The sequence below is a fragment of the Rhinichthys klamathensis genome, unplaced genomic scaffold, assembly GCF_029890125.1.
Source record: "Rhinichthys klamathensis goyatoka isolate OS25496 unplaced genomic scaffold, OSU_Roscu_1.1 h1tg000571l_1, whole genome shotgun sequence".
Classification (NCBI taxonomy): Eukaryota; Metazoa; Chordata; class Actinopteri; order Cypriniformes; family Leuciscidae; genus Rhinichthys; species Rhinichthys klamathensis.
Genome location: NW_026607037.1, coordinates 1,263,726 through 1,335,814, shown reverse-complemented (window position 1 = coordinate 1,335,814; position 72,089 = coordinate 1,263,726). Strand labels below are relative to the sequence as shown.

At 39.2% G+C, this 72,089-nt stretch overlaps 1 protein-coding gene across 1 annotated transcript; it reads left to right on the top strand.

The window, feature by feature from the left end:
* The first annotated feature begins 15,727 nt into the window (after positions 1–15,727).
* Positions 15,728–43,978, top strand: LOC130075310 (neurexophilin-1). The gene is made up of 2 exons (XM_056239900.1): positions 15,728–16,276; positions 42,913–43,978. Exons 1-2 carry the CDS (start codon positions 16,223–16,225, stop codon positions 43,708–43,710), a joined length of 852 nt encoding a protein of 283 aa, XP_056095875.1. The 5' UTR covers positions 15,728–16,222; the 3' UTR covers positions 43,711–43,978.
* The last annotated feature ends 28,111 nt before the right edge of the window (positions 43,979–72,089 follow it).

Below are 72,089 nucleotides of genomic sequence, written 5' to 3'. Positions count from 1 at the left end.
ATGACAAAAATGGCATCATAAATGTTTGGTTTAGCAGGGAATTAAGCTGCTATAGTGCTGTTAACGCTCTACCACTGCAACTGTATACTGACTACCTCCTGCTCCTGATTCTCTAATGATTTTGCAAATGAAGCTTCTGGATGAAAAATTGGATGGAAAATCAGGTAGTGAGACTTTTAGCCAAGTCACTGAACACATGCTTAAACTATGTATTCAATTTCAAATAAACAGAGCCTCTTCATTAGTAGTCTAATATATTTCTGGTTAATGACATAGGAGTTATAGCAAAATCTATTAGGTAAATTGTAGGTTCATGTGAACGTATAAGGCATGGAAAGCTGCTCCTTGTATGAATGGTGGAAAAGGTTAACTTTACTGTTTTAGTACAGTTTAGAGGCACCTGAAGATGTATTGTTAAAAAAAAAAAAAAAAACTATTCAGCCACACAACGGCATGCTAAATATTTGTTTTTGCAGTCTTATGTGGCCACAATAAAAATCATGGAAATAATGTACTTTTAATGTACTATTTCTAAACAATCTATGGCCAACATGATAAATTGACTGTTGAAATTAGACAAAGGGGTAAATTTAGCTTTTTATGGTTACGACAACAGACAGAGCTCCTATGTCGAGGACATACAATGACAAAATCATGGCTACCACACACCCCAAAATGCTTCTGTCCATGACACATCTGCCTATTGCCACCCGTCTCATAAAATACGCGATCGTCCCATATTTAAAGGTAAAATGATGCAAATCAAAACGTTTGTCCCGTATTTAAGATAGGCCTACACATAGCTGAATAGACACATAAGGATTTTGGATAACGCTTTAGATTACAGCCCAGAAAGTACTGCATAATTAAGACGAAGTTACAGCGTAACTTTCGGTAATTATACCTAAAAAGTACTTACATGTTAAAAGGGAACAATGTGTACATTTTGGGGAATAAAGGGGTAACAACCAGGAGAATTAAAACATTATTTATATCGTAAGTATTATAGAACTAAGGGTTAGGCCTACTTATGATACAACAATCTTATGCAGTGTATGTTCCTGCTAAATTGCTCCAAAATGTAATATTGTTGTATCATAATAGTAGAATACCCTTAGTTCCATAATACTTAGAGCATTACAGTTTTTAATTCTCCTGGTTGTTACCCCTTTATTCCCCAAACTTTACATATTGTTCTATTATACTTACATGTAATACTTTACACTATAATTAACGAAAGTTACACTGTAAAATTGCTTTAATTATGTAGTACTTCCCGGGCTGTAATCTAAAGCGTTACCGGATTTTGCAAATGTGTAGAATACTTATAGCAAATATACAGAAATAATTTTTCACAATAAGTAGTAGAGAAGCTCTTTGCATTTTAGTGTCTTTGTTTCCCTAACGACAAAGTCTGGAGACCATGCGCCCTATTAATATAATATTATCTATTAATAATATTCCATATATTATCAGAGCTTGGTAGACAGATCATTATTATATTTCTTAGACATTATTAGATATATATCATATATATTAGATTATATAATAATATTTAATATTATAAATAATGTTATTTTGATTGGTATTAAGATTATAAATGTTTTATTATTAGAATGTTATGAAGATTATAAATAATTATATTTTTTCTATATATATATATACACTCACCTAAAGGATTATTAGGAACACCTGTTCAATTTCTCATTAATGCAATTATCTAATCAACCAATCACATGGCAGTTGCTTCAATGCATTTAGGGGTGTGGTCCTGGTCAAGACAATCTCCTGAACTCCAAACTGAATGTCAGAATGGGAAAGAAAGGTGATTTAAGCAATTTTGAGCGTGGCATGGTTGTTGGTGCCAGACGGGCCGGTCTGAGTATTTCACAATCTGCTCAGTTACTGGGATTTCCACGCATAACCATTTCTAGGGTTTACAAAGAATGGTGTGAAAAGAGAAAAACATCCAGTATGCGGCAGTCCTGTGGGCGAAAATGCCTTGTTGATGCTAGAGGTCAGAGGAGAATGGTCCGACTGATTCAAGCTGATAGAAGAGCAACTTTCACTGAAATAACCACTCGTTACAACCGAGGTATGCAGCAAAGCATTTGTGAAGCCACAACACGCACAACCTTAAGGCGGATGGGCTACAACAGCAGAAGACCCCACCGATTACCACTCATCTCCACTACAAATAGGAAAAAGAGGCTACGATTTGCAAGAGCTCACCAAAATTGGACAGTTGAAGACTGGAAAAATGTTGCCTGGTCTGATGAGTCTCGATTTCTGTTGAGACATTCTGATGGTAGAGTCAGAATTTGGCGTAAACAGAATGAGAACATGGATCCATCATGCCTTGTTACCACTGTGCAGGCTGGTGGTGGTGGTGTAATGGTGTGGGGGATGTTTTCTTGGCACACTTTAGGCCCCTTAGTGCCAATGGGCTCTATGCACGACGGTATTTCCGGTGAAGGTCTAAGGATGCTGGATTACTTCCGCCGATCGTAGAGTCCAATGCTATACCGAGAATTTATATTGGTTTTTATTAGTGCTGGGCCGTTATCGGCGTTAACGTGCTGCGTTAACGTGAGACTCTTATCGGGCGATAAAAAAAATATCGCCGTTAATCTATTCTCAAAGTTGGGTTGGGAGCTAAGTCTATACTACGCAAGCTATGATGACTTTCACCTTGATAGTTTAGCGCGGATGTATACCTAGCCGAATTGCACTGTAGGGGGCGAGAACGAGTCTTCGAATCTGTGTGTGTGTGTATGCCTACTGTGAAATTACCACATCAAACGTGCTAACATGGATGCAGCTATGAAGCCGCCAGGTTTGCTTCAGGGAAAATTTATTTTTAAGAAGCTTCCCAATGGAAACATAGACAAAACTAAGGTTGTTTGCACCTTATGCAATGCGGAATTAGTTTACTGTAGGAGTTCTTCCAGTGTCAAGTACCACCTAAACGCAAAGCATCCCTTAGCTAATGCGGTTGATGCCGGGCCAAGCACTGATGAAGCGCAGGGGAAGAGTCGTCGTCAAACTACTTTGTTTGAGTGCAACCAAGGCAAGCCCGTCAGCACAGCTCTATCAGCCAAGCTAACTAATCTCCTCGCTCAGTGGATTAGTTTACTAGATCAGTGTCCACTGAAGTGGTGGTCGGAGCACACTGCTGTCTATGGTAAGATGGCCCACATTGCCCGTAAATACTTGGGGACTCCTGCCACAACTGTCCCATGCGAGAGACTTTTTTCTTTAGCAGGCCATATTGTGCAGAAGAGGAGATCTAGTTTGTCACCAGGAAATGTGAACAAGCTGGTCTGCCTGAGTGACTGGTGGAAGAAGGAGAAATAGAGCTTGGACTGATTGACACAAAGCTGACTGTAAAACAGTTCATCACGACCTCTTATGTAGGCCTTACAGTTCAAAATTCATGTTTAACTGAATAAACAGTTAGTAAACAAGTACATCTGATTGAGCATGTTTTATTTTCATCACCAATTATCATAGTAGAACAGCTTTCTCAAGCAGTTTGTGATGCATTTTGGAAACAGGAGACGAGCCCCTGGTCTAATGCGCCACCTGGCTTGAGAAACCCATTCTCAAGGACTTACTTTTAGTGGGTAGCACCAGGCCAGCTGACAGTCTTGCCTGGGCCCGGGACAAGATAATCTTAGATGGGGCCCCCCCACGATTTTTTTTATTTTTATAAAACACCATATACTTTTACCCAAAATGAATAATAAAAACACGTTTAAATGGGTACATTTTCTATAAATGTCTTCATTTTCTTTTCTGACATAGCCTACTGCAGTTCTTGTTAAAACACACTAGACATGCATAATCTGTGCATTTTGGGCACTTTTTGTGAGAAATCATATTTATTTTTTGTCCATCAAAAGTGTGCTTTCACTTTTAAGCATGAGCAGCGCAGCAAAAATAGACTCGGATCTGACCCATTATCTGTTCACCGATGATGACGATGCATTTCAGCCGGCTTTTTATTTCTCATCTCCATAAATAGTAGTAAAGCTAATCCAAGGGCTAGAAATCAATGAATTCTTTGCTAATACTTCCTCGTCATCATGGAGAGCGCAGTTCGCACCGCTTTCTCCTTTCCACAAGCGTTTGCTCTCCCGTGGCGTCTGTCGTTGCTATGCAACAATGAACTTAGGCGCGCCTGTAAAAACGAGCGCGCCGCGTCGCTATTATGAGCTATATCCAAAATATTTCCATATGTAGCTCTTTCCTCCTTTCTTATCAACAAGTGGATTTACAGCCACCACAGCAGCAGCACCGCCGGTCGCCATGTCTCAGCGCTTTTATGAAGAGGACGCAACTGCACGCGCTTTGGGCATGCACGCGCATCCCGGGTTTGAGAAAACCTGGTTCCGTGGCGTGACGTTTAAAAAGAAATTTGTACCGACTTGGTACCGAAGTGCCGGGTCTTTGACAACACTCATAAACGTTGGCTGCGCTGTTTCTTACCTTGCTCTACGTTGACTTTACTAACGTTAGTTCCAGCTTCACCGTCACCACCTTTTTAAAAATATTTGTTTAGGACATCTCGAAGGCCTCTATTTTCTTCTTCTCTTTTCTTTTCTTTTCTTTTCTTTTCTGAGCACTAGACTTGTGCTGACCGGACATTTTGAGCGTAACGTTAGCCTACTGAACTTCAAATCAAATGACAACATCATATTTCGATCAGTGGCCAAACCATTTTTGTTTGGGGGGGGGGTTCTTGACCACTATTTCAAGGACAATTAGGAAGAAAGCGAATAAAAAGCTTTTATGTAACTCAAACATTAGATTTTTTTCAACAAATATGCCTATTTTTTATTTATTTTTTTAACAATTATTCCATAATTTAATGAGGGCCCAGTTCTGGGCCCCCCTCCCTACCCTGGGCCCGGGACAACAGACCCGTTTGTCCCCCCCTTGTCGGCGGGCCTGCGTAGCACACATATTCTGCATGCCTTCGGCAAAATTCAAATGAGCCATTTTAATCTAGATTAATTCCAAGATTAATCTCGATTAATCTAGATTAAAAAAATTAATCTATGCCCACCTCTAGTTTTTATACTCTAATGCTATACTAAAGAAACGTTAGTCACAAAAACAGACAAAACAGACACCCCTCCTTTTGTTTATGCTTCTGTGTTTATTATATTAAATAAACATAACTATATATAAAATGATTACATCTAAACGTATTAAAGTTTCGTTTCAAAGACGAGAGGAAAGTAAATTTTGAAGACTCTGCCATAATCCCGTTTTCCTCGGTTTTCCTCCGCTTTAAATCTCCCCAACCGGAAACGCAAGAGCATCCTTGCGTCAAACGCGGAAGTTATTACGCGTGCATAGCCCATTGGGCATCGTTTAAATGCCACGGCCTACCTGAGCATTGTTTCTGACCATGTCCATCCCTTTATGGCCACCATGTACCCATCCTCTGATGGCGATACTTCCAGCAGGATAATGCACCATGTCACAAAGCTCGAATCATTTCAAATTGGTTTCTTGAACATGACAATGAGTTCACTGTACTAAAATGGCCCCCACAGTCACCAGATCTCAACCCAATAGAGCATCTTTGGGATGTGGTGGAATGGGAGCTTCGTGCCCTGGATGTGCATCCCACAAATCTCCATCAACTGCAAGATGCTATCCTATCAATATGGGCCAACATTTCTAAAGAATGCTTTCAGCACCTTGTTGAATCAATGCCATGTAGAATTAAGGCAGTTCTGAAGGTGAAAGGGGGTCAAACACAGTATTAATATGGTGTTCCTAATAATCCTTTAGGTGAGTGTATATATATAACAGTTATGTACATAAAAAGAGTTTAAAAAGGAGTTAGTTTATTTTGTTAAAAATGGGACAAATAATTACATAAAGTAGTCCTAATTTAAGTAAATGAATTAAAATGAAACATTTATCACATCCAGGTAACAGCTGCAGAATTGTCTGAGAGTGATTACTTGTTCCAGACAGAATGACTGCTTAAGGCACACAGACATATCCTGTAGGAGTTCTTAGAAATAAATAAAATATTGTGGTCTATTGCAAGTTCACATACTTGTTTTCATGTTTTACTGTTGAGCTATCAAGTTTACAAGTTTACATGCTTTATTTGTGTCTTTGAAGTCTGCCATTGTTTTTTTCTGTGTTGGGGGTGAATGGTTGAAACATACAATATTGATGTATTGACAGCACTAAAACAAATTATTTAGGATTACAAAATGGTAAACAAGACTACACTTTAACATCTTAAAATGAATAACATTTCTATAATCGTTGAACTATTATTTATCATGTAATATTTATTTTGTTTGCCATGGAACACAAAATACATTTTCTCAGTATAGTCCTATGCTGTGACTGACAATAGAAACATAAAATACAATAATAACGCAATAAATTCACAAAAGTAATCAATTTTATTCGTGCACTGTAATCCAAATCTTTAGTAATCCAAAAGTGGCTAGTAGGACTGCGTTGCACGCCACTGCTGAAATCTACCCGCATTTGGCGGGTGTTAATGTCAAGCCCTTATATCCAATGCTTGGATGAGTGCAGGGGCGGACCATAGACAGTAAAAGAAATGGACAGAGCGACCCCATTGATTTCAACGGAGAAGACTGAAGCCCGATTATTGCACTTCCTGTCTGATGTCTGAGCGACTGCGCAGGCTCAAACTGAGCGTGACGACAGTCTGGCAGTTGAAAATCTTCTAGTAGCTGTGCCAAGCCAAATCTGAATCACCTAATTCCTCAAAACCGTTGTTGAAATATTTTGTCCCATTGCTTTTATAGACTCTCTATTTATGGGCTTCTACCTTGACTTTGTGCCTCCATGTCCCCCCGATTGCCTCATAGACAGTTAAAGATTGCCAGCGAGCTTCTCCTCCTGTCTATACGATAATGTCTCTATTGTGCGACAGAAAGTCCCGTGGTTATGACGCAATCTTTAGCCTATTTTTAAAAAAACGGCTTCTACGGGGCCGTAACGTAAGAAACAAAGTAATGGAACATTTTATACATTGTCGTGTTTCTTTAGAAATAAATAATGGACAAATTAAGTCTTTGGACGCCTCAGATGTAAAGTTATTTGCTGTCAAAATGACGCCAAAATGAATGGGAGTCAATGGGATGCTAACAGCAGGTGATGGTCTGCTACAATGGCGGCTCCCGCGAGGCTTCAACTTCCGGCTAATGGATTACCCCCTTGGGGCGGACTGGCCATCTGGAGCACCGGGACTTTTCCCGGTGGGCCGTTGGCCAATGTGGGCCGGCCCGGTACACATATAAAAAATATATATATAAAAAAAATTACGGAAATCATAGTATTACATTTCTTTTCTCCGCAAATGGATGAGGGAATCGATCGCGCGGGCGCGGCCGACAAGGAGTGTGTTTCGTGTGCATGCATGTGAGTGTATTGCCCTCCCTCCCTGTTAAGTTTGGTCTACTCCATTGCGTATCTTGAAACACGCCCTCTTTCTCGTCCTGGAAACACACCAATCCAACGCCGATGAACTAGCGCAGAATCAGATGAAAGCCGACTGTGTTGTCGCCTCGCATCGCCGTGTCGCGGGAAAAAAGCTGCACTTGAACACACCGAGAGAACTACAGCCGACTGTTAGCTAGAATGCGCGTTCTGCGCCTGCGTGCAAATGAGATAACTGTCTATTTCTGGAGATATATTCGTCTATATTCGTCATTCAAAAAGAGAAACCGACGCTGCCGGCTGCAGATACACACCGTAAACAAAGCAGTGCGTGCTTACCGTTCTGAATATCAATCCTGCTAAACACTTTCTATATTACACTCCTCTCATGTTAATATTTAAATATTCGCCGACACCAAGGAACTCTCAGGTAATATGACGTAAATTAGAACAGCCTTCTATCTGTGCTGTTTTGACTTCTTTGCTCTCTGTTTTGCTATTATTCTCGTGCAGTGCACTGACTCGTTCACTAAGCTGAACAGCCAATCAGAGTTCCCTCTTTCACCGACATGTCGAATCGTCCGAAAAAAAGCCGACGAGGACCAATTTCAGGCGACGGTTAAAAAAAGCATTAGAGGTAGACGCTGTGAAAGGCTTCAAATTAACAGATTATACATTTGGTGCGAAGAGTAGCTGTTGAACAGGCTCTGACGGCTAGCTAGCTCCCCCTGACTAGCTGATATGCTGTCTTGATAGTTTTATATGTTGTGTGTCTTAATGTTCTTCTGTTTGTTTCCCTTTGGTTTTACAAATATGACCTAATATATGTTGTGTTACTTAAAATAAATGTTTAAATAGCATTTATTTTTGTATTGTGTTATATTTTTATGCTATAAGTGGTGTTAAAAAATATTCTGCACATTAATGGGCCAACGTGTTATGACTTGGGATGTGGTGGGCTGCTGTGGGCCAGAAAGTCCAGGGCCACTTTTTGGTCCCAGTCCGCCCCTGGATGAGTGAGTGAGCGAGTGAGTGTGTGCATGTGAAACAGCTTTGCCCTGATCATTCAACCTCAGTGGTCCTTCTTGCACTAAAAGCTTTTTTAATTATGAATTCCATTAGTCTTTCTATCTCTCTCTCTTTACCCACCCTCTACACCCCATCATGAAAGACGCATAGATCTAAAGCCAACTGTGCATATAACCAATCTAAAAAAATACACAAGTATACAAATATATAAAAAAAAATAATAATAATTAAATATAATAAACTAACAAACAAAAATGATTCTTAATAATTGAGCAGCCATATGTCAATGAAGATTCTCCTTTCCAAAGTACTCATCTTTAAATAAATAAACAAACTGCATCATTAGAGATAACATCAGAACAGGCTCCATAGCCCTTAACGGCATGAGTCACATCAGATGGAGATAAGTAGCCGGGATTATTGATTTTTATATGAAGTGTATTCACTCGCCTTTAACCAAAGTCTCTTAAAGCCATTTATCCTCATCGACAGACATTAAACATGCATCACTGCTGTATTAATGAGGACTACTGTGTCTGGTTCCATATCTTTGACAGTATAACAGAGTCAGAAAACGAAGAACAGACATGACCTTCATGCTTAAATGATCTTGGTAAAATTTCCAGAGAAAATTACTGGGGTCTGGACTTTTGGATGTGTTTGAACATATATATATCACCAAACTAGCAAACCAAACCATGGAAACAGACATATGAAAACCCTAATTCAATTAGCATCAGCATTTTAGGTCGCGTCTAACCCTTTTTAGAAGGTCATGGCTGCTTCCTGTTTTGACCTGATCATGGCAAAAGGGACACAAACACACATACACAGAGATCTCTCAAATTACACTTCCACAGAGGCATGTGTGTATGTCTGTGGCAGGGTCAGAGCTATTTCAATAGGCTCCCCATTCACCTTTATCAAAGGATTCTCATCCTCTTTCAACAGAGCAAAGCATATCTAAAGACTACTCTGCATGTGTGCATCTCTGTCAGCAAAAGACCCGTGGTCTGCCTCTCTCTCGTGAGATCCTATTACTTTTGTTAAAAATGCTAACAGGACAAAATGCCAGCAGAATAGTTTTAACTTCAAGGTGTGCACCTAAAACTGAGCATTCTCATAAAAAATAAGTTACTCACCCTCATGTTGTTCCAAACCCATATGACTTATTTTCTTCTGCAAAACACAAAAGGAGAACATTAGCATGCAATTACAATGAATGGGGACTGAAGCTCTCAGGCATCAAACAACATAAAAGGATGGTAAAGGCCATAAAAGTGCTCCATATATCCATCTTTGTAAGGGATGATAAAATGATATAAAAGGCCCACCAGCCCTCTCCCCTCCAATATCAAGAGCAAAGCTCATTTGAGGAAGGAAGACGAGGACAGATGACAGGCATCACTGTTAGAGAACTCAAAGGCTTTCAAACAAGCACATAATTAAGTGGAGAAAATCCATTTAAACAGACAGGTGAAACTGTCAGGCTCCAAATAAGATGGTATAATTTCTTTACTTATGAACTGTATAATAAACAAAACAGCAAGAGAATGACAGAGACAGGCAGAAACAGAAAGACAGACAAATGAAATAACTGTGGCGACATTGTAGTTTTATCTCTATGTTTTTATGTCTTCTGTGGGCATCTGTGCTTATATTTAGCATGCTGATACAGTTTAATGAAGTCCATTTGAGGCTCAGATCAATAGAGGCCATAGAGGACAGACCTGCCTGCCCCTTTAGCCCCATCCCATCATATGGATTCAGACTCAACCAACAGAATTTATGCTTGAGGCTAATGGCTGATTGTCATATTGATTAAGTTGTTTGGTGCTCTTTAAATTACAGCCACCAGAGAAGCTAATAGAAGGTTTTGAAGAAGAAACAGCAAGAGAGCGAGAAAGAGAAAAAAATATATGATGTGGTGGAAGTGAAAGAGTAAGGACGTTGCTAAAGCCGCCGCTGAGTTGTGGGCTTGGCCTTTACAAAGTCTGGAAACAATTTCTTTAAAACGAGAGAAAGGGGCAAGATACACACCCATTTCATGCTGGTCCCTTATAGCCTTCACTGGTTAAACTGGTCAGGTTTCAGATATTCTGTATATTGAAAGAAAATAAATTAATTGCATGCAACAAAGGCTACATTATTCATAGATGTACAAACAAAGTAATTCTGAGATCTAAAAGATTTCAGACAGTTGTGAATTTTCAGATGGAGGGAGTGTTTGGGAAACCTGTTTGGTGATGCTAATAATGCAGAATTCGCACACCTCAGCTTTGCTATATTAAAACAAGGACATATGTGTTTATGTTAACACTAACACATCTGTGGGCCACTACTAAAAAGCTATCTAATGATGTCAGACAAGATGATTTGCTGCTAAAGAAACATTTTTTTTATTATTATTATCAATGTTGAAGATATCTATTTAATGGATCCTTGCTGAATAAAAGTATTATTATTATTATTTGGAAAAAAAAATATCTTAATGACCTCAAACTTTTGAATGGTAATGTGTGTCAAAAGATCAGAAAGCATTGTAGTGTAAATGGAGCCAGATTAGTCCTGCAGTTGTTACCGTCTGACAATCATCCCTCTCACACCTACACCTGTCAAGAGTCTTTCTATTAAAAGCCGCCAAATAGATCAACTTCAGAAGAACTATTTGCAAAGATGGGAAAAACTGTAAGCTTGCACTTCTTTTCATTCTGTGCCATCCTTCAGAAAAGGGGCAGCAGATAGAAACAAAAGAAAAAAAGAATAAATAAGGTACCGACGACGCCTGATCCTCCAGAACTCAAAGAGAAGTGAACTCAACCTCTGCAGGGCAGCTCTCTAGCACCTTCTTTTACTGAGACTGCAGCTCTTTCATCCTTCATCTGAACATTTCTCACGTCTTTCATGCGGCCTTTTCTTTGCTGAGGGTTTGCTTATGTTTCTTTTTTGTCCCATCTGTCCCCTGCTTGATGTTATCTTCTTCATCCCACATTCTTCTGAAGTCTTAAGTGTAATTTTGTCATTTTACAAAAGCTGAGTAAATGCTGGCCTTATGTAGAGTTGGGGGTTGGGGGATTGTATCGTATGTTTCGGCACAATTTGTCACAGCTCAAAACAAACACCAATCATATGCATTTTTTCTCACTGATTATGTTTACATTTGTGATCTACATTTTTTCCTCTCCTCATCTTCCATTGTTTACATTCATAATGAGTGTGTATCACTGTAGATTTAGTGATGTTAAATTGAACTCGCCTAAACATTAAGAGGCAGCTGTGATTATGTTTCTGGCACTGCTGACAATTCGGCCACCCCGATTCTCTCAATCTCATTTATATCCTGTTTCGTTGTGCTTTAGTCCTTCGTTATTTTGCTCTCTCAATCTCTCCCCCTGGAAAAAAAAAACCCCATAGCCATGGGGGACACATCAGTGGGAGTGAAATCATATCATTCATAATTCTCTGGTGAGGATCATTTAAGCTGGAATAACTGAGTGAGTGTCACTTACAGTTTGATGTCAAACCACCTTTAAAAAAGCCCATGCTGTGTCAACTGCTGAGAATAGAACTAAAGAAAACTATCAAGTCACTTACACAGCACACACATTGCACATATGGAGAACATGTTGGTATATTTTCCTTAAAGCAAGGGTGCCCTCTTCAGTTGCTATGGGTAAAACACACCTTCAGATCCAAAGAGGTGGATTTTTTCTCTGCTGAAATAAAACCAGGACAGGATGAATGCATGTTATGTAAAATAAATAGATACAAAATAGATCTTATCACTTTACTTACATTAAAACCTGAGAAAGGAAAACTGAAAAGGGAAGTATATGGATGAAGGAAGTCATGATGTTCACATAACATCCTGTCTATTAAGATGACATCTGGAGGCTGTTTGTAGGCATGCAGCACAGGGGTACGCTGCCTGTTATCCCACAATTCTGAGTACTTTCTTGGTTGAAACAATAGAACTGGCATACATAACTTTTTTGGTCTGGTTCTCAAGGTAGCACCTGGAGATGCTGCTTGGTACTCAGACTTTAATCCTGATGAGAGACAAGCATGACACACGGCTCGAGAGCAGTGGAGCTTTTATTATGCCTCAGACCGCTTCTGCTTCTTCGGGTCATACGTATGGGTAACGCAGCGCAGTATTATCATTTTAGATACATTTGAGTGTGTTGAAAGTTGCTATACTCTGTGCGTTCGCTCGGTGGCTCCTATATGAGACACTTGTTGCACACTGCAGTGAGCTAGATCCATATTAGACATGGTAAATATACTCAGTCACAGTAAATCAAGAAAACGAGATTTAAACAAAAAGACTAGCTGTGTAGAGCTGTATAACAATGATTAGTTTTCTGAATGTATCCAAACAGTTGCTCACCTGTCTAATAAAGCCCATAATATATTAAAGTGTATTTGGTGTTTGCATGGTTTCTACAAAATCAAGGGTAAGGCGGGTATGATGTCATTGATACACACGGTCCGTTACCTGGTTAACATTTCTTATTTCTCTGGATCTAAATATTCATAGAAACATTTGGGATAATGTAAGTACACAAATCAACAAAATATATGATATTGTTCTAGTGGTTTTTGGATTATTTTAATCCAAAAACTTACATAGTGTGCCTTTAATGACAGAAATTTAATTTGTGCTGAGCACCGAGGCAGCAAGACAGTTATATTAGTTGTTAGTCATTTCAAACAGCCATTGACAATCAATTGGACAATTTTCTTCAGAATGGCTGTAGTAACAAAAATCAACACAAGATGAAGCTAAAGACCTTTTTATTGTATATAACTAGCAGGCAGTCTCTCCTCATTGGATTACCCACTGTCTCCAACACAGCACACTCAAATGACATTAGTGCTGTGAAACAAGATAAAGCCACTAACGCCCCCAGCCCCGATCCCTACACCAATGCAGGCTCACAGACACACACAAACAGAGACACTATCGCTTTCAATCACAGATACACGCTTATAACATCATCCTTGTGGATAATTTCCTCTGAATACTGCAGAAGAAATTTAGTTGGATGAATTTTACATTTCCCCAAACAATCTATGTATATAGATGTATAATCTACGTATATACTGCATAAAAATAAATTAAGCATGTTTTATGACCATTAAGATTTATTGAAAAAATAGGCATTTCATATTGTAATACGATCTTTCAAGTAAAACAGGTCAAAAACTGACGCATAAGTGTGAGACCATTTCAATTATGTAGTTTGTCAAGTTAATTACATTATTTTACATTAAAACTAGAAACATTGAACTAATAAAACCTTTCAGGATGCAGGCGTCCTCCTGCAGATTACAGTAATGTAGAATTGGATGTTTGTAATGCTGTTTTGTAATTACCATTATTTTTATTTGTCTGAATGTAAAACAGTGTTATTATTTAAATCAACATAAAGGCAACAATGTAAATAATTACACAATTTATTTAGTTTTTATTTTATTTTAGGGTGAAATATAACCTGGACATGTTCTTGACAGGGTTCATGAGAGTCGCCCAAAAGTATTTTGATCATTCTCTATTAAAAGTTATGTTTGTGGAAACAGTTGATTTAGAGAAGAAATCGCTTAATCAGTCTGTTGCTTTGATCTTCTGTGTTTTTTTTCCCCTCTAGTTCATTGCTTTTCGATCTTTACATTTTGTGTCTCAATCTCCAGGGTTTCAATCAGAGAATTTGACCCTTTGCCCTCTCACCATTCCATTACCAAGCCAACAGACTTGCACTTAATCATACACGCACACACTGCTTTAATGCCCAATATTAATATTTGACAGGGGATGTAGAGTGACCTTAGAGGGTCAAAGGTCACTTTTCTAAGTGTGTGCACTATGCACAAAGAGGGAGGGGAAAGTAATACCATTTAAAAAGAGGTAAATTATCACCCCTGAGTACCAAAAAGAAATAGATAAGAAAATAAATTATGGCTCATAACAAAAGTGTGGTAATCAAGCGAGTGCTCTCAGTTGGTTCTACAGTGCAAGCGATCTGATTTCATATTAGACTCACATAGAAAGGCAGGGGATACCGGGCTGTTTCAAATCAATAAGGCTACACAAATCGCATCCCAATACACACAGTAGGGCTCTCCCTGGGCCAATTACCAGTTAGGTGGAGGGGTGAGTATCTTGGATGACAAAAAAGAGCCAAATAACCCAAAACAGATAACAGAGGTACATTGATGCAGACAAACCAATAAGAATAGCCTGTACCTTATGTCAACGTGCCGCTGGCATCAGGTTTAATAACCTGTGACTGCTGTCAGCACAATGTGAGAAGGACATGTTCCTAGACAAACGTGCATTTTAGTCACTTATCAATTGGTTATCTAAACACATTAAAAATAACAATGTACTCACCTTAATGTTGTTCCAAAGCCATACCCATTTTCTTTTTCTGAGGAAAACAAAATATATTAGGCAGAATGTAAGCAGCAGCCACCATTGAGTTTCATTGCATGTGAAAAAAAAGAGAGGAAGAAAAAGATGCAACGACAGCAAATGTGACTGAGTGTGAAATAAAGTTTGAAATGATGTGAGGCAGAATTTTTTTCTAAATGGCAGAATTTTTATTTTTTGGTGAACTATCCTTTTATCCCTAAAGTTAATGGGAAATGATTGGTTAATAGGAATATTGTTCCAGGAAGAACAAAGAATTCATATCCAGGGATATGCAGGCTATTGATAAATTTACCAAGCAATCCATCATTGTGCATTTTTTCATATGTTTAATGGTAAATGGACTGCATTTATATAGCGCTTTCACAGACCCAATGGCCACCAAGCGCTTTACATTTTGCCTCACATTCACTCACTCACTCATACACCGACGGCGGTGTCAGCCATGCAAGGCGCCATCCAGCTCGTCGGGAGCTCAGCTGGGGTTAGGCGTGCTCATGGACACCTCGACACTTGGTCAGGTGGAACCAGGGATTGAACCACCAACCTTCCAGTTTGTAGACAACATGAACCACTGAGCCACTGCCACCCCATTTATAAACGACTGAAGTTAATTATTATGATTTAGGTTCAGGAAAGAAAATGTATGAAGGGTTGACATTATGAATGAAGGAAGGCAGGAAGGAAGGAAGGAAGGAAGGAAGGAAGGAAGGAAGGAAGGAAGGAAGGAAAGAGAAAAGTATGCTTGAGAGAGAGAGAGAGAGAGAGAGAGAGAGAGAGAGAGAGAGAGAGAGAGAGAGAGAGAGAGAGAGATAGAGAGAGAGAGAATGTAGGGAAAGAAGATGAAGAGAAAGAGTGATTGGGGCTATGACGAGGGAGAGAGAAAGAGCAAGGGGGTTTAAAACGTCAGCATAGGAGCCCTGCTGCCAGTCTGCATGTACTGATATGCACGACGCTCGAGGAGTTTGCGCTCCGGTCAGGCTCGCGCACTGGGATCCTAACCGTCACCAGCACATAACAGCGCGGATAACGGAGATGATTCTCTTCACACGGCAACACGAAACGGAACAAAGTGTACGCAGATGGAAGCGATGAAGAGTCCTGTCAGTTTCCACACACCTTTGGATGTGACGAGCTCCAAGTAGCGGGAGTTTACCGTCACAGACAGCAGGTGGGATTCCACTCAGTGGAGAGTTCGCGCGTGACTTTTTGTTGGACATGGGACCGGGTTTCGCCTGTTTTGGATACGGTACCGGAGGAACCGCGTCTTCTTGAACGAAGAGCTGTCGACAGCTGGACAACGACGAGATGCGCTCCGACCACGGCTTCATCCTGCTGCTCCTCAACGGGACAGCGTGCTTGGTGAGGTTTAAATATTAATGTGATATAATAAGTTTGTGTTATATTAAGTTTCAGTCTTGTTTATCGAACCGAACTGGGTGTCTGTCAACGGTTGAGTGGTGCGTTTCACGTGGCCTTCACCTGTGCGTCAAGGGGTGACCGTTATCGTCTTCCCGCCGAGCGCTCGCGCTTCACACTTAAGGGCCACCTCTGGATGGACCTGCTCGAGCGCGTATCGACTCTTTCTTGGAATTCATGCTTCGCTTCCCGCGCAAGGGGTCCCAAGCCTATTTTGTGTTAGTGTGTGTGAAGGAATAAGAGAGGGGGGGGGAGGAAATTTCAGGGGCGTCCTGATCCTAAATTTTCAAGGGGGCACCAGTGACAGTATTCAGTGACAGTATAGGCTATATAACAAAAGAAAAATAAAGAGAGAGAGAGAGAGAGAGAGAGAGAGAGAGAGAGAGAGAGAGAGAGAGAGTAAGGAAAATAAAAACTGTAACAATGCTACAAACTTTTTGTAGGACATATTTAAGCAATATCACATGATCATGTGCTGAACATTTTTTAACAGCACAATTGTGAGTGTGATAGTGCAGTTTTATAAGTAGGCTAATTCATTTTAAGTTAAGTAGGCCTAAGTGAGTTTCAGACCATGGCCAGTTCTTTGTCAGCGAAAATATTTCCAGAAGTTACTCACCATGACATCACAATTGACAGTTCTTGTTTTTTTATGGACTATTGCACTGTTTATTATAAATTATTTAGCAATCCGCATCATTATTATTATTTTTTTTCTAAATGCACGTATTCTGTAATCCTTAATCGAAATAACTTAAGTTATAAGAGGGAATTCCTCTCCCACTTGCAGACATCTCTTCTCTACTCTGATTACGTGTTTGCTGGCGCAAGGGCGGGACAACCTGTCACCCTCACATGGATCACATCACAGCACTAGCAAACGACAACCAGAGTTGGCAAGTCCGCTTATAATACGCGACTTTGGGCTTCTTCTTTTATTTTTTTTGTGAATCGCGTTACGGGTCACGGGTCGAGGGTTTAGGTTTTTTGGGATTATTTAAAAAAAATATATTTGCTCGTTAGTAAAATATGACAAGCAAGTTTGTTTCTTTATATTTATGGTCACTGTTTTTTCCTCAATACATTGTTTGACACTGTCTGCTCACAGTTAATAGCCAACCAGTGCAAAAATAAAAGTGCTGTAGCGTGATTCGTCATCTCACATCCCACCCCCTTCTCCCCTTCATTGGACAAAAATCACATTCAACGAGCGGGCATGTGACGCTGCCTGCGATCCAAGCGATGATAGTTAGGAGACGCAAATAGAGATTTATGTAAATTTTCAAAAACAATGCTGCACCAACAGAGATGTGCATGATGGATTGGAAACATTGGAGATGATGGACGGTGGAGGGGAGGAAATGATTTTTATCATCATTTAATAAAAATAAAAATAAAAAAAGAGAAGTTGTATCACTCGGATAAACATCACAATAGGGAAGCTTTTATCACTAAGCAAAGCACAACACGAAAGCCGGTCTGGAAGACTCCACTCCGGGTTTCCCATTTTGCCGTTTCATGGAGCAAGAGAAAACGACAACTTTCTAACATACATAAACTTCACTTTGCACCATTCACATACTCTAGTCTGCAACACCATGAACACAGACAAGTAACTGAAACAAACTGAAAGTTAAAAAAGAGGAAAAACATCTATATAGGCTAGTGCGTAGAGGCCAAGGCTCAAATTCCAGAACTTTTATATATTTTAAATACATTTTAAACATTTGCTCAAATTTAGTTTCTATTACAAAAAAAAAAAAAAAAGTTAATAATGATTTATTAAATTATTTGTGAAAGGTGTGAATCGATTGAATTAAAATTGATATTTGTGACAGCATAGAATTTTTTTCCGGCATGATTTGTCAAACTACTACTAATAGTAATAATAATTATTATTATTACTATTATTATTTAGCAGCTCTCAAAATCCACTTTGCTCAGTCTGAGGGGGCACGTGCTTCCTTTGAATATAGGCATGACACTTCTGAGAATAAGACAGATGATACTTTACCAATCCTACAGACCAAGTTTCAATAATTTCACAATAACTCCACAGCTAACATTTTAATGAAAAATTCCTGTAGGGGTTGGGACTTTTTTCTCAGTGGTCAGAGTCAATTATCGTCTTGGCACACTCCACAGAGTCTTACACTGCTCTTGGCGTACCCATGACTGGTATCAATGAGTAAAATATCCATAGTTTATCTTTAGAGCAAAGGTTGTGTACGGCTGCCTGTTTTTTATGCACCTGCTGCGAGGGTGTTATAGCTTAACACCCGCAGTCTAAATTTAATCCCCCCCTAGCAGTCTCTGTTACAATTATCTGCTGTGTAGCTGGAATAATTCATGACTTCTTTGACACGTTTTAATCCTCTTATACTCTGCAGGGATACAAAATGATATCATTAAAGTGGAAAAAAAAAGAAGCATATCAGAATTAGGAATCTAAACAACAAACAAGCATTGCTTTATTTGTAGAGTTTAATTATGCCACATACAGGGTATTTTGGTAGGATGTTGCATTAGTACAAATCCAGCTTCCTGCTATAAAGCCTCCCATTTGGCTACTTACATTTGTCTATTCGGAAGGGGGCGGACAACTAATAACCAAGACAAATCTTCCCTAGAATAATTACAAAACACCTACGTGTAATTAACTGAGAGGGGCTGCCAGTGAGAGGAAATTTAATAAGGTCACATCCCCTTAAATCTGTAACCCAAGTTTGGATTTGATAAGGGTCAGTCCTGAGAGAAATATACAGCATACATACGAGGGCATCACAGTCTTATAGTCTTACTTTGTGATATGATATATATATATATATATATTGCCAAGAAAAAAATGCTGAAAATAGCAGACTCATAAAATTACAGGTGAAGGTTATAAGGAATTTAATTAAAATACACGGTTTTCCTCGTGTTGCCTGCAGAATGTTGTCAGTGAATACCTTCAGATATATAGCCATACTTTACGTCAGGAAGACACTAATAATGTAATTATCCAATTTAGCTTACGGCGTTAGGTCATTTATCTGCCACATTACTTAAAACCTGAGGGAGAGTCAGATGCAAGAAAATGGCTTATGTGTTCGCACACCTAAATTGGGCATCATGGATAATTCATTTGCCGTGTGACAGTGATAAATTATAGAGCAATCCGTGAATTATCCCTTATTAAACACTATTATGCCGTTATTATTAATAGACATGTAGAGCACATTAATAATCAACCTTAATTTGCAGCGGCTTTATTGAAACTAAAGGGCCTGCTTTAATAAAGCCTTCAAGCGTTTGCCTAGTTAAACTCAGGAGCTTTCATTAAATCTGTGCCCTTTGCCATGAGCTGACTGAATTTAGCAACTAAGAAAATCAACTGATCACCTGATGCTTACGAGGTTAGAAACATCTAAAACATGGCCACATATACATTACAAGTTATGGGAGCGAATCCACTAAATTATCATTTTGTGTGTGTACTGAATGCAGAAGTCACACTTTCGAAATCGTGTTAACTGACATACGTAGAAAATCATCATACCTGTTTGATATTCTCTACTTTTTACTTACAGTAGCTGTTCCGTTTGGATATGTACACACTACATAGACTTAAAGTCGGCATTAAATAGAAATTCACCCAATCATTTTTTTTTTTATTAAAACTCGATCTTGCAGTGAAATGGCAGACTTCTCAATGGCAACATACGTATGCCAGACTTCTCCAATCATTGTTGCTTATACCATGATCTGTCAGAATACTCGATTCTGATTGGCTGCAAGGTGTGCAATAAAACCGTTTAAGTCAGTTTAATCACCGTTCTATATTAATGCGCTGTTTTCATTGATGTGCACACAAGGCATGCATACGTCACTCGCACACAGAGTGGACACAGCTGCGCACACAGAAACATTCAGGAGCACAGAAACTTGTTAACAACACTGTCCAGTGACTTTTATTAATAAAATAGCTTCTATACTGAATCGCTACATTATATTTCTCAGCAACAAGGGGGTTACATGATTCATATTTTGAAGTAATTAATCTCACAGCTTTGTTGTTTAAAGGGTTAGTTCACCCAAAAATGAAAATTATGTCATTAATGACTCACCCTCATGTCGTTCCAAGCCCGTAAGACCTCCGTTTATCTTCGGAACACAGTTTAAGATATTTTAGATTTAGTCCGAGAGTTTTCTGTCCCTCCATTAAAAATGTATGTACGGTATACTGTCCTTGTCCAGAAAGGAAATAAAGACATCATCAAAGTAGTCCATGTGACATCAGTGGGTTAGTTAGAATGTTTTGAAGCATCGAAAATACATTTTGGTCCAAAAATAACAAAAACTACTACTTTATTCAGCATTGTATTCTCTTCCGGTTCTGTTGTCAAGCCGCGTTCAGTGACGCTGGTGATGTAAGACGCTGCTGACAGTGCGCCCAAGCTTCGTTCACAGTCTGAGGGAGACGCACGCTGTAAACAAAACAACCTTCGCATACATGTCTAAGGATTTCGACACAGAGGAAGACTTGCATTTTTTTGCCCAGACATATTTATTTGAACCCGAATACACGGACGCACCAGATACACGTCAGCAGCGTCTTTTCCAGCCGAACCGGAAAAGAAAACTTCACAATGTGTAGTTTTTTTGCATCATATACTTCCATCACATTGTTACTTTAATTCAAATGTGCTGTCACTTTAAACCTGAATGTTTCAGGAGTGAATTCAGTTGTAGAATGAGGTTGTCATTACCATATCTCACCAAACCGAAATAAGCACTCAATTCGGAAGTCAAGTCACAACAATATTTTGCTGCAGTATGAACGTATACTAAACAGATCAATAATGCAAACATCTCACCCAAAATATATCCAGATAGCAACATAGTGCGCCGGCCCAGATCCGGGCCACATCTGGTACATGTAACAGATGTGGGCCGGATCTGGGCCGACACTATGTTGCTTTCTGGATATAAACAACAAAAACATTATAAAATAATAATACACAACAATATAAAATAATACAATAAAAAAAAATATATAATAATAACAATATAAAATAAAAAAGGCCATACTTGCACATAAGGCAGACAACTCATTTCTGTTCTTTAAATATTCACAGAATCAACAGTCATCCTTTTAACCCTCTTTCACTCCTGATTGTGATGATTTAAGTGATTTCTCCTCAGAACAATGTCATGCAGTCAAGAGCTTATTGCAGGCAATTACCATGTTAAACGTGTTTATGCTGATGATATTGGCCTAGCATCATTCTCATTATGAGCTCATTAAATTAATACAGTTACAAGATGTCATATTTCAGAGCCGGCAGTCCACTTTCTACATAGTCATAAGGGAAAAGAAACTAAACACTGACGTTAAAATCAGACAACTCCAGTCCATCTGTCTGGGTGTGCGCGATACGCTTTGTTTTTTGGCATACAGAGAAAAGATTAAAAAAGACTGTTTGTTACAGTGTATGTGTGTGTGTTAAAGTGTATGCGTGTGTGTGTGTGTCCGTGTCCACAAAACATCAATTCACTCATTGTTTGTCAAATGCATGTGATCAATATGAGTGAAAGTTATGTGTTTTCAGACCCGTTCTGTTTAGAGGGACATTTCTTATTGGACCGACATTCTTCTAAAACTAAATCGAGGATCCAATAGACCCGAAACCATTCAGGAGAGAGTGTTTCTGAGTGACTGTCTCCAAATCTGGTGTTGCTTAAACAGTGTCGCTTGATTTTAAGCTCTTAAAAAATCTGTTTGCATGCCATAAACTGTCAGATATTCTGTGACTAACCTGTTCAACAAGGCCTTTCTTGTCCCTCACGGTCTGCTGCCTTGTCTGGCCAGATTTACTGTACAAGAAAATTCCCCTAAATCGAAATGTCCCCTAGATCGACCCACAGTTCATCTTGAGACAGCAAGAGGGCAAGTTAGTCACTCATAGACAAACAAGACAGACAAAGCACACTACCAAAGGTACTGTAAGATACACACCGTTTCATTAAACACTGCTGTCTACCTGTGTGATGTGGGTTAAACACTGTTGATGATTTTTAAACATTAGCACAGACTGACCAACCCCCCCCCCCCCATCCACCTCCTTCCCTGAGATGGGCATCGTTGGCATGGCTCTCCCTTTTCAAGATAAGAGAGATGCACAGTACAGCTAAAATGGCACATATTTTATGTATAGATTATTTACCACTACTGTCAACATCCAATTTTATCTCACTTAAATGCCACTGTATAAATATTGAGGCACTGCTTAATTGAAACTAACGCTGTGGTAGTCACCATGCTTACATTACACTAAGCATGTGGACTTTGTAGTGGTCTCATGTCATTGTGATTAGGGCCATTTTCTTAAGACCAAAAACACGAAACATACAAAGACAGACAATGCATTGCAAGGGCATGTGCTCTAGGGTTACTGTGGTGGTAAAAAATAACAAAAAAAACCTCAGTACTCAAGGGGGCGACAGAGTTACCTTTGTCATGTCATGCCTGTGACATTAAACCGATGTGTTGTTCAGGCAAACAGTTATATCATGATGACAGTAGCTGACATGACATACCAAACTGACTAGAATCAGACCATTTGCGGTCAAATGTATGTTAGGGCAGAAGGCAAAGTAAAAGGTCGGTCAAACTAGCAAGTGAAATTTCTTTGGACACTGCAACGGTCGTGATGTGACGTCACACTCTGAAGCGTCTTAAAAAAAAAAAACATACATTCAACATAATCAAAAAAAAAAAATCCAAAATGTACAAATATACAATCTACTCCACTTTCCTGCAATGCTGCTAACCTGCATCTTTAAAGTTTGTGTTCTTTTAATTCAGCGAAGAGGTAGCGCCTTAATGATTTGTCTTGTATTTGTCACACATCTTTACATTATACAATTTCACAGGCCAGGGTTCACCAAGATTGAGCTTTGGAATGAAACAAAATGTGAAACTTCTTCTCATAAGCTTGAGTTTCCGGTCCCCTGTTTAAACTAACAATGAACAACTTTTATAGCATTTATTCATTTGGTTTAATGTAAAATTATATATTAAATACATTTATAAAAAATATTAATGTATTCCCTTTTGTTCAAAGTAAATTTTAGTTCAAAATGTGTAAACTTTAATGTTAATGTATACAACTTTTAATGTTAAAAATGCATTTGTACAGGTATACATTAACCAAGAATAATAAATGCTGTAAAAGTATTGTTCATTTACATGAACTTAACATGTTTGTTTTTGTCTGTTTTTGCATTTACATACATTAATGAAGTACTTTTGAGACTTGTAACGTTATTGCTATTCAAAAACACGTTCAAGTTATGCTTTAAGGTTTACCTTCAGTGTGGATTTTATTCAATACATAGAACAATCCATTTTTACCAAAAGCAAATGAACTGATGGATTAATTATGACTTGGAAAGCGATACATATTTGTTTATGTCTGAGGAGGTTTTGGATTTCAAATAGACTTGTAGAGAGGGGCAAAGATGAGTTTCTTCATGTACACAGTGTTACATCTAGTTTATTTGAAGCATGGACATCTGTCACCATCTGTGAAAGTAGACAGATGGTTATTGTACTACCAGAGCATTGCAGTGACCTCATCAGGGTGTGACAAAGGCATCTGCTGACATCATTAGTGTGTGACATAGGCATCTGTTGGCGAAACCTTCAAGGCTGGATGAAAACAGAGTTATATTGCTTTTCTCACTCCTCCCCCATGGTGTCCCCTTAATTTTTAATTCTTGAAATTTCAAAATCCTTAGTTACTCAGCGAGTTTTCAGTTCAAGGATTACCTCTGAGCCTGGTAACAAATACTGTTTGAAAACATTAAAGAGGTCATATAATGGTACATGCACTTTTTCAAGTTGATTGTACTGAAATGTGTGTTGGCAGTGCCTGTACACAACCATCATACAATGATAAAAATCTATCCAGTGTTTTTGTTTTAATCTCCTTATATGTTTTCCCCTGCCTCAAATTGAGCCGTTCGTTTTTGTGACGTCAATAAAACGGACGCCCTCCCACGATTGTTGATTGACAGCAGCGTTTCAACACATCCCCGCCCTGAGCGAGCTGTCATCATAGTCCGTCATTGTTGATATGCTGGAGCAGAATGGCGTCTAAGCGATTGTGGTGATCTGTTCTTGGGTGTAATAACGAACACAGTCATTTTGATGTTCCTAAATCCGAAACGCTGAAGACACAGTGGAGTTTTGTTTTCGAAGAGAATATTCCCCACGAGCAACGTCAACGCTTTCATGTTTGCGCGATTTGCGAATCTTTTCTCACCATGCACCAGACTGCTTTATATACGAGGGTCAGTATAAAGCTAGTTTTGCTAAGAAGCTGCTCCTGAAAAAAGAATCGGTACCAACTATTCATGTCCCTGCTGCACCTCCAGAAGAAGTGAGTGTAAAATTGTATATTTTATATTAATCTTTGCAAATCGCTTGCACGCTTTACGATGAATGCGGCTAAGGTTTACACTCAGGGTACATTACAGCATGTTTTCTGTACGACGTTCTCAATATAATTCATAATCCCACGTTTATAATGAACAACGCGTTATGGTTATTGTGTTATTACAAACTGAGTACGTATACATCAGTAAACGCATAACGTTAGCGTTCGTACATCTCACTAATTTTCTCTACCCTGCCAGTACACAAAGATAGATCAAAGTGACATTATGTTAACCAACCATTCAGAAACGTCCTGTTCGAGCCTTAATTGTCGAACTTCTTTGCGGCCGTCATCTTGTTCCGGGTCCGACTCCGGTTCAAACTGATACGATTGCACAGATGTGTCCTCAGAGACTCCCGCTGCCATTCTTTCTCCAAAATATACACTCAACTGTTGTCGAGGCAACACTCCACGTGTGTTGTGTCAAAACCCACGCAAAACAGAGGGGCGGAGTGAGCGAAGCTCATTATCATTTAAAGGCATATGCACTGAAATGGCGTGCTGAAAACAGAACTGGGTTTGACCAGGTAAAATTAGTGTTTTCTTACAATACTAATGAGAATTTTTAATTAAAGTATATTACAAACTTTTCATTTAGACCCTAAAGAATTAAATTAACTTGTATGAAAATGGCATTATGACCCCCTTTAAGATTAGTATGTGTTTTTTAACAGCTGATGTCTAAAGTGCGCACCATCTGCGTTTTCGCAGGTTTGCGCAGAGATAACGGATAATCGTTTGCACCTTCGAACATATTTCAGGGAGTGCGTTCTCGAGACACCAGGCACTGTTTTGTGCGGATGGGCGGGTGGAGCGCATTAAGAGTTTTTTCTGTTAGAACGGTGTCGTGTTAGCGGCCCCTAAGTTAATAACTAATGATCTTCGCAATGGAAGTGAATCAATCAAAACTAACTTTAGCTGGACAATAACTTTATCCTAATGCTGTTGTAAAGCCTAAACAATCTGTTACGGTAATTTCTATTATAGCTGTAAAGCTGCTTTGAAACAATCCATACTGTTAAAAGCGCTTTATAAATGAAGGTGACTTGACTTGACTAAAGATGTATACATTGTATACTGATGCCTGAAATAACGGCAATATGTAAAACACAAAAAAATGTATATTAAAATATACACATAATTGCTCAATTTTGCTAAATTGCTAAATCCATTGTCAACGCTGTCAGTCCTATAGGATTTCAAACTGACTTACTGTAGTGGGGAAATAAAGAGTTAAAATTCAGCCTTGATTTTGGCTATCAGATGTGGAGAACATGGATGGAGTGGTTAGTGATCTTCAGGCTTTCCTGAACAATGGAAAACATTGGAGTAACAGCACTAAAAGAATCATGTTCATGATACTTTTCCTTTGAAATGTTATCACATCAAGAGTCATCCCTTAATACCAGACATGACTTTTCTTACTAGAGAATTTATCAAAGGACTGAATCCACAATTTCATTCCCCACCCTTCTTTTTCTCCTGCTCTCTGCATCCCTCTCTCCCTCTCTGATTCTCAGTGCGTTCCATGAATGATCCTAACAAGTGCAAATGGGGTCAAATAGATGCGATCTAAACTGCCTGTTAGAGCCTGTCCTATAGTCCTATGGAGAATCCCATTACCCTGCGCATCAGCTGTGCTCTCGGCCGTGGAGGAAGGGAGAGAGAACAGATGTAGTTTAGGATGGTGTTTGTGTCGATGACATAGAATCAAACCTCTTCCATTAGACTGTCTTGCACCGCTGCCACACATAGCCTTGTCGGATCTTACTCTGTCGCCCTTTATCACCCAGCCTCACCCTACATGACTCACAGATCCATCACTAAAATTCACAGGGCCCGGAACAACATGTTAATGGGTACAATGAACAGTAGTTCTCAACTGGCTTTGTTTCAGGAATCAGACGGAATAGGCCCAACAATGTACAAAGTTAACACAACAGACTGAAGTATGACAATTTCCTTTTTAGTTTCACCTAATATTTTACAGTTTTGATTGTTTTCAAGCTCTCTGCAGGAAATAATTCATAAAATACAATGTGGTCTGTTTTTCCGCATGGCAAGGGAGCTCATATTTTATTTACGTTATATTTTCTTTCTTGTTTAGTTTTGTTCATGGTTTTCTAAAGATGTCACGCAACATGTTTGAGTTTAATTGGATGCACAGCCTTCGGCATTAAGAACAAAAGATATGGAAAGCGTTTTCTCCTCCCTTTAAAAGTTCATTTTAAAGGGAGAAGATTTCAAACTTTTGAAGTACTGCTCAAAAGTTTGGGATCTGTAATAAGTTCCTTATGCACACCAAGCCTGCATTTACTTGATTAAAAATAAAACCATTCAGTAAAAACAATAATATTTTGAAATCTTTGTACAATTAAAAACAACTTTTATTCTTATATGATGATTTACTGCTCAATAAACATTTCTCTGTTGTTTTTGATGCTTGCTTATTTTGTGGAAACTGTCACACATTTTTTTTCAGGACTGATTAATACATTTTTTCTAAAGAACAGCGTTTATTTAAAATACATATTTTAAATCACGTTTGATTAATTTTATGCATACAGTACTTGCTGAATAAAAACACCTTTTAATCCTTTGGATTCCTTTTTGATCCTGGAACAACATTCTAATCAACCAATCAGATTTGAGGGGTAGGTTTAGAGCTAATGTCAAGTTAAGGCTTACAACAAGGGTCACAAAATTCTTATTCACCTATCATTATGATTTTAGAGGTAAGTTATGGGTAGGATTAGGTTTAGAGGTAGGGATAGGTTTAGGAATATGTTTTTGTTCCAGGATCAACAAAAGATGTCTTAATTGACAATATCATGGCAGCCAAACAGACACACACAGATGCACACACACACACACACACTCTCTCTCTCTCTCTCTCTCTCTCTCTCTCTCTCTCTCTCTCTCTCTCTCTCTCTCTCTCTCTCTCTCAGCCCACCTCACTCTTCCCAGCCTGTCGATGCCTCACCTTTCACAGACTAGATTGTGCTGATTTGCACCCAAATGCACGGTCTCTCTGTCAATATGTCATAAAGCAAAATATTCAATTCAGGCACCACCATCTCGCCGTAAATATTGAATTATCCCTGGGTCCAGCGAGCATCGCTGAACTGAACCCATCCAAATAATTTCAGATGGTCAGTTCAAGTGAGACGGGCCATGTGAAAAGGGGCACAGAGACAGAGGTGAGGAGGAGGAAGGAAGAGACTGATGTTTGTTGAGTAGCCAGGGCTGAGGTGGGTGTAAGGGTCTGCTTATTGGCTCTTGCGACCCCCTTGAAGCCGGCATAAATTATTCATTAAGAGTCAAACGGCTTGTTTCTTGTGAAATTACCTTTCTCTCCCCTTTGTGTTCTTTCTCTCCCTTGCGCCTCTTGTCTTGGTGTGGAATAATTAGTTCTAAGGGCAGAGCCGTTTGCAGATTTTAATCATGTAACAGAAGGAGAAATCTCCCAGCGTGAGCGGATGAGGTCTGTTGCAAAGAGTGAGAGAAATAAATGTGTCGGCGAACACTCAGGAATCTGAGTGGGATCTGGGGCCTTTAATTAAAAATTGATGTCATATTAGAGATGGAGATTTCAATCCAACAGCCTGAGGAAACACAGGAGCACACGGCTCATATTAAGAGACAGAGAGACGGAGAGTGAGAGCGAGAGAGAGAGGTAGTTTTCATTGCACCCTGTCTGCTTCCCATCCCCTCCCTTAATTATATGGAGTTATTTAGAAAATGAAAATCTCATCTCATACACATTGTTTTCTGCATAATATTCAAACTTAATTTGACACTCAGGTTAACAGCACAGTGTCTTTCTGCAGGGACATAATACAGTGTGTGCTTGTCGGTGTGTAGTACCTTGAGTACTCAGAGGAGGTTATCATCTGAATCATACCTAAAAACATATTGTCAGACTTATTGACATACACTTTACCTTGAAAATGAATCCGTTACCTTGATTCATTTTCTACCTTCCTCTTTGGAGATTTGTAAAGATCATGAGTCTGGCTTGTCAATATATTTCTTTCATGGTTTCATATACAGTGGCTGGTGTTACTCTTTCTGGCTGACAGTAGTCCTTAACTTCCTAAGTGGTGGAAATGCACTGGAATAGGGACCTGCACTTTTTTTAAACGCACAGTAAATAGTTTTTTTAGAAAGAGGCCATCTAGGAAAAAACAAATCACATTTTTCACAAATTGGCACAATTTTTTAAATCGTAATAATATTTCACAATATTACTATTATTACTGTACTTTTGATGCAGCCTTGGTAAGCATAAGAGTCTTTGATGACACTTTGTTTCGATAGTCCAGTTTAGACATTCTATTAACTATAAGTAACTTTGCAACAACATGTCAACTAGAATGTCAACTAGAAGTCATTAGAATGGAGTTCTTAGTATCTGCTATTATTTTGATGGCCCCAACAGACATTCTACTGACTATAAGTTACTAAAACTTTAACAAGAGTTAGTTGAGATGTAGTTGCAAATTAACAAGAGTTTATTGACATGTACAGTAGTCACAAAGTTACTTATAGTTAGTACAATGTTTAAAGGGGCTATGTGTAGGTTTTTACTTAAAGAAATCTTTAAGATAGAGTCTTCATTTGTACATTTATGAGCCAACCATAATGTAATAGAAAGAATGACACATTTACATTTAGTCATTTAGCAGACGCTTTTATCCAAAGCGACTTACATCTGAGGACTAAAGCAAGCGAGTCATCGTGAAGAGGGAAGAACGACGCAAGAAGTGCTCCAAATACAAAGTTCAGGCATTGCTCAGAGTAGCAAAAGCCAGACAAGGGAAGATTTAAAAGGGAAGGAAAGATTTAAAAGAGAAGATTTTTATTTTATTTTATTTTTTTATGTTAAGTACTCACGGAAGAGATGAGTTTTCAGTTGTCTTTTGAATGCTGTCAGGGATTCTGCATTACGGACGAGGGTGGGGAGATCATTCCACCAGCATGGAACTGTGAATGAGAATGTTCTGGAGAGTGATTTAGTGCCTCGCTGTGATGGTACCACGAGCCGTCGCTCATTGGCCAATCGTAGGCTTCTGGTAGGGACGTAGACTTGTAGTAGGGAGTGAAAGTAAGACGGAGCTGAGTCTGTGGTAGATCTGTAAGCAAGCGTCAAAGCTTTGAATTTGATGCGAGCAGCGAGTGGTAGCCAATGCAGGGAGATGAACAGCGGAGTGACATGGGCCCTTTTGGGCTCGTTGAAGACAAGGCGGGCTGCAGCATTCTGGATCATTTGTAGAGGTTTAGTAACACATGATGGAAGTCCAGCCAGAAGAGCATTGCAGTAATCAAGCCTAGAAATAACCAGGGCCTGGACGAGAAGTTGTGTTGCATGCTCAGTTAGGAAAGGCCTGATCTTCCTGATGTTATACATTGCAAACCTGCATGATCGAGCTGTCTTTGTAACGTGGTCTGTGAAGGTCAGCTGGTCATCAAATATTACTCCAAGATTTCTGACTGACCTTGATGGGGTGATTGAGGATGACTCTAGCTGGATAGTGAAGTCGTGCTGTAGAGATGGATTGGCAGGGAGGACGAGAAGCTCAGTCTTTGCCAGGTTGAGCTGCAGGTGATGTTCCTTCATCCATGCCAAGATGTCCGCCAGACAGCTTGAGATCCGTACAGCTACTGTGGGATCATCTGGTTGAAATGAGAGGTGGAGCTGTGTGTCATCAGCATAGCAATGGTAAGAGAAACCATGTGCCTGTATGATGGATCCCAATGATGTGGTGTAGATGGAGAAGAGGAGTGGTCCAAGAACTGAACCCTGAGGAACCCCTGTGTTCAGTTGATGTGCTTTGGATACCTCGCCTCTCCATGTAACCCTGAAGGACCTACCTGTGAGATAGGACTCAAACCAGTGGAGGGAAGTTCCTTTGATGCCCAGTGATGAGAGGGTGGACAGAAGGATCTGATGATTCACACTGTCGAAGGCAGCAGAAAGATCCAGCAGAATGAGAACTGAAGATTTGGAAGCAGCTTTTGCGATCCGCAGGGCTTCTGTGACCGACAGTAGTGCAGTCTCGGTTGAATGGCCTTTCTTGAAGCCAGATTGGTTGACATCCAGCTGGTTGATCAGAGACAGGAAAGATGACACTTGGTTGAAAGCAACTCGTTCAAGTGTTTTCGCAATGAATGGTAGGAGAAAGACAGGTCTGTAATTCTCTAAAAGTGATGTGTCTAATGTTGTTTTTTTAAGCAGTGGAGTTACCCGAGCCTGCTTGAATGCTGTAGGGAAAATGCCAGTGTGGAGGGATAAGTTGATGATGTGTGTGAGTGCTGGTAGAAGTGTGGGAGAGATGGCTTGTAGAATGTGTTAGGGGATGGGGTCTAGAGGGCAGGTGGTAGGATGACTGGAGAGGAGAAGTTTAGATACTTCTTCCTCGGTTAGCGGAGAGAAGGTAAAGAGAAGGTTTCTGGTAGTGGGAGAGGATGGTTTGGGTTCCTGTGTGTGTGGAGTTGAGAACTGACTGCTGATAGAGGTTGTTTTGTTGGTGAAGAAGTTAGCAAAGTCATCAGCAGTTAAAGAGGAGGTGGGTGATGGTGGAGGTGGACAGAGGAGAGAATTGAATGTCTTGAAAAGTGTTCGTGTGTTAGAGGCGCTGTTAATCTTGTTGTGGAAATATGAAGATTTTGCAGCGTGAACATCAGCAGAAAAGGAAGAGAGCAGAGATTGATACATACTCAGGTCAGACGTGTCTTTTGATTTGCGCCATTTCCTCTCCATTGCCCTGAGTTGACCTTGACTGTCCACCACGGTTGCCTCTATCAGCCTGAAGGCTCAATTGTGTGTGGAGGAGTCGGGTCCGAGTTGGCGCGAAAATTCACAAAATGTGTCGTCATGCGCGTTCTCGTCTACTTGGGCTTACATCCGTACGGCAGCCATTAGTAAGCAGCGGCAATCGCTAGCAATAGTGTTTCAAATGGACTCTGCGGACGGAAAGAAGCGACCAGCCTCCAGCACAATCCAGAGACCCACGGAAACTCCTCGTAAGTAAAAAAAAAAAAAAAATTCTTATCTAGTGCGGCCAACGAGCTTGAGAGCGTGTGCTCGAGAACGAGCATGAGACTGGCTGCAGTTTCTCTAACGGCCACTGGTGTCAGTAAGGGTAAGAAATTTCAGAACTTCCGCAATGCTCCTTTAAAGTGGTAGCCTGGATGCCAGCCCGAACCCCGCCCACAACATTTTTTGGTCGGGAAGTTCGGTCTGGACTCGATCCATTGAGGAGTAATTATGATCGGTTCAGAATTAGTCGGGCCAATCAAATTGCCAGGGCGGGCTTTATACGATGATGGACAGATGATCTGCAGTTACGTAATCATCACGTTATCAAAGAGCGCTTGGGTTGAACTGGTTTCCCTCATAGATGACTGCAGCTGGAGAATTGAGATGTATAGATTCCGCTATCGCGTCTGTTGTAAAAGAAATCGACAGCGCATTCATTTTAAAAGACGAACAGAGAACTGCAATCAAGGCATTTGTCGATCGGAAAGATGTGTTTGCCGTCCTTCCTATGGGATTTGGCAAAAGTTTATTTTATCAGCTGGCTCCGATGGTCGCTAAGAAGATGGGACGCAATGAAAGTTTTTTTTCCCCCTGGTTCGGTTAAGACACGCCTCATAATTAAAGCCCTATTGAGCAGTATCAGACTCACATTCTAACTAGAATATGAGTATGACGAAGTCAGGCTATTAAAGTGGACTATCGAAATAAAATGTAACAGACTTCCTTCAAAAACATTAAAAAAATCTTACTGACCCTAAAAATTTGAATGGTATGTTTTTTTGTATGTGATCAGGAGGTTACTGATTTTTCATGTACTGTATATAAACACGCAATTATAAAAAATAAAACTTAAGTATTTTCATTCACAAGTTAATTTTTCGGGACAACCACTAGGGTTTGGGCTTATGAAAATCACAACAAATTTAACTTTCATAATGTGATGCAATTTTTTGATTAAACAGTCCCTGGGGAAAATAGTGTAGGGTGAACTTTGATTTATTTTTTGTTTTCGTTTTTTAAAACGAAAATAGCTATACTTATTGGTCAATATTATCCTTCCTCAGCATTGGCTACATTAGTAGAAAAGAAAGGTTTTAGAGAGAGAAAGTTATTACATTTTGATTTAAATATTGTGAAAGCATACCTTTTTCTCTTTATAATAACAGCTCTGATATACTGTGGACTAAGATTTCTACAGTAAATTTCGATGTATGTTACTGTTCAAGTCTGAAAAAGGTATAGAACAAAAATTGCAAAGGACATCGGAACAAACTGCCATATTCTTTGTTTCAGAAAGAAATTTGAGTTAGTGCACAGGGGCTCTTCCCTTCAGGAAGGTTTACATTAATTGCAGAGCTATTTCTTTAAACGACTAGGCAAAAACATGTACCTCTTTTTCCAGTGCTATCAGTCTGAAACTCTGTAATAGTGTATCTGTCTGTTCTACTATTGCCAGGGGAGATGTGATTCAAAGGGCCAGAGCTAGCTACACAATCTCACACACTCGTTATGGAATATTTCAGCCCTCTGAGGCCATAAGGTTGCTGTTTTAAAAGGTTACCCACAGCAGCCTGCAATCCTACCTCTATAGGAGCTTAATTTAAATCCATATTGGAAAATTCACTTAAAAGACGGCAAGTTATTATATGCAAGGTGTTTTTTTTTCTTTTTTATAACAATATGGAAATAAGCACACATAGTTAATTAACAACTGCTTCAGTATTTCACAATTAAAACTGAAAATGCATGCAGTATTGAGAAAATTAGACCCTAAAGCATTATTATTATTATTAATATCGGGGGAAAAGAAAAAGAGCTTGCACATATTTTGCCTAGAATTTAATCATTTGAGTATGTTATGCATGAATTCTTTTTTCATGGATGATTGGACTCTTTTCACTGACCCCTTAGTCTGTGACAACATATACGTATATTCAATTAGATAGCTACAATAAACCCCATTACTCAGTTGTAAAACGATTATGAAAGCTGTTATTCAACTTTTTCAGACAAGAGCCCATGGAATACAGATCCTCATGGCACTGAGAACAGTCACAGATTCTCCATCGGATAAATCAGCAGTCAGAATCAGTGATATTCCCAGATGCAGTCGCTTGAGCTCTGCTGAGTAAAATGGTGCTGTCGTCTCTTTAATTGGCCTCGGTAGAGCACTGAAGCTGTCCCTTTAAGAGACTCAGGTAGAATGTTGTGCCAGTCTGTTTTTAATTGGCTGGGGTGAAACTGTGTACCTGTCTCTTTAAATGCCTGTTTATTGCCTCTGGAGCTGACAGGCCCACACCGGTCATCTCCCTACTCTTCTCTAAACTGCCTGCGTTGTTCTCCCAGCTCCCACTCTGTCTTCCACACTTGTCTGTCTCATTCTGGCTTTGAATGTCATCTGCCTGCTCTCCAGTTGCCTTCTTCATTATTGGAGATGCTGTTCCTCCAGCTCATCCCACCTTCTCTCCACTTTTTCTCTCCTTCTAGCTATGTTCGGAAAGCCACACATACTGTTTTTGTACAGTATACAAATTTTCTGATGTGCAAACTGTGCAGTATAAAACTATAGAGGAAACCATTTGCAATACTCCTCACTATATTATACATATATATATATATATATATATATATATATATATATATATATCTTCCAATCGATCCAATTTTGCGTTTACAATTATTAATTTAACAGACAACAAAGCGATTCATCTACTTTATTTAGGGGACACTGATAGGAATGAAGGATGCGTGGGGAGAAGGGATCCGAAAATGACTCGAATATGATATTTTAAATTATATATTTTTTTCTTTTTTTTATAAATGTAGGCCTATTGTTTTATTCAGCAAGGATGCATTAAATGGACCAAAAGTGACTGAAGACTTTTACATTACAAAATATTTCTCTTTCAAAAATATATCATGGTTTCCACAAAAACATTAATAGCACAACTGTTTTCAACATTGATCATAATAAAAAAGCATCAAATCATCATATTAGAATGATTTCTGAAGGATCATGTGACACTGAAGACTGGAAAAATGTTGCTAAAAATTCAGCTTTTCAACCATCACATGAATAAATTACATTTCAAAGTATATTAACATAGAAAACAATTATTTTAAAGTGTTTTTGCTTTATTTTTAATCAAATTAATGATTTGGTGAGCATAAGAGACTTTCAAAACATTTAAATGTATTATCGACCCCAAGCTTTTCAATGCTAGTGTGCATTCTGTAGAGTGCAGTACTATAGTATACTATTCTCTCTGTCATCTCATCCATTTTTGTTGCTTTACCTCCTTCAACTCCTCGTTCATGAAAATCATCTTCTCTTTCTGTCGCCTGGAGAAGCACCTAAGGCTTGTTGTCAATGACTAAATGAGTCACAATTACCACAATGACAAATCCCCCACCCCCATTGCATTCTCACTGACTCACACCAGACGGCAAAAACACAACCCAGTTTCAGCCAAATGGCTCCATTTTTTTTTTTTTTTTTTTTTTTTTTGCTCAGCTCATGTTAAAGGCCCTGTAAAATTGCTCAATGAGCGTTTTTCTTGATGTATTTTCTATTGAAACAGAAAGTTGGGGTGGGACAAATCACTTATTAATTTACAGTACTTTATTATGGCTAGATACTTTTCTCAACTTTTAGGTGTACACTAGAACATAGATGGCAGATCACAGTTAAAGGGATAGTTCACCCAGACGTTTTTTTTTTTTTTTTTTTCATAATTTATCATCATGTTGTTCCAAACCTATATGAGTTTTTTTCTTCTGCTGAACACAAAAGAAGATATTTTAAAGAATGTTGGTAATCAAACAGTTGACGGTAGCAATTGACTACTGTTTGATTGCCAACATTCTTTAAAATATCTTATTTTGTGTTCAACAGAAGAAAGAAACTCATGCAGGTTTGGAACAACTTGAGGGTGAGTAACTGATGACATTTTTTTTATTTTGGGCGAACTGTCCCTTTAACAAATTATTGTGAAGTCAAATCCGATCCTCTATTTAGATGTTACACACATAATATCCTGCACTGTCGGCCTCTGTGTTTGGATTTACTTCTGTGTAATACGATTTTGAGATTTTACCTGTCCTGATCTGGCTCTGCACTTGTCAACAACAGAGCAGATCTTTTTCAAATCGCAAAGCCCACATGGGCTCACCTCCAAAGATGCGTTCGCATTCACTCGCTACTTCTCTTTCCCTCTCGCCCATCCCTCTTTATGCAACCTTTAGCCCTGTGACTCAGTTGCTCAGCTCTTTATTTAGTTTTGTTTTCCTTCTTCTGCTCAGCTATTTACCATCTGCTGCCTAAAGCAGTCTTCTTGTCCTATTTTGTTTTATCTCCCTGCTAATCATCCATTAGGTCTATTTCAAAACACCAACCGGCCAGACGCTTACATTGCTAACGGCACAAAAGGAAAGAAAACACTCCATGGTGTAGTTACAGAATGTACCAGCGGGGGCTAACTGGACCATGCCGAACCCTGTCCCCCTGATATAAACACACACACACATTCATTCACTTGCTCTTAGTGGGTTTCATTCATGCATTATAATCATTCATCTTATGCGCTACAATTTATACAGTATACGATGACTTTCCTTTTTGCAATGTTTCGAAAATTATACTCCTTGTTAAACAACATATTTTACTGAGAATAGGTAGCATTTGTGATGACATTTTCAAAAGTTCTTGCCAGTTGTGCAGCCCACTATAGCATTAGGGCATCCAACTGTAAGAAAGCACACTACGACCAACAATACAGCCATTCGGTGACCTGCAACAATAAATTTGAGGTGAATGTCCCATTACACAGTCTATAACAGCCTTCTCATTCTGATTGCTGTCTCTAAGGCGTATTCACCATTAAAACTATTCAAACCATTTATGTTTTTGTCTCTGAGTGTATGTGGTAAGTTCTATTTCTGTTGGTATTGGTAATTATTTCACAGTAATACAAGAGGAAAAACAGGAAATAATAGGAAGGACATGATTTGAGCTGCACCCAAGCTAAATGTGAGAAAACACACAAAAAGTTTAAAATTCCCCCAAAAATCGAATTATGCCATCATTTCCTCACCATCATGTCATTCCAATCTCGTATGCCTTTCCTTCTCCTGTAGAACACGCACAAAAATTATTTTGAATAATGTTCCAGCTATTTTATTCCACATACACATATTGTAAATGTAGAATAAAGCAACGCAAGTAACGCTTTGTATGATAAACAAATGTGCACTAACCACACGGCTCAAGCAATTATGTTTAAACTATTTACTATTCCTGGCACCAGGGCTCATTATATGTTAACATTTGTTTTGTTTTTTAAATGTTTTTGCTTTTTTTGTCCTTATGTGTAACAATGGAGGTTTTGAGTTCAAGTTTTGCAACTCAAAGCAAGTATCACCGCCATATACTCATTAAAGTCCAACTTTATTTGGGATCCCATAAACAAGTCACTGGTGCATAAAGACCTCATACAAATTAAAACTCAATGAATAAATGGGATTTACTGCGTATAACACACTGTGCTTTTACCACACAGTTATATTAAAGATAATCTCTCTTCCCTAATTGAGCATGCACCGCAGAGCTATTTTTCATTCTTATTGTCTTGTCTTTCCCCTCCTCTGTTTATCACATCTAGACTTTTCTTTCTTTCTCAGCCCACCGTAATCCACATGAAAGCTGAGAGTAGGATTAGAGAACTGGTCAGTCTAGACAGCCGTTACACTTCCTGTACTATTGCCTCCAGCCGTGTTCCTCTCCTCCCATGAGTGTTTCATCTGGCAAAAAACACATTGTGTTATTCCACCCGCAGTGTTTAGCATGCTGCGCTGTCTTGCACCACTCACTTTAAGTGGTAGAAGCAAGCGAATAAAGTCAATACCACATCAAGTCTGTAGGACGATGAAGTGGTTGATTTAGTTACAGATCTTATTAATAAAAGGCGGAGGAACATCCCTGTCAAGAGGTGCAGAAAATTACAGTGATATTGGATGAATCATGTCCTTAATTTCTCATGGAGGGCAAAGAAGTTATAAAATCCAATTCATCTCATTCAGAGATGCTTTCATTTTGTCACTTGGTTCGTAGTGTGGATTATAATATCCTGTCAGTTCCCAATCGTCCCCTCCTAGTTATTTATTTATGGTTGGAAATTTCTGAACCGAATGCTTAGAATGAAGTTTCCTTTACCAAAAATGAACAAGGATATATCTGTTTTAGGACCCTGATGTGCTTTTAATGTCTCTTCACAAAACAGTTGCACCACTTCTATACAGTTGGCGTAGTACGACAGTCAAGACGTGTTAAAAACAGACGCACACAAGAAAACTCATATGGAGTTTTACATCAACAATCAATGACACGTTCGGTGACTGTGAGCTGCATTACACGCTGGACTGAAATGGTGGCTATAAAGAAATCTCTAAAGTTAATTTTGGTCATGGCTTGTCTTGAAAAACGGAGACAATTTGATGGTCATTGTAGAGAAGTCACACTGCAGGACTGTGAATTAAATCTTCTGACACTGATGGAATTCTTGCACTGCTAGAACACTGCTTTAAAATTTGATCACAACGGTCATTAATCGGCTGTCGGTGAACATCTTAAACTAACGATCAAAGACTTCAGATTTTAGCCAAGGATCAGAGGTATCTTTAAGGATTTACTAAATTTGTAAATCGTACAGTGTGCACCTGGCTTAAGTCATTCTATTAAGTAATACATTTATTAAGTAATTAATTGTTCATATTTTACTTTAACAAAATAGTGACTTTTCTAAAATCTTAACCTTTCTGTCTTCAGTTTTCTCACTTGCTCTTGATGAGGTCAAGGCTTGTAAGCTTGGTGGAGAAAACTGGCCACAGATCAATGTGCGAAGTCAACTTTTTACCAACATATTGGCAGTAAAGGAGAGAGATATAACGCGAGAGAGAGAGAGAGAGAGAGAGAGAGAGAGAGAGAGAGAGAGAGAGAGAGAGAGAGAGAGAGAGAGAGAGAGAGAGAGAGAGAGAGAGAGAGAGAGAGACTGAAGACTGAAATTGAGATCAGGTTATAGGAACAGGGGGTAATGGTGCGATTGGTCCTCCTTACCCCACCTCCTCCTTATACCCGCTTTACAATCATCCTCTCTTCTGTGAGAAAAAAAAGGAAGAAAATGAGAGTGAAGTCTAAATAGATTAAAATCAATGTGTCTACCTGCTTTTTATTTTTGTTCATTATTAATCTGGGGCTGAGATGGGGCTGAGAATCCCATATGGGAGAAATGGGATTTACTTGCAGGGCCTCCTGTGTGCCATTTCTAAACTGGTTTGAGCAGCACAAATGAAATAAGCACTGAAAAAAAAAAAAGGATGCAAAGAGATGAAAAATTGTGACATTCCAAGATCTCAACTTTTCTTAAAAAGAGGACATGACTGATTGACTAATTAATCATACAGGACATTCCAGAATAACTTCTGCCTTGTGCCCTGAAGAAAGTGACATCACTCAAATCAGAATAGTGTATCCAGACTGGAATGTTTACTCCTCAGAGAAGGATGGGATGAAGAACAAAGCTTTTATTTGGTGAAAACAATATTGCATCATACAGCACAGGGACACAGCAAAGTGTGTGTGTGTGTGTGTGTGTGTGTGTGTGTGTGTGTGTGTGTGTGTGTGTGTGTGTGTGTGTGTGTGTGTGTGTGTGTGTGTGTGTGTGTGTGTGTGTGTGTGTGTGTGTGTGTGTGTGTGTGTGTGTGTGTGTGTGGCACTTATAAACAGTAGCATTTGTCATTTGTTTTTAACCCAATATAGAATTAGAAAATAAAAAGAAATTAGTGTTTTAAGCAAGTCTTACAAACTGATCCGAGATGAATAGGGGGCCGTAAAACAGACTGTAATATAAATCGTTGTGTCACTGCAGTCAATTATGGGAATGCAATCCATAATCATTGCAAAAAATCCCTTCGACAGAGTGACAGCATGGGATATTGTACAGTACAGTCAGCTGGACATCATCACAAAATAAACCCTGACAGTGTGATTAGGACATGCTGAAATAAAATAAATAATATTTTAAATTTATTATATATTATATAAAGTTTATAAAATTATAAACAATATATAATATGTCTGATGACACTTTCATAAGTTTTAGGCGAAACTTTCAGCGCATATCGCAGTCATCAATATGTTGAATACAAAGGCTCGTCAAGACAGGTGTTTCTATACAGAATAATGCAATTTAATATTTATACTTCCAATTAGCCAGCATGACATTGATGCAAGACCTGCTCTGCATAGCTGCTGAGCAGATTAGTAGATCTGCAATGGAGCTAATGTAGAATTATTCAGTCTGTAGAGGCGTTACACGCTCGTCAAGGCCAGTTATTAATCCACACGTTCTTTTATAGAGACCTCTTTTATAGAGCACAATGAAGTCCACGCAAGATCCAAGCAAAGTGACTGAGAGCCTGAAGAAAAACGGGCACGACTACAGAAGACTGAATTAGCCAGAGCGTGTTGCGCTAATCCGTACTGTATAAAATGGAGTCTGTCTTATCAAGATTAGAGATAGGCACTTAGAGTAAAGTAAAATGAGTATCAGGCATGAGTAAGCCTGATTAAGCCGGAATAAGCCTGCATAAGACGAGATGAGATGGGCGTAAAGCATCAGAGTGGGCTGAAGGATCAGGGTTGAGACAGGGCAGCATGCATTATGGAAGAGAGAGATCCTTAAGCTCAGTGGATCAGGCCTGCCCTGACAGTGAGAACAGACTCATATATATATACACACACACACAGAGACACATACCTCAGACACTTAGACATTGTCTGAATATATGCTTAAATAGTCTGGCAGCAGGATCTCTCTCTCACACACAAAGATAGGCAGAATCCTCAAACACTGACAATGACTGCATTCATTTACTGTGAGGGTGGACTGGCATATATGTTCGGTTTGAAATAAGGTCTCTAAAGGCACTATCTTATTCTTTTCTTCCTTGTTTTTCCTTTTTACACTCGGCATACAAAACCATCATCATATACCTACTGATAAGAAAATTCACATATCTCTTTAATATCTCAATTGTTGTATTGTAAACAACTGAGAGCATAATGGTAATACGATTTTGGTCCTTTCCCTCATATTCATTCGTATGACATGTTGGAGCCAAACTACTCTTTACACAGTCTATGTAACTAATTCAAAAACATAAATGCTAACATCCAACTAGTGTTTATTTTACTACAAAAAAAAAGCAATGTAAAACAAGCAATGACTGTTAAATTGATAAACCATTTTTTATCAAGCAGTACACTTAAATATATCGTCCAAGCAAATTTGATTTGCTAAAATTAATCAAACTTGGCAACACTACAAAAACCAGTCCATCTTGGCGAATCATCAACAACAACAAAAGGCACAACTAAAACGGTGTCCACTCTTTGAACCTACCTCAGGTTCAGAGACACTTGGCACTCCAGAGACAAGTCTCAGTTATATGTTTATGCCCTGGAACAGATGGAGGTGAAGACAAGAGGTCACATGACTATTGGTATTGTGAGATGGCATCAGTTGACTTGGACACCATTGGAAGTGGAAATTAATTTTCTTGGTTGCGGTCCATGTCGCCCCAACTCGCAAGGTCTCTGCAACCCATAAACGTGGAAGTGATTTCCATCTCTGGTGAAGTCAGAGAGCTTCTGTACAGCATGAGAATGTTTCCTAGAAATGAATGTGTCTTTTGGGGGAGTTTTCGCTTTGAACCTGACCATGCGGATACAATGCAGCTCAGGCCCATGGCTCAGAGACACAGACCAAAAAGAATTTAGAGCTCATCAGATAATAAACAATACATCAAAGCATCATTGTTTTCTGACACTCTGCAACAAACACACACACACACACACACACAAACGAAGTGTCACATCCAACTGTTTGATCCAAGGTATGAGAGCTCTTGTAGGATTATCTGTGTATGAGGTGTTTCAAATAGATCATTACCATCCCGTAATTACCAGTTACGCCCACTCTGGGGGTCTTCACCTGTCCATGAGCCCACATAAGGAGGCTTCTCTTCCACCTCCACAACTCTCTGTATACAGTATGATACACACACACACATACACTAACACTATTTTATCTAACAACATACTTCTCTCCTCTTGGACTTCCATCCCGAAACCTCTTCCTCTCTGCTGAATTTTCTTTCTTTTCTTGTATCTGTTCATGGCTTTGCTCAATAAATACGATGTTAAAATATATTCAAATTAATTTTAAAATGAATGTTAATTTGAATATAATTTTTGGTTTGCCCTCTTCCTCTCTCTCTCTCTCTTAGTCAAATTAGCTCTGGGAGTCCTAGAGATCTCATGTAAAAACAGATTATCTAACCCTAACAGCCATAAATGGATCAAATCATTCCCACAAAATATATAAAGCAATATAGTGAACCAGTGAGTGTAGGTTAGGACAGGTTAGATCGCAGAGATTTATTCCTGTTGACGTGAGTCTAATGTGGCCTGGACATTTGTGTCTATGACGCTTTGCTGTGGGTGAATGTTGATTCAAGTGCTAATGATGTTTCCCTTTTAGCAGTTCTTTTTTCTGCTTTCAATTCAGTCATTCAAATCATGCTATATTGCAAGGCAAGCACTGCATTAAAATTCCTGTACTGATATTTCTCAAACATTCTATTATTATTCATCTTCTCGACAGTTTCAAAACAAATCAACATACATTCAATAATTTGACTCCATTCAAACTTTGTTTTGCAGATTTCAGCCTTAGGTGCGCAGCGCATTTTGGCTTTTTATAGAAATTTAAAACAAAAAAACATTTTTGCAAAAACAGTCTAAACCCTAAGCATAAGTAAACTTCAACACTGTTCTTTTGCTTCCGTGCAAATGCCGCTATTTCCTTTGGGAAATGCAAATCTAGTTTCTATTCAAATTCCTGTCTGTGTAAACTCCTCTCTCTTTAAATGTCATCATCTCTATTATACTTCCACTAACTGGCTCACTCTTGCTCCTGTTTTCTTTCCTCCAGCTGGCTCTAGGACAGGAAGATACCCCCTCGTCATCTTCTTCCTTCCCCTCATCTACGTCAAAGTCCTCCTCCCCAGCAGACTCCTCCAAAACTCTTGGCGTTCTGGGATCTCAGGGTTCGATTTCACCCCTGAGCCGCTGGGTGATGCACAGCCGTGGGCGAGCCGCCAACACGTCCACAATGGAGCTGCCCTATCGTTCTCCGGTGCCCTTTTCCAAACAGGAATTTTGGGAAATGCTGGGTAGCGACCTCCTCAAAACGGACACGGACGAGTCTGGGAACTCCCGTGTGAAGCGCCGCCCCCCGATCGTCAAAACAGGCAAATTTAAGAAGATGTTTGGCTGGGGCGACTTCTACTCTAACATCAAGACAGTGCGCCTCAACCTGCTCATCACGGGTAAGATCGTGGATCATGGGAACGGCACCTTCAGCGTCTACTTCCGTCACAATTCCACCGGCCAGGGGAACATCTCAGTCAGCCTGGTACCTCCGGTAAAGGCTGTGGAGTTCGACTTGGAGCGGCAGAGCGTGGTCTACCCTAAAGACTCAAAGATCTTCAACTGCCGCATAGACTATGAGAAGGTGGACCGCAGCAAACGCACCTCGCTCTGCAACTACGACCCCTCTAAGACCTGCTTCCAGGAGCAGACACAAAGCCATGTGTCCTGGATCTGCTCCAAACCCTTTAAGGTCATTTGTATCTACATTTCATTCTACAGCACAGACTACCGACTGGTGCAGAAGGTCTGTCCAGACTATAACTACCACAATGAGATGCCCTACCTACCCTCAGGGTAGAGCTGTAGGGAGCAGTTGACTAGAGGAACGAGGAAGGCTGGATGGGGGAAGGTGTTAGCATATGAGGGATTGGTTCTATTACGGAGACGAAGATGAATGTGAAATGCTAATTTGGGACAAGGGTTTTAAAGGACACAGGTCTTCAGCTAAAGACTCTTCAGAAACTTATCATTCAGCTGTTATGGACTACCCTCTCATGACCTGAACATCACAGGTGGTTCAAAAGGTGAATGTACAGTATTTCATTTGCTGCAGTTGATGTCCTGAAGAACCTGTGACCTGCAAAAACACATATATGCAAAACCAAATGGTCAGGCCCAGATGCTCAGTGTGGGAGGGTCTGCTGCATCAGTCCGAGTTCCTGATTGGCTGTGCTAATCAGTGCCCATTGTTAAGGCCTTCTAATTATTACCCAGGAACAAGAAATCATACTGGTCACCACAGGCTGCTATGCAGAGGTGGAAGAGTTTGCTGATTTGGTGTACGCTCTTAAAAATTAAGGTTATTTTTTTTTTTGAAACGATGGTTCTTTAACATCCATGGACCCATTGCACAAAAGGTTGTTTAAAATGGAAAGATGTTCTTTACACTAAGAAAAAAAAAATATTTGAAGAACTGTTCATTGAATGGTTCTTTAGGGAACCAAAAATGGTGACATTTTTGTAAACCCCCATTTAGAATCTTTGTTTTTTAGGAGTGTAAGTTATTTTTCCAAAAATAAACACATTAGCTCACACAAGACATTAACTCACAACATTCATCAATGACACCTCAATTTTTCCACCTCTGCATATAAAAAAACGAAAAGAATGACACCGAAAGAAAACTTTTAAAAGTTAGTGCTGTAGGTGCATAACGCAGTGTAGCAAGTGTAAGAGCAAAATGACCAGATTTAACAAAATGATAAAAACCTCCCCCTTAATATCAATGAAAATAAAAAAAGGGCAGAAAGCACTTTAATTAAAAATACAGCACTGAAAAAGAGATGTTGAGTCTGCATTGAGCCCAATCTCTCTATTGTTCTGACTGTTACGGAAGAGCAGAAAAGAGGTTTTGTTTGGTCAGGATTCCTGACTTTGTGCTGTGATAACTGTTCTGCTGAACGCACGATTGCTTCGTCCTTGTCTGAACATTCCCTCACAGTCAGCTGGTTTATCGTTGAGAAAAACAAAACAAATTAATTTTGCATAATTTAATCACACTGTTAAATGGGAGAGCTTGCAGTACATTTTGAGATTTACCTGGCCAAGCTCTTCTCTGGATGTAAAATTTCCACATTACATGAACATAATTCAAGCTGACCTTCAATGAACACCCTGTTTATTGACAAATTATTGTGAAGGAAAATCATTGATATAAAATTCAAGTGGATTTAGGCCAAACAAGGCCAGACCGGCCAAAATGAAGACAGGTGAACTGAAATCATCAGGGGGAGAAATGAGGGAAGAGGAAAGACAGAGAGGAAGGATGGAAGGTAAAAACAGCAGTGGGTGTCGTGACGTCTGCAGTGACGAGCAGGTGTACATGACAGAGTGAAGAGCAGAAAAAGAGGATATGAAAGGTGACTCACAACATGAGCAAACTAACAGGAGATGGACCGGGAACAAACAGATGAGGAAGGGACAGAATGAATATAGAGGAGGGGAAGAGGAGAGGATCATGAAAAAAAACTGAAAAACAAACTCAGGATGCTAAATAGAGTAACATAAAAGCACAATATGGAACATCAAAGTGTCATCTCACCGAGAGAGTTGGGGGGAAGAAGCTTTTTATGAGCCCACGAAGGAAAAAAAAAACTCTTTGCCTGAAGTTAAATTCAGTATGGTGAATATATCCCTGTGGGTTTCCGCGCAATTTAGAGAGTTACAAAGACGGAAATATCCTGCTGGATAGATCAGTTTAACCATGTTCTTAAAAGATATACTATCTATCTCCCTCTATTCTGTTTTACAAAGAAATTTTAGAGGTCCGAAATTACCTGACAATATCACCAGCAGGTCATCGCAAAACTTGTAGCATCATATACAAGCTGGTAAAACTATACATTAAAAAAACACATGCATGAAGTTGAACAAAAACTTTAGACATCAAAGATAAGCTCATGATGCACGTTATAAGACATTAAACTTAGTAGATGGTTTAATTATTCATCACTTACATCTGACTGTCATTCTTACAGTCTGACTTAAACCATGCTGCAATTCCTTCTCAGTGTTTTTAAAGCAGGAAGAAGAAGAGTCACCTGTGACAGGCCTGTGTCTGATCTGTGTAATTGAACATTTGATCCAGACTCTTGAGGCTTTGATTTGTCTCTGTTGCTTCCTAAGTATGCAACCATGTCGAAATGTTTGGCCAGTCTGGTCATATGAAGTTTGCCTCAGTCTAATTCTCAAAACAGACACATGTGCAAATAAAACACCTCTGTGCCCAGGGCAGCATGTCTCGCTTGCCCTGCTGGTGAACTGAGCGCTGGGGCTCTCGCTTCTCCCTCAGGCGCTGGTCTGGACTGAGCTTCCTAATCTCCTGCAGCTTAACTACACTACCGCCTGCACAGAAGTGCACGCGCACACACACACACACACAGAGAGAGAGAGAGAGAGAGAAAGATATGCTCCCCGTAATGGTGTAACTGCTCACTTGCAGGAATCTTTCATTCTCTTGCTCGTTCTTTTTCAATCGTTCAACTTCATTGTTTGTTTCATTCATTTTCGTTGCTTTCAGTCTTACTCTTTCGTGCGTTCTTTCTTGTTTCTTTTTCGCTCATTCTTTTTGTTCTCTTTCAGTCGTTCAACTTAATTTCATTTGTTTCATTCATTGTTTCTCACTCATTAGTTCATCCTTTTCAGTCATTCTTTTCCTTTTGTTTGCTCTGACATTTTTCACATTAATTTGTTCTTTCGTTCAATCTTTTGTTACAATACTTTTGTTTGTTCACTTTCATTTTGTTTTCTCCCTTCCATCCTTTTTTCTCTCTTTCCTTCTTTCACTTTCTTTTCTATATCCTCTTTTGTTTTCTTTTGCTCTCTTTTTTGTTTGTTCCCTTCATTTGTTTGCTTCCTTTTTTCATCCCTTCTTTCTTTTGTTCTTTCTTTCTTCCATCCTTTTTTCACTTTCTTACATTGTCTTTCTTCCTTCTCTATTTTCTTACTCTCTTTCTCTCGCTCGCTTTCAGTCAAGAAACATCTTCAGCAAACCCCTAGTGGTTCCCTTCACTCTTCTCATGGTCACAGGATACTTTAGATCCCTACTTATCCGACACTCACAGTTAACAACAGAACATTAAGTGTTCCCCTGGTGCTCTCATACAAGAGTTCGCTGACTATTGTGTGTCTATATTAAACCGCTGAACATGAGCACAACAGTGCTGCACAAAAACATACCGTTTAGAAATCAGTTTTAATTTGCTTCAACTTGCTATCAGGTAATAGTCCCACTTTGAATGCTACTTGCCCACAAAGCTGGCTGCAAATCTGTTACCCATACATAACGCAGCCCCCTACAGGAATAGATACCATTATATCCAAGGGAAATGCCGCCTAAACAACTCAGAATCTCCCTCTGACTGCAGAAGAGGGATAAGAAGACTACATTGTCACGCACTGCTGGGCGTTGCCAAGGCAAGGATAAAAGTTGAAGTGGAGGAACTCTTCAGTTGTCATAGCGACGGGCTCCTTGGCTGGCCTGTCGGGCTTGGACGGAGCATCGGACACCTGGTCAATCCGTAGAACCAGAACTGAGCTAGCAGCCTCTGTAAGCAAGAAATTGTATAATGAAATGTGGTACAAAATGTACTGAACAGACATATACTGCATATATATATATAAATAAATGGATATTTATAAATATATATATGAGAATTATATATGATTTCAGATATATACAATAATCCAACTCCCGGGGACTGGATGAAGCTGTATTACATGTCAGACATACAGTGGACTTTTCTCTGGTTCATTTGAGGTTTGCTGTTTATTTCTCTATTTTTACATTGTTTATTTTACGTGTGTGTCATATAGTGTATGGATGACAATGGTGGCATTTATTGTGGTTTTCTGACATCTGACAAAAAAAAAAACTGAATAAATTAGAAGGAAAGCACTGAGTTCAGAGGGCTAAAGTGACTGTCGTCTCAGGTCTCATCTTGTTTTGACTGCTGATTGACAGAGGGGATGACATGACTATGACATGAAAGTCTATGTTATCACTCTATTTGCATACTTGTTTTCAGTGCCCATGGCAAGAAGCAGGGAAAACAGGAGGTAATATTCCACAGGGACACGGAGAAAGAGATGGAATGAGAGAAAGAAAACAGAATTACTGAAACGGTGTAACTATACAATAAAATAATAATACACTTAGTGTCACCATGAACTCAAAATGTCGTCTTCTCACTTTCGTTCATTCCTTTCTCTCTGAAAATGTGGACATAATTGGCATTAAATATGTCCAGAATCACAATTAAACCTGACATTCCATAAAATGCAAATGAGCTTGAATTATGTCATCATTAAGCAGATTGATTACAATGTCATATCTGACAGCAACTTCCATTCACCCTTTTGTTCTCTTTGTCTTTATATATGTTATTTAAAGTCCCTAACCACCCTCCGCTCTCTTAACTTTTTCTCTCTTTCCTCTCATCTCCCAATCCGGCCTCTTGCACAGCCTGCCTGAGGATAACCTTGGAGAGAGTGATGAAACCGCTCTAATTTGGGCTGTGAGCTCCCGCTCAACCCAACGTTAATAACATAATTCAAAACAAACCAGCAGTGGCGCCCCACAACACATCTGACAGCAAGGGAGAACATAACGGAGAGAAAAGCATAAGAAAAGGACAGAAAAGTGAAAGATAAGAGGGCATATAAACAGGTGGGCGGGGGGCAATTGAACATAGTTTAAATATTTCTGAAAATGTACGCTATGGAAAAAATGACAGAATATCAGACCACTAGCTTTGGTTACTGCCTTTTGCATAGGCCTGTAGGATCATGTCATGGCCTAAGGTCACTTAAATGTTGGCCTGTAGTATTAAATGAATATGCATCTGATGATGAGAGCAAATGTATGCATTATTATTTGTTTCTGTCTTCTTATTGTTCTTTTGTGACCTCCACATAAGTTGTTTTCTCCAAATCTCAGCAAAAATGTTATTGTGAATTCGACTTAAAGTTGTTATTCTTCACGATCTTGTTGTATCTTGTTCTGGAGGTCACAAAAGGCATTTATTAGTACAATATAAAAGCTGCTCCATGGCTGGCAGTGATAAACCAGTTCAAATTTGGTGTCTGACACTTGAGAAGGAGACTTTATTATCATAAACACTATAGTACATATGTGGTCAGTTTTACTGCCAGTCAACTCAAGAGACTGAGATGTGGTTTGTGACCATCCAGGGGTGCGTTTCCCGAAAGCATCGTTAGCCAACTATGGTCGCAAGTTCCGTTGTTACCAATAGAGTTCAATGGGATTTGCGACCAACTTGCGACCATAGTTGGCTAACGATGCTTTCGGGAAACGCACCCCAGACAAATTGGGAGAAAATCAAGAGTAAACTAGGGCTTCCGTAAAATGTATTTTGATGTAATACGTTTTTTGCATGCAACATAAATCACAAATATGTCATCACACAATTAATATACTTGAGCAAACCAGATACGTTTTATAGTTTTAAAAAAAAACTGCCGTGCCACTGGAGTAATGTACCTGGCCTCAAGAAACATTAAAAAATCTGATATTTAAATGAATAATACCACAAACTATAAAATCAGTCCATGCAGCATGAAGCCAAACTGAATAATTAGGACAGGTTATGATACACACATTTGCTGGCTGGGACTATGGGTTGAGAACACCATGCAGAGGATGATCATGGACGGTATGTCCACTGCCTAAAGGAATCTGCAAAAGCTCTATTGGCAGCATTTGTGGCATAATTCAGTATACAACAGAAAAAAAGGCTTGTTCATGGTTATTTATGAAATAAATAAATATTTTTAATATGACAATAGAGAGAAAGTAAACTGCATAATAAATAAATTAGAAATAAATCAGTTGCAAAATAAAAAGGTGCAAACTAATTAAACAGTTAAGTATAAAAGCTCAATAAAAAAGGTGCATAAAAATGGCAAAAAAAGCTAAATAAATAAATCACAATTAAAGTAAGTCACTTGGATGTATACATTAAAATACACAGTTTGAAAAGTATAATCAAAAGATTAATATTATGCATGTTGGCGTGAGTCGCTTTCTGACCTTGAATGTGTGGAGCTTCACTAATTTTCATCCACCAAGATATTTGAAAAGTGCTGCCAAATGAAAAAGTTTGACTTAAATAATTAAATAATAAATACAAATAATAAAAAGCTTTTAATGAATAATTCATTGATGCTGCTTGTACAAATATACAGTACAAGCTTCACATTTCTGCTTTCAAATCATAAGAATCTTACGGTTTGGATGGATGTGTCAAGAATCTGGGTGATTAGCCTATTTCCTGTGGTAATACACATTATTCCACAAATGCCATCTTGTTTATGAACTGTGATATGGTGGAATATAGATTGACAAATCTGGGAATACCAGGAGGCCACGAGAACGCAGAATCCAGCAGTGTTGGGCTATTTTTTTCCTTTGCCATGAGCTGTTGGCCTGATTTTCATAACGAATCATCAATATTGATGTACTCTCTCTAGTTAAAGATCCAACCTGAAGAATCCACAAAAAGCTTCTCGAATACTCAACGAAAAAAAGGCATCAAACGAAAAGCAGTCCAATGCAGAAAAGAAAGACGGAGAGAGTGAGCAAGAAAAAGGAGCAAGAGTAGGACGACGAAGGCCTCCATGTCTATGAAAACCAATTAGGAGAGCAGTTACCTGGAAACCAAAAGAGTCCAGAGGCTAGTCATTAGCATAGCTCTGCTCATCAAATTCAAATATGTGTGAATATATTTTTTCTGTCTTGTTCTTTCGGTAACAATATTTTGCCTCAGAACTGGCAGCAGACACAGAAATCCTGCACACAGACACATTGGAAGTGTTTCCATGTATAGGCATTTTAATAGCATTTCCAGACCGCCACGACGCTCAACAACAGAGATTAGCACAGCCGGGGCTCACAAAGATAAAGTCACTAACACACAATCCAACAGCTACTCAAAACCCTTCCTCAATACTTAATATTTACTCAAACACATACTGGAAGATGGAGAGAGAGAGAGAGAGAGAGAGAGAGAGAGAGAGAGAGAGAGAGAGAGAGAGAGAGAGAGAGAGAGAGAGAGAGAGAGAGAGAGAGAGAGAGAGAGAGAGAGAGAGAGAGAGAGAGAGAGAGAGAGAGAAACCAAAGGCTATGGTTTAGCTGGCCAGAAAGCGAAATGGAAGGAGAGGAAAACCAAATACCTGATGAAAAAATATGAGAGAGCGTGAGACAGAGATGTGGAGTAAAAAAAAAAAATAATAATAATTAAAGAGCTTCTGTGAGGCTGATAGGAGTAAAAGAAGAAAAACAGCCCCAGGGGCCAGAATAAATTTAATTAGAATAATCTCCCACAGACCTTGCAAATTAAATTAATGACCGGATTATACAGTGTGAGTACAATGTACCATTGCTCTGGAAACTCGATCTCATAATGGTTGTAATAAGATGAATCAAATTGTAATGATGAAGGTTTTAATTTTGTTGTCAAAATATTTGTAACCGTTTTCTTTTTACAGTTTGGAACAGCAACATCTTTTGATGAAATAAAATTAGTTTCTTCCAACAGCTTCATTAATAATTTCTGTTTTAAAATACTTTTTAGAGAATTTTGAGAATTCCCTATTTTAAAGCAATCCTCCTTTATACGCACCTAGCTTTACATTCTTTTAGACAGAACATATGAAAGCGCTGCAATCTCATACCACACACCTACATGCCTCCAGACATACAAAGCTAAAAGAGGCATCGCGAGTCGATCATTGTGACAGCAGTAGAGATCTCTCTCTCTCTCTGTAGGGCAGCTGTAAAGGACATCTCCACTTCAGAGTGAGGTGCCGTGAATCAGAGGAAGTGATTTAAATTCACTGACGGGACTTTAAATACCAGCCAGGGATCATAGCGGTGCCCTTTGGCAAAGTAATTATTCACTCGACTAAAAGAAGCCTAGGTGTGTGTGTATGTGTGTGTGCGTGCAAAAAGAGATACAAGGAATGTTTTTATCTGAGTGAAAGGATTTCTATTGAGGATGTGTTTATTTATAGGTGTGGTTTGTGTGAATGGGTATATATACCCACTCTACAATCAATGAATGTTTGTAAGTAAGTGAATCACTCTGTAGTGTGTGGAGCCTCAGTATGTTGTACAGGCTTCGCTAGACAGACGAATGGCAGGAAGAGAAAAACTGCACTATAGTTTAAAAGTTAGGGGTTGGTAAGACTTTTATAATGTTTCTGAAAGAAGTCTCATATGCTCACTAAGTCTGCATTTATTTGGTCAAAAATACACCAAAATAGTAATATTGTAAAATATGAGTAATATTTTTAACAACTGTTTAAACATGATCACATGATCCTCCAGAAATCATTCTAATTTACTGATACATAGATGAGCTGCTTGATATTGTGAAAACTGTTATACATTTTTCCAGGATTCAAAGAAAGAAAGAAAGAAAGAAAGAAAGAAAGAAAGAAAGAAAGAAAGAAAGAAAGAAAGAAAGAAAGACAGAAAGAAAGAAAGAAAGAAAGAAAGAAAGAAAGAAAGAAAGAAAGAAAGAAAGAAAGAAAGAAAACAAAAGAAAGAAAACAAAACAAATACAACAGAATGAATAATTGAATTTCAGATAACAAACAAAATGCCAGAAAGAACGAACAAACAAATGGATGAAATGAACAAATGAATAAAATAAAGAACAAAATGATGGAATAGAGGGAGGGAATACAGAAGAAAGAGAGGGAAAGAGGGAGGGATGGAAGGAAGAAAGTCAAAAACAGGAAAGACATGTCATTTATTAGATTGAAAAAGAAGGAAATAATTACTAAAAGGAAAGAGGCAGAAAACAGAGAAAGTCAGACAATGTCTGCCTCCTCATCCCTCTATCTATATACTTTATATGATCATCTTTTTATCATCAATCCATCCATCTCTCAGTCTATAAGCTCAGTGCCTCTTTGAATAAACAATCCGTAGAAAGACACATTCACAGTGACACTTCTTTCTTTCTCTCATCCTCTTCTATCTGTCAGCCACATTCGGTTTCTTTTGTGTTATTTTCCCCCACCCTCCTCAGGACACCCTATTTTTATTTACCTCTCTTTTGTTCCTTTCTCTCTCTCTCTATCTCTCTTTTATGAAATAAAGCGGCATAATTTGGGTAATAGTCAGAAACAGTGACAGCCCCACTGCCTGATGGGAAGTGACATTTATTGGGAAGCCGTCCTTCAGAGAGACATGTGACAGTTCCTCAGGCCACCACTTCCTCCACTCATGTCTCTCTCACTCCACGCTGTCTTCCTCTATTGTGTGTGTGTGTAGTGATGGATAGGACTGCTACTGATATGAACACACTGACTGTGTATGTACAGTAAAGTCAGAGATAAGATACATACATATACATAGTATCTTCACTTTCATTCAAAAGTTCAAAAACACAACAAATTCCTTGTGTTTGCGCACACTTAGCGAATAAAGCTCATTCTGATTCTGATTATTAATCCAATAAGTACACAGTATGAATATGTGAAACAGGACTGTAAAATAAAGTGGTACCAATATATAAATAATTCACAAACATGGTTACATTTCAAAAGATGTCACTACACACAATGCTGACTACGCAAACTAATGAGATGGACAGACAGGAACTGTTCCAAAAGTCAGTAAGCTGCCTTGCTGCTACACAGGCAGCACCCTAACCTCATAAGTGCCTGATTTGGAACACACTGCATACGCAGCAACTCGGCACAAACAGCAAGCCACACACCGGAGACTCGACTCATAATTGATTTTAAGAGAGTTTGACATTAGCATGTTGCTAAGCTATCGGCAAAATACTCTAATAAGCATAAAATATATCACACACATATTGGGTAAAATAATCCATTTTTAATTACACTGAACTGTTTGTTCTTCAATAGTTTTAAGTATTGAATGAAATGCAAGTTAATTTATAATCGACATTTCTCTTGCCTCATCTGTCATTTTGGACTTGTTTTTCACTGAGCTTGTCACAGTGCATAACAGGATTTCTTTCCCTACAAAGGATGCATGCAATGCTGACTTAGAATTTAGCTAAAATGAAGTGTCTTAGAAAGCAGAATAATTAAGTTGCTTACCTTGTTGCCGTCGCATCTGGATCATGCCCATGATAAATGCTGTCTCTGTAGTTTAGGAACAGAAAAAAAAATGTCAGGACAAAACAAAAGACAATAGAAAGGAATGGATAAAGAAATGAAAAAGTGTATTTTTGTGCTTTTTATGACTTAGCAAACTTTCCGCGTTTATTTTATTACTTAGGCACACAGTAGGGCCCTCAATTATTTCCCTCATAGCTGCTTCAAAATGCAGACTCAGCTTCCGCTCTGTCTTTCTCTACCCTCCTCATCCTTCTACATCCCTCAATCAATCTTCATTTTCTCTCACTCTGGCACATTCGGTCCTCCCTCACCATTTTTCCTACTCTTTTAAGGGGCGACCATCAAAATCCCTCAAGTAAAACACTCCTCGTCTTATCTCTCCAGTCTTTCCCCATTAATTCCCTCTGTTGGTCCTCCTTCCTAATAAACAAGATTTCATATGATACCGTGGAATGCAGGACCGGCTCCATCTTAATAAACACAATGCTGTGCAAGAATGATAGGTGCATACAAAAATATGTAAAGTTATGACAAGCACATTTGTAACGTCTAATGAAGCCGTTAGAAACCAACATGTTTGACTGCATAAATTTTGGTCGACCACCTGTGACAGGCACAGAAAACTGCAGCATATGCCGAGCTGTGTGATGTCAGCCTGTATCGGGATGTCTTCTTGACAATCTCTCAAAGTGGCATGACTCATTTTGAGAATAAGGTGAGTTGTCATAGGCTTCATGTGAAGGTGTGTAATCACATGGATGAGGAAAGATGCGTGTGAATAAGAGAAACAGAGAACATTTAGGACAGAAAGACAGAGGGAAAGAATCAAAGAGCACATTAAAGGTGTTTTCACACCCACTTCGTTTCAGGGGTCTGAGAGCACTTTGCAAGAAATGGGGTTGAAAGTGTTAATGCTTCAAATTAAGTCAGGTAATGTTGACACACCGTTGAAACAGAGAAGGAGACAAGATGCTTATTGGGGTTTTAGGTAGATGATATATATCATTATAATAACACATTTAATATAAAAAGTCAAACAAGCAATAGAAACTTTGGTCTAATGAAAAATGGGAAGAACAAAAGGCTATTAATACATTAATAATGACTTTTTCACCCTTCATTATCTCTAGTTTTGGTGTCACATATGTTGATGTATTTTTACTTTAAAGTCAAAGAAGGCACCAGAAAGGTATATAATGGTCATAAAATACACATAATATGAGCCTTTTTTGTAACTCAAACCTGCTTCATCCCTCCATTCCTCCACCCTCAACGTACACAATCGCATGAGTCACAGCTCTTATCAACATCAGCTTTTTAGCATGCAGCCATTATTAAAGTATTATGTGTGAAGTGTCGCATCCGACGTGGAGGATCAAGTAAAATAGATCCACAGAGAAATGAAGACAGTAGTGGAAAACCTAGACTTGCCACTTGATCCAATAAGATTTAAACCTAACACTTTATGTGGTGACCAGCACATTCCAGAGCCCAGATTATGGCCCTCTCAAAAATGGACAAAAGTTTGCTACATATTGATTGGATCTTGGTGAACTCACACAAACAAACTGTCCAACGCCATCAGATCAAGATGCTAGGACAACTGCCAGACACCTCTTAGAGCACAAGAAGGACTTATCATTGGTCCACATGCCTTCACCCATCTAGGGACTAATCCATAGACAGTATAAGAAGTGGACAGAGCCATCTCATTGGAACTCAGTTGAGACAGTTGAAGCCCATTTTTAGCGATTTTTGAGCACTTCCGTTCCTGACGCGCAGACTCAAACCGACTCAAACTAAGCTTGATGACGTGAGCAACCTGTCTGACAGACGTTACTCTTCTAGTAGCTGTGCGTGAAAATTGCCAACGTTAATCTTGCAGAGACGGGGAACTTGAGCAAAGAGTTCTTTGGCGTGAGTGAGCGGGAGTAAGTATTCCGTTGCTTTTATGGACTCATTATCTATGGGCTTCTCCCTTGACGGGACGTCCCCCCGATTGCCTGCGAGCTTCTCCTCCTGTCTGTACGGTAATTTCTGTACAGCGCGACAGAGAGTCGAGTGGTTATGACGCAATCGTTAGCCTATTTTTACTAAATCTGTTTATACGGGGCCATGGTGTAACATAGAAGGTAATGGAGCCCTTTATGCATTGTCGTGTTTCTTTAGAAATAAATAATGGACAAATGGAGTCTTTAAACGCCTCAGATGTAAAGTTATTCGCTGTCAAAGTGACGCAAAAATGAATGGGAGTCAATGGAAATGCTAACGCAAGTGAAGTTCTGCTACAACATGGCGGCACCCGGCCGGCTTCAACTTCCGGTCGATGGATTACCCCCTTGGACTAATCCCTAAGGTCTTGGTCTGTGACTGCCATAAAAATTCCTCAGGACCTCTGAATGCAGCAGTAGTGGGTGAAGCCAAGAGAGATAACAATGATACATTAATGAACCTTAAAACCGATGTAAACTACACACATCTATTTCATACTTATTCAGAGAAATAAGTATTCTCGGTGACAGCTATTTGTAGTGCAACATCTTACACAAATTTAGCTGTTAATGTACAAATTAATGAATGCATGAAAGTTCTAACTTTTTCATCTTGTTTGGACTCTGTCTGTTTAGAATATTGCCAAAGGTATTCTGGTGGTGGTTTTTAAAGTGAGAAATGCATCTATAAAACTTTAAAGAAAGTTTAAAGGGACAATGTGTACTTTTTTATGTATTTTATCATTTAAAATCAATATTTTTATTCATAAATATGTCCTCAATGGTGTACAAACCTCTGCCAATTATCTGACTTATCCTCGTAAACGAAGAATTTTTTTATCTTTAAATACATGGGACGGGTAGGTCCACGGAGGCTTCCATGTAGTTCCGCCATCTTGAAAAGCTATAATAGCAGAGAGGGACAAAAAGTACTAGGCCAACGCGTTTCCAGAACGCGTTTTCGTTCAGAGCCAGCTTCACGTAAGTGAAAGCAGCAGAAACAGAGGAGCAGAGCAGTGAGAGGTGCTTGTCACTGCCCCGGCAAGTTTAAAAGGCTGCATTGCAAATCCTCGTCGCCAGAAAAGTCCAAAATAGATCGTAAAAGGAAACGTGACCGGAGATTACAAAAAACACGAGTTAATGTCGGGATAGCTTTTTCCAGGTGGATAGAGCTAATGCAGGAGAAAGATTTCAAAAGAGATGTGAAGTTGCCTGCTTTCTTCTCGACAGGTAAGTCACTACAGTCTTAATTACAAGCTATTTTTCATTGTTTGGTTGTGTACTTTATTTTATAGACAGATGAACATTTATAGTTAAAAGTTGATGATGTTATCTAACAATGCACGTACTTCAGAAAATATAACCAATAAAGAAGGGATAACTACTTATTACAATAGTTCATGTTTTTCACAGTCAGTAATTTGTACTGTAACATTCGTTTGTTCGTTGTGTCAAGTTGCTGTTTGTTTGAAATAACAAACCTGTTCACCCGAAGGAACACTCGACAAAGTGCTATTAGAAGACATCCTGTCATAGCTTTTTGGTACATAACGGCTACCGTAGATTAGACGCGCATTTGAAAAAGCGAGGCGCTGGAGAGCACAATTCGTTTGAATGCAAAATACATTTTCACCGCTAGATGGGAGAAATTCCTACACATTGTCCCTTTAAGGACTTCTAACTCTGTGTTTTATGCAAATGAGTTCAACAGGGGAAAGAAGGGTGGGCCACACTGTGTGTGTGTGTGTGTGTGTCCCCTCTGATGCCAGCAGCCAATCACATCACTGGAATGGAGAAGCGCCAAATTGCAATCTCCTCCTCGTAGGAAAATAGCAGTCGCAATATAGGCTAATTTACTCATGAACACCACAGTCCCCAACAGACATTCTATTGACTGCAAGTAACTTTGCAAGTGCATGTCAACTACTAACCCTAGCCTAACAGTCTATCTGTTACACAGTGGCAGGGAAGAGGAGAGTCAAGAATCTAAATGCATCAAGAATGTATTCAAAACACAAACAAAGATAATACAAAACAGGGAGCAGGAACAAACTGGAAAACAAGGAATGGGTATAAATTATCTGCATAATCAGATAGGGTACAAAAATTCAACAGTTTAACAAACATGCAAAGACAACGACCATCAACAGACTATACTGAGACACTGGGGTACACTGTATATACACAAGATGACAAGAGCTAACAAGGGAAAGGTGCAGGTAATTAATCACTATAGCAACAAACAAGGGAAACTATATGGAAACAAACAAAGGAGCTAAGTAAAAACAAGGCAAACACAGGAAGTGAACCACAGGAACAATGGGAACAAGAAATCAAAATAAGACAAGAATGTAACACTAGTGATACTCTAATGACAGTTAGTTGACATGTAGTTGCAAATTATTGATAGTTTGTTGATATGTAGTTGCAAAGTTACATAGTAAAATGTTTAAAGCGGACTATCAAAGTAAAGAGTAACCGATTTAAAAACAAAACGAACTGAAGGTAACTAAAGATGTTAGAGAGAAATGCAACAAGGACAAAAGAACAGAGTAGAGAGGAAGATGATGGATAAGAGAAAGAGGTGAAGAAGAGTTGAGTGTAATTATATTCACAGTGTTATGAAGCATATACCCATTTGGACTCTACACACACACACACACACACACACACACAGCAGAGCTCATGCATTGTAAATCCTTTATACACTCACAGACTGGTGATCTGAAACAGAAACACTCCGGTTTGAAGGATTAATAGTGAGATCACTGATTCACATCAAATAATGCACTCCTCCGCATGCACATGCACACGTTCACACACACGTTCACACACAGATTTTGACAGCACACAGCTTCCATATATTTTGCATACTCTGTCACTTTTGCACACAAATTGTTACATTTCTTTGATATAAGTTTTGATAGTTTAAAATCTTAGATAAAAATAAACTAGTATGCTTTGATATAAATTAATATTGTTAATTAATTAATATTACTAATTAATATTTATAATACCCTTTATTAATATTGATATAACATGTATATGAATGTAATGTGTAATATTATTGAATTAAATATGTTTATTGTTTTCTTCACCATGTCAATGTGTAACGGTTGATCTTGTAGAGAATGTGGATGACGAAGGACTGGAAATAAGAGTAGAGGAGAGTGGGGCACAAACTAACACGGGGCTAGTTGTAACACCCTTGTTTTAAATACTTTCACACATGCCAGCATGACGAAACTTAATGTATTAACTTAATGCCATATCAACACTATATAGAGAAAAATTTGCGCCAAAATTCAGAAATATTTGGAAGATATCACTGAACATTTATTTAACCATAGCAAAGTAAATTTCTTATGTTAATTTTTCATCTCTATTTTGGTGTTTATGTTCAATTAGACAAATCTTATATTACTTTAATCTCCAATTTGTTATTTAATAGTTGATATGGTTCTTCAATGCTTCGCTAACTAAGACACTAGCAGGGTTTAAATCCCAGTTGTGCAGGTGCGGCATGTTGTAACACTGCGTTACAATGTGTCCCTATTAGAACTATGCTATTCTATTCGTTTATGCTGAGAGTCAATGTTCAGAAATTATTAATTATTATTATGTTTTGAACTATGTTGTAGCTGTGTTTTCTGGTGTGCTCGTTTTCAAACTCAAAAATAATTTTATTTTTAATTATTAAAAAAATGCCATTATTTTATATGAACAAGTTAATAATTGTATTTTATTGTGAAAATATTTCAGTTTGTCTTGTATATGTTTTGATTAGATCAGATAGCATTTTAAGCTGTCATATGGTCATGTTACAATGTGCCCCTCACGTTACAATTTGCCGCACCTATGGGGCACGTTGTCACATTTCCCTTCCATTTTTTTCGGGGTAGCTATATCAAGAAAAAAGTATAAACTGTATTAATAAAACAAAAACACATAATTGTACTAGATATGTGTGAAATTAATGTGGGGAAAAATAAATACTCTGTCTGAACCCTAAGTAGATTTGCAAAAACTGAGAAAGTCAAAAAGTGTTAGGTTGTGCCCCGCTAGTCTTTAATAAAGCTAAACAGAACACTAAACTATAGAACAACCACTTCAATACAAACAATACTGGACAAAGAAACTGAGGAAACAGGGCTTAAATAGACAGGGGAAAGTTAACATAACTTAAAAAGAAAACGTGCAAACTCAACGAATAACCATGGAAACAAACTAGCAAAGGCAACACAGGCAAAACAGGAACAGAACAAGAAGAAGAAAAAATAACTTTATTTTGCATTGGCCACAATACTTATATGCTGGGATGGTCAGTTGAGCAACAAGATTGCAGCACATCTCAATTCTCACAAGGATGCCTTCTGTGTCCTTGCAACCTTCCGAGTTACTTTTTTCAAGCTAGCCTGGCAAGACCAGTCTCCACAAGAACACAAGTCCATTCTTTGCGTTCTTGTAGTAGAGAAAAACCTACATTTCCCAGCATCCCTCCTGTTCATCACCTGCACTCACTCTGCCATCACCCACACCTGTTTCCCATCAGCACTCCAAGCTGCACCAGGATAAAAGCGCACACTTTACTGTTACTCTTTATCTGATCTCAACTACAGATAAAAGACTACTTACCCACTCAGTTTATCTACTGAATCTTCTTGTGATACTCTATCAATCTCCTTGTGAATCTCCTGCGATCTCCCTGTGATACTCCAGCAATCTCCTGTAAGATACTCTTTGGAATATTATACGTAGCCTACCTGTCTACTGACCATAATCCTGTTAAGAGGTGTGTGCTCTCTCTACTATCATGCTCCAGTCATCGTTGCTCCGCTGTAACCCTGGTAAGCGAAAAGAGACTCAGTAAGTTCATATCTGCTCATCATTATTCTGACTGTGCCATTACTAACCTGCATTCTGTGTAATTCATCGCTGTAAATAAATACTTTGTTTGGGTTTAACCTAATCTCTGTCTCCGAGTCTTTTCCCTGACAGAAGACCAGACTACACCATCATGAACCCAACAGCATATTCACCCGTTCACCCTCCTGACCTGCTCCTCTCCCGCTCACAAGATGGTCGCCCTCTAGAAGACTGAGTGGAGGAGTTCCAGTAGATGTCTTACCTGGTGTACTGGAGCGACGACACCCTGAAGACCTTCTTCTAGAGTGGTTTGGATGATCATTTCTTCCAACAGTTACCAGCTGGAACTACCACCTGTACCCTGGAACTATATATAGAATATGTGCTGTGGCTGAGTGGTTCCTCTCTCACAGTAGGTGACGTGAATGAAGACATCACCACCCCCTCAGTCGCAGCCTTCCAATCCTACTCCAGTCCTCCCGGTGCTGTCAGTTTTGATCTCAGAGACATCACCCGCCTCAGAACTCCTCCCTAGTCCTTCTTCACCCTTCCTCACACTCACCCCCAAGCCAGAGCTGCCACAGACCCCGAGCCAAGACAAAACCTTACCCAACCCAGCACAGTCACAGAGCCAGAGCCCACGGTAGACCCAGAACCTGAGCCAGAGCCCACCATGAGTCAAGAGCCAAAGCCAGTGCCAGCCAAGGACCTCCCATGGATTGAGAAGTTAATCCTGGAGCCAGAGCCTGCAGCCCTACTCGTCCTGGACCCTGAGTCAGTCGTTGTGTCTGACCAGGTGAAAGAGCTGGCACCCATGGCCATCCCAGTGGGGATTTTAGTGGAATTTGATGGTGTGGAGATGGATTCCATCCATGCCCCCTTCACTGGTGTACAGTTGCTGCCTACGAGCACAGTCAATGTAATGGATGTTCTGGTTCCCTCCTATTCCCAAGCCAAATCTCCTTCACTGCTGTTTCCGCCCCACTCCAAGTCTCCTGCGTCTCCGATGGTCCCACACAGCCTCCCTCTACCGAAGCCAGCCAGTAACTTGGCCCAGCCTCGGCTGTCTCCTGTTAACCCCTCAGCTCCTCCTTTAGTGGCACCACATAATGGTTTGGATCCACCTTGGTGTGATGATCCCCTAGCTCCACCTCTGGCCTCAGAGCCCTGGGGCCTCATTTATAAAACCGTGCGTAGAATCCTTACTAAAATTGTACGTGCGCCCGAAAGCCAAAAATGTCGTACGCAAAAAAATATTCAGACTTATAAAGCCGTACGTACGCCAGAACCTGCGCAGAATTCACTTTATAAATCCCAGTCAGCGGAAGAATGTGCGCACATGCGTCTCCACCCCGAAATAACCATTATGGAGATTATAACGCCTAGTTTTACTATGCATATCCTCATCTGCATATCATTTGCATATGATTATTCATCCACATGATAACATGTTTAACGGTACAAGACATTAGGAAAATATGAAATACTGATGTGCCGTCACATTACATTAATAAAAATCATTTAGTAGCCCATCCTTCCCTAAATAAATAATAAATAAAATAAAATAGTGCAAAATGCATTTCAGAGAAAGTTTTTCTCAATCTTTTCCACTGGCCAAATAGTATTTTAATTGATTTATATTTTTAATGGAAACAGATAGACCTTGTTGTGCATTATTTGCACGAAACCATTTTCTCAGACAATCTGCTATCATGATAAGCAATTATCTATGTAGTTAACACATTAAAACACAGACAGCATGCCAGAGGAAAAGTGTTCAAAAGCATCACATCCACAACAAATATTTATATTTATTGAATATAAAAATGTTGTAACTTCTCAGTAATGATTTCATGTTACTGGCCATAATGTTACATGTTACTGGCCGTAATTCAGAACACAATTCCAAGAGGATGGCTCTTGGGAATCGAAATCAGCTCATGAGCCAATCATCATCATGAGCAAGGAAATCTTCACGGTCTCTGAAAACACGCTCCCTCTGTAGAGCGTCATTAGCAAGGTCTTCTAACAGCGCTATAGCATCCATTATGATGATATGTTATATACGCACCTGGGGCCTCATTTATAAACGTTGCGTACGCACAAAAGAAGGCGTACGCCGCTCTCTACGCAATAATTGGTATTTATAAAAAGCAAACTTGACGGTAAAATGTGCGGTCCTTCACGCAAGCTCTGACACAGGCGTACGCACAAAAACGGGTGAAATGAGAAATGGCGACTCCGTCGGCAGATGGAAGAAACACGTGAAAGTGTGTGAAACTGTAGACCGTTGTGTAATGGCAATACTGCCTCTCATAAATAACACGAAGACTTTACAAAGCAAGTCTTACAATTATCAGCCTACACGAACACCCGTTTGATCGATCTGCAACAGAAATGCAAATTAACACATATTTGCAAAAAGAAAAGTGAAATATGTTCTGCAATAATATTGGCATGTTATACAATTCATCCTCATAAATAAGATGGTAAACAGAACGAAATAATGTACAAAACTGATATTCTCGCCAATGTGTCCGTCAGGCGGAACAGATATAGATGCAGATAGACAGACAGACAGACAGACAGACAGACAGACAGACAGACAGATGTATTATTTGTCCACTGGGGAAAGTTGTTTTCATAGTAAAAATGTCTTCATCAGCTACGGAATCATGGTATTCATGCATATGCCTTTAGTTTGTTTTATTTTTGATAAAATAACGTATGACGTATGTCTCAATCATTCAGAAAGCTGCAAGAAATTACATTTGCGCTGAACTATTTCCCATTTCCAAGTAGATTATAACATCTGTAGCTTGTCATTTCTTTTTTATTTCGGCCACAGTCCGAGGTTGTGAGGCTACAGCACTTACGCCGTCTGCAACCTTTTGCCACTCAAGTGCCTTTTTGGCATTAGTAATGCCCACACTGTGCCCTCCAAACAACATTTTTCTCCTCTTTTCCACCTCGCCAACGATAACTTCTACTTCACATTGAGTGAAGTTACGTTTTTTTGATTTCCTCTCTATGTTTGCCATGATTTCGCAATCGATGAATATTAACTTATGGGCGTTTCACGGACTATTTATGGGCAACTATGGGCGTGACATAAAGCCGCAAAAGCTGCGCTACATTTAGAACTGATTGTGATTTATTAAGGGAAAAATGACGTGCGTGCGCACGGTTTTATAAATCCGAATATTTCTGTGCGTACGCACGTCCTATGTTTCATCCGTACGCCACTTCTGACGCAAATCCTACGCAAAGTTTTATAAATGAGGCCCCAGGTTAAGAATGCTGATACTGATTATTCAGGTTGATGCAATTTTATTTATTGGGTGATGTAATAGGATAATTTAGAAGTTTTTCATTTTAAATAGTTATTGCTATTTGGGCCAGTTGGTGTCGCCAAAACACATACTCTTCTAAAAGAGTGCGTACGCACGGTCAAGAGCATCCTTACGGTGCGCACTTATTTACGCCAAGTTTATTTTTTATAAATCTCGATATGTGCATGGAAAAATGCGTCCCTCTGACCCATCGTCTCCGTCTTGGCTCCATGCTCCCTCGTCTCCACAATGGACCGTTATTCCGCTGGCTCCGTCGGGTATTGTCACATATGCTCTCCATCTGCCCATCTTCAACAGTCCAGTCATGTAGTCAAAGACTACATTTCCCAACATCCCTCCTGTTCATCCCCTGCACTCAATCGGCCATCACCCACACCTGTTTCCCATCAGCCCTCCAATCTGCACCAGGATAAGATCGCACACAGTTACTCTTTATCTGGTCTCAACTATGGATAACAGACTACTTACCCGCACTACCAACCTATTGAATCTCCTTGTGAATCACTAGCGATCTCCCTGTGCTACTCCAGCAATCTTCTGAAAGCTATTCTTAATATTATACTTACCTCACCATACACCTGTCAAGAGGTATGTGCTCTCTCTACTATCACGCTCCAATCATCATTGCTTCGCTGTCACTCTGATAAAAGAAAAAGACTGAGTTAGTACATATTCATAGGCTCATCATTATTCTGACTGTGCCATTACTCACCTGCTTTCTGTTTAATTCATCACTGTCAATACCCTGTTTGGGTTTAACCTAATCTCTGTCTCAGAGTCTGGTGTTTCCTGACATTGTGACACTGATCATATGAAATAGTCAGATGTTCTTGCATCCATAGAATTTCAAGATTCACGTGTTCATCGGGTTTTACACCTGAAATTGAAATTCATGTTTCAATTCAACTTCTTACTTAGATTGTTGTGCTGATTATATAATTTGTAAACACAAAATAAATTCTTGGTAAATTCAATTTTACACTAAATTCAAAACACAAGCATGTTCACTAGTAGTCTCAGACTGTATTTCATACACACAATGACAATCGATATAATCTGCACCGCACATTCACACCCAAAAGTCAGGGTGAAAAGAGGAACAGGCAAAAGAAAGATGAGGAGGAGGAGAAATTGAGAAAACGAGTTATGGTGGGACCCAATGAGCGGGTTAAAGGATAGGAGAGCATTGGGGGAGGCCGAGCACGTTTTATGAGGCCCTTAACATTTAGCTGCCCATGCCTGTCTATTACAGCCAGAATATCCTCCTACACACAGATCATCCATCAAATTATAAAGAGAGAGAGATGGGGAGGGGAATAACGATGACGGAGAGAGGGACAGAAGAGTCCTGCACAAAAAAAGATGTATGAAAACCTGAAGAAATAGACTCTAACAAAAGGATGAGTGGGAATGAATAGTTCAAGTACAAGAGTGAAAATGAGGAGAAATAACAGAGAAAAGTGTATTCGCTTGTGTTCTTCAGCTTGTCGAGACAAATTTTGAGCGTGTTTGCAGACATTTTTTTTATATAATTGCAGTCTGGCTGCGCATGCATCCCATGAAAATGAATGAGCAAAAATCAGTCAAAACAGTTTCTAAACAAGGAGAAACTGAAACATTGCGCGACAAAGACAGACAACGGTTTTAAAAAATGAGACTGAAATGTCAAGGACAGATAACAGCAATCTGCCTTCCAGAAGAGAAAAATGCAGATGGGAAGAGAAATGCTTGTGTGGAATATGAAAGAATGGAAATATTTGTTAATTGCTGTTGTGGATTTGAAATAAGACATGCAATAAGGTCCACAAGAGGAATAGTTATTAACACACAACACAGACATCCCAACCTGCAAAAAGTCATTCTGAAGGATCATGTGATACTGAAGACTGGAGTAATGATGCTGAAAAATCAGCTTTGCCATAAATTAACTGGAATAAATTAAATTTGGGTCCTACTTTATATTAAGTGGCTTTAAGTACTATGTACTTACATTGAAATTAATAATTTGATACAATGGACTTATTGTGTACATACATGTTTTTACATTGTACTTATATTTTAAAAATACCAGCATGTAATTACAGCTATAATTAATGTATATAATCAGGGGTGCACATAACTGGTACGCAGGTACGCATGCGCGACATAAATCAGGAATGCGTAATGCCACTTCTGTTACTACGCGCCTTTGCGTAACTGTCGCCAAAATGCAACCTAGGGTCTTTTTGTTAATCTACCCGAGGCAAACTTTCGTTTTAAAGCATAATTAGAATGGAAACGCCACTTTTAAGTTTGACCGTATTTTCGTTTTCGGAGAGCTAGGGGCACGTATATGATAGCAACAAAAATCGCTATTTTTAAAACACTAAGAAGGCTCGACACAACATGAAACTTTGCTCAAAGTATCACCAGGGGACATGAACTCCAGCATTGAGAACATTGTTTGTGTACACAGAGTTTACTAAAAAGAAAGATTTTGAACAACTCACTGTAGCTGTGTCCGCCGGAACAGTAACACCGGCATTTTGTCAGTCAAAAATAGTCGATCTCCGAATGCGAATGAACTGACTCTGAATTTTAGTATTGTTTCTTATGAGGATCCTTTTTCAAATACAAGGTCAATATTGTTTTTCACTTATGACAAAACAACAAATTATCCGTGAATTTTTAATGGAACTAAGCTTTAGGAGCTTTCCATCTTTACTCTCCTCCCTGTTAAGTTGCATTCGGAGATCGACTATTTTTGACTTACAAAATACCGCTGACAGTGAGTTGTTCAAAATCCTCACCATGAAGTCTAATGAACGCGATGGAAACTAAACAATCAAATTACACTTCAAAATAATTATTTCCAAAGATGTTTTCTGTCATTTTAGGTAGTTTTATTCACGCTGATGTAAATTTAAGTGTTCGTTTTTTAAAATAAGTTTGGTCTTTAGTTAGTTATTTGATGCTATAAAACCGGGAATGTGACATCATGATTGACAGCTTCTACACTGAGGAGGACTGCACTTATTAAGACCAGGCTACATATGGGGTGAGTACCAAACACCATCTCCTGGTACTCACCTGAGTAACTCACTGAAAAACTTATGTGCACCCCTGCATATAATTACATTTGTAATTACACAGTTGACCCTCCCCTTACACCTTAACCCACCCTTATACCTACCCATACCACCACACCTGTCCCTAACCTTACCCGTATCACATCTCAATAGCAGCAAAAGTGTTTTACAATACAACATAAACACAATTACAATACGAAGTACATTGTACTTATTTTTCTATGTAAGTACATAGTACTTAAAGCCACTTAATATAAAGTGGGACCAAAAAATAATACCAACACCAAACTTTTTAATGGTAGTGTATACATAAGTCAGCAAACTATTTTTTTTTTAAAGAGAAGTGAATACTTTTTGCACTACTAGTGGCACCAAAAATAACTGAAAAAAATAATAACCATTTTCAAACAATGCTCCACCTGTTTGCCACTGTTCAAAACAGGTAGCCCCGCCCTAAATTCATGCTATTGGTTGAGCCACTGTTGGTATGGACGGCCCAGATGGCAATTTGTTTGGGGCTGAGTCACAGAATTACACACACTTTTTTCCAATAATGACAATCAACATCAATACCAAGTGTCACATGACCACAGAATGCTCTGCATCTTTTATGCAATCATAAGGGCTTTTCACACTTGAAACAGTTAACCCTGGGTCATTCTAAACTCCGGCTAAACGGAATCCTGGTTTATCTTTAGGGCTTTTCACACTGCGCCCGAAAGATAACCCAGGGGTTAACCCGGGTTAAGTGTGCTTTGCTTAACCCCTATCATCGTTCTAATTCTAAACATAGCTTTTAACCCCGGGTAAAGGAGCTGCTCATACAGTACTATACCCATGGTTAACAGTTAATCCTGGGTATTCATAAACTGCTGTTTCACACTGCACAATTCCTAAACCCAGGGTTAAAGTCCTTATTTGCATATTTGTGGTGTCAGTGTTGACTGGACAAAAGCACCACGTGACCTGTTTACATGCTCTAGCATTGTGCATCCTCATTCATATTACACATTGCTGACTGTAATACCAAGTTTTTTCTGGGTGAACTTTTCAAAATGTAAGAATGAAACGGTCTCTTCTTCACTCCAAATGTCGCGTTTTCCATCGCCGTTTGACATTTTTCCTATCATACTGTGTACAGAAATGACTGTTTATATACAATGTGCAGTGTTTCTATGAATGCCCAAAGCGCGTGAATACAAGGCATACAATTGGTTGTCGATTGCTAAGCATCTAGTTGTAACATTGAAACACCACATCGTTTCACACTGTACAAGTTTGCACCGCCATGCAGAGTAAACACTGCAAAACGGTGCTAACCCCACTCTTATGTCCGTTCAGGACAAGTTAATCTGTGTTCGTTTGGTAACGCCTTGATGCATGTCGAGTATGCAGCTGTTTTGGTCTGAAATGAGAGTTCCGGTTTTTCTAAAAGTAAAGTGAGTTGTGTGCATCAACCTCTTGTCCAGCATCCTTTTTATATACAACACCCAAATTACAAGTGTGAAACCCTGCTTCACCCAGGGTTGCAGTGTGAAAAGCCCTATAATATAGTGATCTCAAGTTTATCATTCTCGTACACACCCCTTTTGTTAATTGCGTTGTGAATGCTGTTATGTCGACAACCCCACAAATAAATCTATAATGAAATGCATTGAAAAAGACTCAATGAGCAAGAGACAGAGAGAGGTAGAAAGAGAGAGAGGGTGTGAATAAGTAACCTTGTGTTCTCTTTAGCAGCGAGTCCCTTTGCTCCATCCCTCTACAGCCAGCAATTAATCATGTGATAGTGAGCTTACTCAAGTGTGCCTCTTCCCCCTATTCTAATTAACCAGAAAAGGGGGGGGGGGGGGGGGGGGTAGAGAGGATGGACAGATTGTCAGTGAAAGATGGAAGGAGAGATGCAGGCTGGGGAGTGAAAGATGGAAGGAGAGATGCAGGCTGGGGAGTAAATGATTTGAAGGAGAGATGCAACTAAAAGAGAGGGAGAAAGATGACAGGAGCAACAGCGGATGGGAAGATTTAGAGGAGCTGCCACCCTCCGCTGGTCTCACAGGAACAAGACACCGTGCTGCCACCAATGGCGCACTATAAAGCATACTAAACAGAGAGAGAGTGTGCACTTTACAGAAATCTCCATCTCAGAAATACCGATGGTGTCTGGGGGAGTGAATATTTAAGGGCCAATGACAAATAAAGACGCCTAAGATGACAAGGTAAAATCTTTTTAAAATCTTAAAAATTAGCCAATTTATCAGAAAAGCAATTCATGTTGGTTTGAATTCATTTATACAAAATATAACATTCAGATATAATGAATAAAAATGTCAGGTGGGGAATTAAGTAATAAAACATTTTCCTTATCTTGGATATGTGTGAGTTTGTGTATCTTAATATTTTCACAAAAACCTAAATTCAAAAGCGTAAACATGGGCACAGACAAACTTTCACACAAAGACAACGTACGTCTTCAAGTTCACATGAACAATTTCATTACAAATATACTTATATTGTAAATATATTATATCATAAATAAAATGTAACATTAACATTCTTTTAAAGCCAATTCAATGTATCTTTGGCTTGAACTGACTGCCTTGCTGGAAAACATCATTTCCCAAGTGTCAGGTGTCTAGACTCCATCAGGTTTTCCTTCAGGACTTCCCTGCATATTTTCTGCATTCATTTTACCTGCTACCATAAGACTCGATTTACAGCTGTGCCACTCTCTTTTCATTCCTTAATTACGGATTCAACTGTGCTCCAAGTGATATTCAATGAAATATATTAACCCTCATACAGTCTTCATTTCCCCTTTAGATTCAGGGTCTTTGGGGTCCATTCGAACCCCACACTTTTACAGAGCGATTGTATAAAAAATATAAAAAAATTAATACAAATGATATATCTTTTTTTAATTATTATTCTAAACACATTTATGCTGTGTTTTAGGGGATATGTGTATGTGTTTTAGGGGATATGTTTCTGAAAAAAATCCTTTAAAGGAGTCATAATGTAGTATTAACTTTGATACCCACGCTCTATTATAGTCATTTCATGCCCTTCTAAAAAAGAAAAATTGGAAAAAAATAAACACAGAGCTCGTTTGACCCTTATTTCTGAATGCATTATTGTCTCGCGAGATCTGATGCGAGGTTTTGGCTGTCTTGGACGGTCATTTTAATAATGCAAATGAGGGGCGCGTTGATTGGTGGTAGGAAGGAGGGGGCTTGACACCGCAGGTAACTTCAGCATATCATTCCAAAAAGAGATCATGGCGCAAGTTGTTAATGAACCCGACCTGGCCGCGACCTACGGGATTCAACCGTATATGTTTGAGCCAGACTCTGAACCAGAGCTGGAAACGGAAGAGGAACAACAGTCAATTGAAGGACGTCTACATCAACATGTCTCTGAATGGTAAAGACAATTTTTTTGACTGAGACATACATTAACATCAGTAACGAGCTAAAACGTTTTTTTGCTATTTTCTCCCACATAAGTTTAGCTTTAATTTAATGTAGATTACATTAACGGAGATGTAGTCTACTTTATTTTCAGCTTACAGTGGTTATAGAGATTAACGTTTGCTATAATGTGTTGTTTTTGCCTTTTTTGACGTTGTGGTTTTTTTAGATATTTAATCATTTTCATCTGCAGACATGTAACGTTATGTTTTTCTTTATGTTTATTAATTCTTGACTGTTTTTTAAATGTATCTATCCTTATCACATACATTAACCGCATTAGTAGTTAGCTGCTGTTTGTTACACAAAATATAGTAATAAAAACACAGTCTTACCGTTTCAAATTCAGGCAAGTCCCTGATTGTTGGAATGGCACCTTTTTCCAAACGTAGCTTCGATGCCAACTTCGCCTGATATTGCCCCAAATTTGTAAAAGATTCTTTTGTGAAATGTTTAGCGCAGACACCTAACGTTGAGCAAGTTGAGATGGTTGTTGGAACAGCGTCATTAAAAATAAATTTAATCCTCTTGTCCCTTGTAGTTTGGTCAGTTTTGGGTAAAGAAAAAACATTAGAATGTGGATTATGACAGTCAACCACAGAGCAACTCACGTGTGCACTACGTTCTTGCATCTTTCTTGACTGAATATGATGGGGAGAGGGGCAGGGCGGGCCTCCTCTGCGGTGTCCATATATGGTATATCCGGCCCCGTCTTGACGTCATGTCGGGGGAGAAATTGAAATCTCGTATTTGAGTGCGCGTGCACGTTGGCTAGTTTAAGAACCCTGGGGTAAACAAACGCTTCACTTTTGAATATCGGCATCCCGGCAAATGTATAATCGTTAGTCAATCATAACATACATTGATTCTCATGGAAAAGTGAAAATTGCACATTATGACTCCTTTAATGATGATCTAAATTAAATATGAGTTGTTTCTGGATATTTGTAATGGTCACCAGCTGGAGTGCCCTTGAGAGCCACCAGAGGTGTCTGTTCCTGAGCCGGTGTCTGTTCCTGAGCCGGTGTCTGTTCCTGAGCCGGTGTCTGTTCCTGAGCCGGTGTCTGTTCCTGAGCCGTAGTCTGTTCCTGAGCCGGTGTCTGTTCCTGAGCCGGTGTCTGTTCCTGAGCCGGTGTCTGTTCCTGAGCCGGAGTCTGTTCCTGAGCCGGTGTCTGTTCCTGAGCCGGTGTCCGCTCCTGAGCTGGTTTCTGCTCCCCCCTGATCGCCTGCACTGACTGCTCCGCCCTGGTCGCATGCACTGACTGCTCCGTCCTGGTCGCCTGCACTGACTGCTCCACCCTGGTCGCCT

Bases quoted from the DNA above. Each gene is read 5' to 3' on its own strand.
- LOC130075310 (XM_056239900.1), top strand. From the start codon at position 16,223: ATGCGCTCCGACCACGGCTTCATCCTGCTGCTCCTCAACGGGACAGCG. The intron at 16,277-42,912 runs GTGAGGTTTAAA...TCTTTCCTCCAG, and splicing joins TCAACGGGACAGCGTGCTTG to CTGGCTCTAGGACAGGAAGA.